At 48.7% G+C, this 70917-nt stretch overlaps 1 protein-coding gene and 2 long non-coding RNA genes across 5 annotated transcripts in view; all 3 read right to left on the bottom strand.

Moving 5' to 3' along the window:
• Window positions 1–22838, bottom strand: part of TGFBI (transforming growth factor beta induced) — a 32786-nt gene extending 9948 nt beyond the window's left edge. The window contains exons 1-8 of the mRNA XM_042984393.1: window positions 22619–22838; window positions 17646–17744; window positions 7799–7863; window positions 6385–6545; window positions 5884–6048; window positions 5480–5626; window positions 3305–3446; window positions 529–741 (exon numbers count right to left, since the gene is read on the bottom strand). Of these exons, the coding sequence (XP_042840327.1) occupies window positions 529–741; window positions 3305–3446; window positions 5480–5626; window positions 5884–6048; window positions 6385–6545; window positions 7799–7863; window positions 17646–17744; window positions 22619–22752 (1126 nt within the window). The 5' untranslated portion in view covers window positions 22753–22838. The remainder of the gene's footprint in view (window positions 1–528; window positions 742–3304; window positions 3447–5479; window positions 5627–5883; window positions 6049–6384; window positions 6546–7798; window positions 7864–17645; window positions 17745–22618) is intronic.
• Window positions 8010–8757, bottom strand: LOC122238021. Its single transcript, XR_006216958.1, has 2 exons — window positions 8313–8757; window positions 8010–8105 (listed from the first exon to the last, which is right to left on the bottom strand). It is a non-coding gene; the product is annotated as an uncharacterized LOC122238021 (long non-coding RNA).
• Window positions 22839–25915: 3077 nt separating the features above from the next.
• Window positions 25916–59700, bottom strand: LOC107179230. Of its 3 annotated transcripts, XR_006216956.1 has the most exons (7): window positions 59585–59700; window positions 53183–53344; window positions 50847–51047; window positions 47795–48021; window positions 40949–41034; window positions 34065–34256; window positions 32438–33953 (listed from the first exon to the last, which is right to left on the bottom strand). It is a non-coding gene; the product is annotated as an uncharacterized LOC107179230 (long non-coding RNA). The 3 variants fall into 3 exon arrangements; XR_006216955.1 differs by lacking the exons at window positions 32438–33953; window positions 34065–34256 and adding an exon at window positions 25916–28475 and having other exon boundaries at window positions 59585–59698; XR_001509804.2 differs by having other exon boundaries at window positions 32438–34256; window positions 59585–59698.
• Window positions 59701–70917: the final 11217 nt, after the last annotated feature.

Here is a 70917-nt window from a genome sequence, read left to right as displayed (position 1 = left end):
CACACCCGTACAAAGTCTTCTTCTGGTTTGGTTTCTTTCCTGTGAAATTGCTTCACTCCTGAGCAACCGACCTCCCTCGAAGTCCAGAATGGGGCTAGCTAGCATGCTGAATGAAACCCAAGCCAAAGTCCATTCAGTCATTTCTCCCAGGGTCAGCAACTCTGGGATGCTTGGGCATCACTGAGAAGGCACATGCTCTGAGGTCAGCAAATGGCCCTCTGTGCAGGCAGATCTTCTGAAAGGCTTCTTCTGTGATCGAGCGGCTCCCTCCCCAGCTCCCTCCAACCTCCCTTGAGCTTCCTCCACTGCCTCCAAGGAAACGCCTGGACTCCTAGGCCGGCAGCTCAAGATGCTTCAGTCCCAGCTGCAACCCAACAGGGGCCCAGGCCCTTTCTCCTGAGAGGCTGTGTGCTGCGTGCAGGCAAGGAAATGACCCCCCAGATCCCTACATTCCCCAAGTGTCTCCACCCTGGATGCCAGAGGGGACAGGAGGCCTGGAAGGGCCATAGCCTAGGAGGCCTGGCTCACCTGAGTCTGGGATGAGCAGCTCATCGATGTAGTGGATCACACCATTGGTGGCCAGGATGTCTTTGTTGGAGATGATGGCCTTCCCGTTGATGGTGAGCATGTCACCACTGCAGCCCACCTCCAGCGTAGTGCCCTCCAGGGTCTCCACGGACATCCCTGCGACGATGGCTTCGGCACACATGGCTGACTTCAGGATGTGGTTGTTCAGCAGGTCTGGGGGTCGAACAGGACACAGGTCGAGTCGGTGCTGGCTCCAGGCTGATGTCAGAGGCCAGCACGCAGCCTCCATGGCTGTACCGATTCTATTCTCTCTGACGCTGCCCTTCAGATGAGGCTGGGGCACCACACAAGCCCGAGTCCTCCCCTCCTCCTGCTGCTGCCCCGAGTCGAGCCCAGCTCCGCAGGCAGACTGCCTGAGTCTGAATCCCAGCTCGGCCACTCACCAGCAGTTGGGGCCCCAGACAAGTCACTGAACCTCTGTGAGCCTCAGTTTCCTCCTCAGGGGAGATGAGCTTGGCATTCCTCTCCGGGGGGCGGTGTGAGCTCTGAACGTGAAGCACCCAGCACGGTGCTGGGCAACAGTGAATGCCCAACACGTGTTAATGGCTGGCTCATTTGTACCTGAATCTAAGGGGAATTCTCTTACTAGTACCTGAACCTCAAAGTGAGTTTACCCTGGGACTTTTTATTGACAGACCTTTAGAAAATGTAAAATGTGGGACGCAAAGATGGAAACTATAGCAAATGAGAGTTCTGGGAGTATTTGCTCACTTTATCTGTTTTTGTTCATTTTACCCAAGGGTCTCCTAGTTGCCAGGACCTTGCTTAGGGGCTGGGGATAGTGACCAAAAAGACACAGTCTTTGCCACTGCATTCACCCCACCCATAAATCATAAATAGAATCCTTTATTTACTTGTCCAAGAGCCCTTCAGGGACAGGACATAAGTTGGGGGCCCTGAGGAAGCTGCAAGAGGCAGTGGGGGGGGCACATGACCCCAGCCACGCAAAACAAGTTCCCAGATGGCCACTCAGGGCCCTTTGTCTTATGTTCTCGCCACAGAGGCGCGTCTCAATCTGTGCCGAGTGTGAGAACCAAAACCGCACAGTCACGGACAGGAGGAAGCACTGAGGACCTGCAGAGTCACAAGGCTGCTGCAGGGGTGTTGGGGGCCTTGAAAGCCAGTGCTGACGCCCTTCGGCCGGCGGGAGAGAAAGGACAGCTGGGTCGCTATGGGAAAGAGGCCTCGGGATTTAGCTTCTCAGGGAAGGAAACTGAAGGCAGGGTGGGGTAACCCACTAGGGCCACTGGGAGGGAGAGCAGGGCCAGGGCTGGAAGCCAGTCTTCCAACAAGGCACGCCAGCCCAGGCCTCTCGTTTGTCTGCCAACCCACTAGAAACAACAGAGCCTGTCCGGCTGCACTCCTGTCACTCCGCCTTCAAGCCCGCCAGCCAGAGCCCTGTGCAGAGGGCTCTTGCTTAGAGCAAATGGATTACTGAGCAGGAAAAGGCAGATGTGCAAAAGGGAAAAATTAGTGTCTTTTTCTTCTCATCAGGAATTCTGATATCTACAAAGATGCAAATGTGTTCTGCACAAAACAGGTGTTATGGGAAGCATAGCTCTGAATGGCAAGTTCAGTGTGCTGAGATGGACCCAAGTCTCAGCTCCTCCAGGAAGCTTTGGGACGCCTCGGGCTGCAGGTGCCCATGAGGGTGGGGGCATCTCTGTCACCATGGCCTGTCTTCAGAACCCACGGCCTGTCTTTAAGCCCAGCTAGGCTTAAACTTCCTTGAAGGCAAGTCTGTACCACGTTCCCTTGTGTGGCCCCAGTTCCTGCCACACGCCAGGCACAGAGGCGCCACAACATCTGGACACAACAGATCCCCATCTGTGCTCTCAGAAATGTGCCCTCGCCTGTCCCTGCGTGGCTGCAAGGAGAACATTTTACGTTTACAGGGTGTCTGAAATGCAGTAGGTATTGTAGGTTGTAGATTTCAAAGGTGCGTTTAAATAGATTCAAAAGAAATGATGTCACCCCTGGATTATAGCTGGGATGACTAAGTGGGGTTGGGGTCCACAGGGGACCTGGGACCAACTCCTCTCTGCAGGAGATTCGCGGTCAGCAGGAGCAGCTCAGCGCTCGTGGAGCTGAAGGGGGCAGTGGCAGGGGGCAGGGGGCGGAGAGGGCCGGGCATCCCCTCCCCTCCCTTCTCTCACGTGCATGGTCCTTCCAATAATCAATGCACCCCTAGCTAAGCAACCCACTGAGGAAGCACTGAGGGACTCTGCTATGAAGTTGACCGTAACTGAATTTAATTGTAATTTTCGATTATCCATGAGGCCCCTGGCCAGACATAGGAAGAATTCAAGGGTCAGCACGATGGGTTCATTTCCAGGATGCCAGAACCTGCCATCTCCTCCCCACACCTCCAAGCTGCTGCCCGTTTGGATGCCCTGCTCTGGCTTTGATCGTTCAGGCCTTTAGCTCTTTCTGAGTCTGGCCAGGGCCTGCTTTGGACCTCCAACTCTGCCTTGCTCCTCAGCCCAACTGTGTCATTAGACAAAGGTGGCTGGATTCTGTATTCACTCCTCCAACCATGGCTCTGCTCTGGCTTCTGCAGAGATGGAGCCAGCTGGGAGCAATGAGACAGGATGTCAGGTGGCATGTCTGTCCTGTGACAGGATGTCAGGCCACATGTCTGTCTTGGACAAGAGCAGGCCTTAGGCTCAGTCTTGCTGCTCCGATGAGGGGGCAGGAGGAGCAGAGGGGTGCTCACCTCTCAGGGCCTCTGGGTCACCCAGGATCCGGTTCAAGGTTTCAGCAGGGATCTTCTCGAAGGCCTCATTGGTTGGGGCCAACAGCGTGAACTGGCCATCACCTTCAAGCAGTGTGTTGAGCCCAGAGGCGGCCACAGCGGCCTGTGGGGAGGGGAGAGGATGGAGGTTTCCCTAAAGGTTCTGTGATGCTCCGCAGGCAAGAGGCACACACGGTGTCGCCAGTCTTGCCTCCAAGGGCCTCAGGCTTGTGTAGAAGCCCAAGACGAGATGGAGAGCCGAACCAAAGCTTACCTCTCTGAGCTTTGATGAGCTCCTACCCCTCCGGCCAGCTCTCAGTGACTTCACATGGCTTTGTCCTTCCCACCCCCACGCTTTGGCCCCACTATTCCCTCTGCCCTTCCTTCTTTCTTTGCTTCTCTGACCCCTATTCCTTCTTTGGGACTTGACTGAAATGTCATTTCTCTAGGTAGCCAACCCCCGATCGCCCCATGCCCACCCCCACTCTGCAACTGAGAAGGGGTCTGTCGCCATACTCTTAGGGCTTGCTGTCCTCACGTTGTGTAAAGAACTACTGGCTATACTACCTGGGTGAGCTCCAGGAGTGGGAGGGTCCCATCACCCGCGTCTACAGAGCAGCCAGAATATCTTGCAAAAGCATCAAGCGCCTCCCTGTGCTCTCGGGATGAGGACACACTCCTATGCCCGGTCTGCGGCCCCACAGGACTGGCCCCTGGTGGCCCGGCTGCTCCCGCCTCACGCTCTGTCGGCGTAGTTGTCTTCATTCCGGCCCTGCTGGCCTCCTCCTTGCTCGACCTGTTCCCCTCTGCTGACCGTGATCTTGCCCCTGTGCTTTAACTGGCCGTTCTCATCCTCTAGTCCTCAGATCAAAAGTCACCTCTTCCAGAGAGACCTTCCCTGACCATCCAGGGTCAACTGGCCTCCTCTGCTTCCTACTCACTGACTTTACAATGCCCAGCACAGTCCATGGCTACCTCGTGTGCATCTTGTCTGTCTCCCCAGGAAAAAATAAGAAGTGCCACAGAGGACACAAATTGGTCCATCTTGTTCACCTGTATACCCCTGGCACACAGAACAATACCTGGGAAGTAGCAGGTGTTACTAAGTACAGGTTAGTGGGAGGAAGGATGGGCGTTAGGGGGATCCAAAGAGGAAGAAGGAAAGAAGGAATATTTGCTAAACCTAAACAGTAAGAGGAGGTTACTCAGCGGGGTCAACCACGGTTAATCAAAAGACGTGCCCCCAACTTTGTGGGGACATCATTCCCTTGCAGACCCCTGCCCTTGGAGTGACCTGGAAGGAAAGCAGGGGGAAAGTTTGGAGAGCAGAGTCCCCTGCAGAGCCACTTCCTGAGGCTACCTCAGAGGCAGCCCAGCCCCAGGGTGTTTGTCTCTCTGTGTTGGAGATCTCCAGGGGAGGAACTACCCCACCCCCCTTGGTGTCCTTTGTGGTCAGGAAGTTCTCCTTGAATCAGGGCAAAACCCCTGACGGGGCAGCCTGTGTTCACTTCCTCTCAGCAGCCACTGCCAAGAGCAATGCCTGCCTGCCACTCCAGTTGTAAGACAAATGCCTGCTGGGAAGGGCAGAAGGAACAGTACTCGGTGGCCAGGTCAGAAGCCAGGCCAGAAGTCAAACCCAGCCTCCCATGTCCACATTGGTGGCCTCACTGCCGGTCTGGGTTCAAAGGAGACACGGGTATGGCTGCAGCAGGGCCCCATGGTAGGAACATGTGTTCCAGAAGATCAGGCAGCCTGACATTATTCTAGTCCCACGTATGGGAGCCACTGCCTGGGAGGAAGGGCCCTCTCCCCTCTGGAACCCGTAGTGCGTGCCCAGGCAGCCTCGGGCTCAAGCGACCTGCCCCGCTGCAGCTGGAGACCACGGAACTTTCCAGGGGAGTCATGAAAGGAAAGCTTGACAAAGGAGAAGACGGGCAGAGACATTTTTTTCCAGCAGAGGATTATGATGTTTCATTGTGGTCAAGCCGAGCATCTGGTAAGTGGACCCGTCCTGTTCGTGGGCACTTAGAGGAGCTTGTTCCATGTCCCCTAAATGCTCATGAACATGGAGACATCCTCTGCTTCTCCCACACAAGAAGGCCCTTTGGGGAGGTGGTGTGTCCCCAGGTCGGCTCCCCTCCCAGGGCAGTCCCTCACCCGAAGGGTCTCGAAGGTGTCCTCGATCTCGATGATCTGCTGAATGTTGTTGGTGACTGTGGAGATGACCTTATCGATGAGGTGCACCACACCATTGGTTGCGTGGTGGTCGGCTTTCAGCAGCCGAGCACAGTTGACGGTCACGATCTGCCCAGAGAAGAAATGAGGAGGAGTGGTTGACACATCGGAGGCACAGGCCTGAAGCCCCAGGAAGGGAAAACGCGGTGCAGAAGGCGGGTTCCACACCCGTGGACCCAGAGGGCCTGAGGAGACGCAGGCGCGGGAGGCAGGAATTACCTCCGGCCAATCTCACCTGCAGGACAAAACCCCAGAAACCAGCCCCACATGCGGAGCAGGGGCAGGCTTGGTGTGGACACAGGGAAGTGTAGCTGGGGACTCCCTACCCCATTGGGATAGTGGTGGATCTGGATGTCCGAATTCTGGTACATGGAGGTGAGGGCCATGCCGTGTTTCAGCTCATCCGTCAGGACTCGTCTGTTCACCATGTGGTAGCGAAGGGCATTGAGGAGCTCGATGTTGACGTTGCTCACCAGGGAGTCCAGCACTTCCTAGAAGGAAGGCCGGAGTTGCACTTAGCTGCAGACCACATGTTCAAGGGGGGAGGTTCTCGTTACCCTGGGAAAGGCGCTTCTGAAACCCCAATGGCCCCACGCCTCCATTCTGCCAAGGACCTCTCCTCCGTGAGCACCAAAGTCAGTCTGCTGAGCTCAGTTGGACAGATGGGGCACTGGAGGCAACCTGGTGAGGTGTATTTTAACTCGGGTTCCCTGGCTTTCTCTGAGGGCTCAAGGAAGACGTTTCCTGAAACAGTGGGAAAGCACTAAAGAGCCTCATCCTTCATGCCCACAAGCACCCCCCTCTGGGAAGTAAGGCAGGCATCTCACAGCTGGCAAGGAAGCCCAGGCCTCGTTGCTGGGGGCGAAGATGGTGAAGCTGCCTGGCCCTTCCATCTCAGGCCTCAGCTTCTCTGTGCGGTCTGTGTACAGCTGGGTGGTGGTCGAGCCGACGACTCCCAGGGTCTCGTAAAGGTTTGAGAGAGGTAGGGCTGTGGGGGCAGAGGACAGAGGAGGCACAGGCTGTGGGGCCCACCCCAGGCAGACGGCCCCCTCCCTGGGCTGCAGAGAGCGTGGGTACAGCTGCAGGACAAGTGTGTGGGAAAGCCCAGACACGTCCACTGTGTCTCAATGTGCCTCAAGCTCGTCACGTGTGTCACACGCTTCTTAAGGCGCCTCCATAGGTCAAACGCCTCCCTACTTGGCCTCAACTAATTGGTAATTTTTCATCTTTTAGCCATACGCAAGATGAAGCTTCTGTTCCCAGACATTTAGAGAGTACCGGCAGGAATGGACATCGGAAATAGATATCCTTATTTACACACCAGGCCTTCTGATTCATCTAGTTGTCCCAACCGGGTTCCTAATGGCCTCTACTAGAATGAAAGAGCATTACAGACCTTCCAGGTTCTTTGTATACTTACAAGCAATAAAATGTTATGTCCCACAAGGGGCCTTCCCCTCCCACAGTGAGCTCACCGTCCATTTCAACGGGCGCGAGGGAAGGCTCAGAGGCTGAGCTCCTCTCTGAGGCCATTCTCCTTTCTCCACTGCCTATTTCCCACTTGCCTTCTGCCTGAGTCTCCCACCATGCCAACCATGACCTCGAGACCTTGGTACCAACCAAAGTGCCCCTTCCTTTTAAGTCCGTCTCACATGCTCAACGAATCAACAGCAAGTATTTCATAGTTAAAACTCCCACTCTGCACAGCCCCTGGGGATATGCCTGATAGCTGATAAAATTCACAGGGGCCACACAGTCTTTGGCCATTGGTGGTTCCCTATGCCATTTCCGGGTGATCCTGCCTGGTCTACCGCTCTTCTCGTTGGACTGTGATGAGCCAAGTTCTGACAGAGGGAGGAGGGGTGGCTTCGTGCTCCAGCCTGGCTCTCTGGCAGAGCTGATCAGAAATCACTCCTAGCCAGAGACAACAAGGCCAGCAGCCCATGGCTGGGAGGCCAGCACAGGCAGGCTGGAATTGGAGTCTGTTCCACTAGCCCCGTGAGGAGGTAAGCTTGCATAGGAAGGAGCAGGGCGGGAAGCTCCGTGTTCCCAGCTTCCATGCTCTGGCCCTCGCACGGAGCCCAGAACCAGAGAGCACGTGGGGAGCATGTCCATGCAGCCTTGTGTGTCAGACCCGCGCCACCCCCCCCTCCGCCATGGACACTGCTGTCTCTCACATGGGTGTTCCTCCCTCCCCATCTCCCTCCATCTGTACCAACGGGCCAGGCCTGGCTTACTCACCTGCAGGACAGCCCTTCTCTCCTGGCACCTTCTCGTACCCAGGGCAGCACTCATAGCTGATGACTCTGCAATGAGACACACGCATGAGGGGAAGGCGGGGCTCCCCTTCTCCTGGCTGTCATCAGTCCTCACTCCAGGAAGGGCGTCCACAGGCAGAGGAAGGGAAACGATGGTACAACACTGTACCGTCTTGGAGGAGATCATTCATTCTCAGTCCTATTTGTGCCTTTTGGAGCAAAGACCTTGTCACTCTTCCTCAGCTTTGTAGAATGTTCCTAATCGTCGCCATCCCTCCAGCAATGGTGGCCTGTTCAATAGCAGGATTAGAAAAGAGCCCCACCAAGAACTTATCTCCAGCATAACTCACGGCGAACCCCATGGTTAGCGTTCTTGGGCCAGCAGGGAGGAGGAAGGGGAGCCCCGGACCTGTCCTGGCTGAGTCTGCCACTAACCAACTGGGACCTCCCTTGCCAGTCCTATCTCCTGACTCCGTTTCCTTATCTGTAAAACGTACGTGTGTATCTTCCAACAGTCATGGGATTCAGTCTCTCACAGTCATTTGCTCTCCAATTCGAGGACCCGGAAGGACAGTGTATAGATGATCATCAAGTTTTTCTGTCTTTACAATCAAACTCTAACACTTTTAAAGTTAAAGTAAAAACAAAGCTCTTTTTTCTCATTTCTTTAAAATAAGAACAAAATTTTAATCAATAAAAACATTTATATGGTTTCAAATTGAAAATATACAAAGGATTACATAGCAAAGTGTCCCCCACTCACCCTCATCCCTCAACCAATTCATCCTATCGTCCTTCCAGGACCACATCATTGATATCACCAGTTTGCAAGGTTCTTTGGTACCTGGATGAAAACAAGACTGGCAGTATATAATTTGTGGGTTGTGTGTGTGTGTGTGTGTGTGTGTGTGTGTGTGTGCTGTTGTTGTTGTTGTTGTTATTGTTGTTTGGAGATAGAGAGAGAAAGAGAGAGAGCAAGCAGGGGAGGGTCAAAGACAGAAAGAGAGAGAAAGAATTCCAAGCAGGGTCCATGCTCAGCAGGTGTCATGACCCTGGGATCATGACCTGAGCCAAAATCAAGAGTCAGATGCTCAATCGGCTGAGCCATCCAGGCGTCCCTGGAAGTATACAGTTTTAAACTTTGAAATCATTTGGCAGAAAAACTTCTCTTCTCCCAATTCTGGCCAGTATATTATGGGACAGTTGTTGTCTTCTGGAGGTCTGAAACACACAGCTTCAGCTAACCGCATATTCTGGGGAACCAAAAAGACTGAGAATTCCAAGAAATATCACAAGGAAGTAAGTGTTCTAAAAGCTGACACCTAGGAAAGACTTGCTTCTGATCAAATCCCCAAGTTTTCTCGAAGACCACTCCTGCACTGGCAGTGAACACAGTCCTCTCTGGCAGCCTTGTAACCAGATGTGAGCAGCTATGCCCTGCCCCTTCCTTTCTTGTCCCTTCGGGACAGGAGACAATTCAGACTTGAATTCGGGTTTTGACACATAGGTGCTCACCACGGGGCTCTCATAGGATGTTTAATAACCTCGTTCAAAGACAGGCGGGCAGACGGGGGAGAAATGCGGGCTTGGGAGTTGGGGAGGCTGCTCTCTATGAGCCCAGGACATTCTGCTCTTATTAATTCAACTGGAGTCAGCTCAGGGAAGCCCTGGTGAGTCATGAGAAGACGAAGCCAGGTTCATCTGTCATCCAGGGGGTGTTTCAGAGACAGACGGACTAGGTTTCTCAGGCAGCGGGGAGCTACAGGAATCGCTTTGCCAGAAATGAGTCAGTCCACTGGGAAATGGCTAAGGAGTGCGAGCCACGCATATTCCTCTTTGCCCGGCTCCCTCCATCCTCCTGCCCACCCCATCCTCCTCCTCTCCAGCCTTCCCCTCATCCTGCTCCCTTCTAACCTCTTATCCCTAAACCCATAAGAGTTCTGCTTGTAAGGGCTAAATAGTCTCAGGACTCATGTCGACCAACCTACAATTTTATTTTCGGAAACTGAAGTCATCTTCTGCAACGAAAGTAAGATTTGACTGATGTGCAAAGGTATGCCACTGATTCTAAGGGCAGTGTGGTGTCATGGAAACAGTACTAGAGCTAGGAGACCTGGCTTGTGACCTCGAAAGTCCACTTCTCTCTCGGGGTCTCAGTTGCCTCATCTACAAAATGGGGTGAGGTTAAACTAGATGATATCCAAGGTTCATTCCAATCTCACACTCATGGTCCTAGTCCCTGGGAGTATTGTAGGGGGCAGAGAAGTTGTCTTTTGAAGGAGAGTGTCCGCTGGCTTCTCCCAGATACGTCTGGGAAGAGCTCCAAGCCTTGGGCCCATAGGTCCACAGGACACCCATACGCGGGATCCCAGGGCTCCTCTGATAAACGCCAGGGCTCTGTGGCTGGGGTTGGAGAGGTGGGATTACGGTCAGGTCCGCCAAAGCTTAGCTTCTTTCCAAAAGTGCTTGGGTGGCACTCCGTGAAATCAGAGTAGTACAGTTGGAGGATGGGTCTTCTCCTCAAAGCTCTTCTCATCCCGGGGCACCCTGTGCACCCTGTGCACATGGGTGCTGCACACTCCACACCCGGGAGCCCCCAGCTGTGCTGGCCAATGGATTCTCTCAGGGTATCCAGATGGAACCTTTTGAGTTCCATTTCAAAAAAACGAGAGAGCTCCACAGCTCAGGTGCCTCACCAGGATTTCACAGAGGACAGAGAAAAGCAACTCAAGTGTGCACTCACTAGTTTCTGTGGCCCCGTATACACGGGCATGTGTGGGGGGAGTGGGTTCCATCGGGGAGAAACAGGGTTAAGCGTCTGGGAGGAGAGACCTACTTAAGCAGGAAAGTGTCAGCATGGAGAAGGATACTTAGGATGGAACCAGAGAGCTGCAAGGGTGTTCAGGGGGCAAAAGGGTTTCTTAAGATCACAGCTGGCTAGGGGGCGCCTGGGTGGCTCGGTAGGTTACGCTTCTGACTCTCGGTTTCCACTTCAGGTCATGATCTCACGGTTTGTGGGTTCAAGTCGTACCTTGGGCTCCGTGCTGAGAGCCTGGAGCCTTCTTGGGATCCTCTCCTTCCATCTCTCTCTGCCCCTCCCCCACTAGCACGTATGCTCTCTCTCTCTCAAAAATAAATAAATGTTAAAAACAAAAAAAAGATCACAGAGACCTAGAACTCCCCTGGGATTTTATGGAGTCTAATCCCTTCTCCATTGCTTTTGGCAACATACAGATTGGGGGAAAGCAGACCTATCTGACATGAAGGGGACCCAGGGGCTCTCTCTGATGTGGTGAGAGCCTACCCTCATCAGCACCCTTCCCACCGTGCCTTGCCACGTGGGCTCTCTGCGGCCGTGTCCCACATCGGCTGGATGTGGGTCACCCCCAGCAGAGCTCAGTCCGCCAGCCGAAGGCTTTTTCCTGATTAACTGAGTGTGGCTCTGCCAGGAAGCTCTCTCCTCATCCTCTCGCCCTGCTGGTCTCCCCCGACTCCCGCTGCCACAGTCTGGCATCCTTGGCACTCCCTAGGTGCACAGGCACGGGCCATGCCCCTCACCCCCAGCCTGACAGCCTCCTGGGCCGAGACGCTGCCTCGGCTGGCAACTTCTCTACTCCCAACACTACCCCACAATACCAGCTCTTCTCAGGACAGGTCCGTGTGGCCCCAGAGAAGCAGAGGGCAGCTGGAAGTTGCAGACTGAGAAGACAGCCCACCGAGCTCCTGGACGAGCAGTGTCTGTTGTCAGCCCAGCGTGTGTCCTCCTTGGGCTCTGGCCCTGGGGAGAACACACGTGGGAAGATGTGGCTGGGGACCCTCACAGGCTCGTGCAGCTGATGCTGTCTCTCTAAGATGAACACAGGAAAGATGGACACTGTGGGGGCCTCCATCTGCCTCTCCCTAGTTTCTTGGCCTCCCTGTGCAGGGAGGACCATCTACTGGTCTCTGAATCAAATCTCATCAGCAAAAGCTGTTCTCAAGAGAGGCTCCTGGCTTTTCCTTGACCTAACACATTCCAGTAAGTAAAGACCTGAGATCAGAAAAAGAATATCCTCTAGGACCGTGAGACACTAATATTCTCCTTCCAGCTTCTCTGGTCAGAAGAACAATTTGAGGAAGAAGGTGAGGAAAGGTGCCCAATTTAGAGGGGCATTTAAAGGAGGAAGGCAAAGGCAGCATCGGTCCAAGGTCTAAGAATAGAGACAGTTGGGAGGCTCTCTGCCATTCCCCTCCAGAGTTACTCATGATCAGATAGACAGAAGCATTGGTACTTCGCTCCCCAAAGTCATTTTCTGAGCAGTTAATATAATAAGTTAAAACAATCACTCTCTCCAAGTGCACTGCACACTTCTGGCCGGCTGTCACGGCTGTGAACATCTAGGGACTAAGCAGACTCTGGAAGTAGGCGGAGCAAGGAACGCAGCCCGAGACAGAAGGTAAACTGCTCAATGTGTCATGATTTCCAAGCAGAATCACAGAGCAAACACAGCCCGGTATGGTCTAGACATCAGTTGTCCCTCCCCCGCCACCCCCCCACAGACTGCCCATGTGGAGTGGTTCCTTTCCTGTCCTCCTGGCTTGGAAACTCAGCTGAGCTTTCTTGAGCCCCCAGGACAAAATCAAAATTGTGAGCTCCCCCATGAAAAGGGCTTGTTTAACCTACTGTCCACCATCAAAGGCCCCATCACCAACCAGCGTCCAGCTTGGTTCATGAGGAAGACAGCACCTTTAAATTTTTTTTAATGTTTATTTATTTTTGAGAAAGAGAGAGGCACACTGCAAGCAGGGGTACGGGCAAAAAGAGAGAAGATACAGAATCCAAAGCAAGCTCCAGGCTCCGAGCTGTCAGCACAGAGCCTGACATGGGGCTCAATTTCACAAACCTTGAGATCAGAACCTGAGCCGAAATCAAGAGTCAGACTCTCAACCAACTAAGCCACCCAGGTGGCCACTGATCAAATCACATCGTGATAGACGAATCCCCCATCACACATCTATAGCACTTAACAGACAGGGCCTGCATCAGCTACCCATTGTTGCAGTAACAAATAATCCCACACTTAGTGACTCAAAACAACACACATTTATTGTCTTACAATTCTGGATGTTAGAGCCAGAAAGCGGCCTTATGAGGCTAAAACCAAAGGCGGCATTCCTTTTAGACGCTCTAGGGGGGGAATCTGTCTTTTCCAGCATCTGGAAAAGCTGCGTGCACTTCTTGGCTTGTGGTCCCATCACCCGAACCTCACTTTTAATTGCACCATCTCCTTCTCTGACTCTGCCCTCCTGCCTCCCTCTTAAAAGGACCCTTACGATTATACTGAGCTCACCAGATAACCCGGGATAATCTTCCCCCCTCAAGATCCTTCACTTAATCATGTTGGCAAAGGCTCTCTTTTTCCTGGTCAGGAAACACTGTTACAGGTTCAGGGATTAGGATGTGGACGTCTTTAGGGGGGTGTTAGTCACCTACCACAGGACATTACCCCAGATGGTACAAGGATTCATGTAAATTCTCACCCAAGCAAAATACCCTGGCAGCTAACCTGCCTCCTTGGAATTTACAGAGTGGGAGAGGACCTTCAGGAAAACCTGTACGGCCAACGTGTCCGGTGAACCCCCGGTGTTTGCTCTACGTCCGATCTCAGTTATTTTGAAGTAGTTTATCCCAGGTGGCTACACAAGGAACATCAAACAAGGAAAGAAGTGCCACTGTGGGCCCGGGGAGAGCCTGGCGTCCCTGGACCATCCTCTTCTTTTTCCTCATGGGACCAAGGCTGTGGGATACAGGACGGGGAGGAACAGGAGGGCTCTTGTTCAGCTTCCCTGCAGATGTCCCTGGGTGCCCTGACAACGTGAGACCTACTGGAAACGGCTCTGCCCGCTGACGGAAAGGCTCGGCCATACCCCCACTGCCTTGGGTGCTGCAGCCTTAACACAGTGCTGAAGAAGTATTCATACTTCAGCCCCTGGGCAAAGCAACGCTGCTCCCAGAGAAAGGGGTGTGCCCCGCCAGCTCATGTTGGCTTCGCGGAACCGGCTGCTGAGCTTGTGAGATGTGTTACTCACAAAATAACTTCAAGACTCTTAGAATGGACAGCTACCACTCTTAACTGCTGGCTCCCCCGCCGGCCCTGTCTGTGCCACGTTTATGATGCCTGCGCTCCAACGATGACTGCTACGTCCCCGTGATGTCAACTCTGACCCGACTTGGCCGTTAAGCAGGCCTCCCTCTCCTGGGGCTCGCACAAAGGAGGCCTGTTGAGAGGCGGCGAGGTTTCCTGACCACCGTTTCCTGCAGCATTGCTCAAGTCGCTGCATATAAAGTTTTTACGGTGACTGATCAGACTGGGGCCTGAAATCACGGAATGGGATGCCGTCTCCCCCCAAACCCTCTTTGCTCGATTAGCTATTGTATCGTGCTGGTGCTCTTTAGGACCTGAAATAAAAGCTCATGTGAATTTCCAAGTAATAAAATTCACTCAAGTCACTAAATAGGGGCCCACTGGTAACCACTTCCTGTAATAAAATCCATATGGCAGGCTAGACGAACAGCACCAAAGACTCAGGTTCTTCTCTTTTTGGAAATGCAGCAAAACCTCCGTCTGACAATGTCATGTCCTTTGACAGGAGGACAGTGTGTGGCCAGTCCCCTTCCTTCCTCCATGGAGTTGGAATCCAGGGCCTCCAAGCATCCAACAAGTGGCTTCAGGGTCCCGGGTCTCTGTGTGACTGGACACTGCAAAGTCTTCACCCCGAGGCCCTGGGTTTAGTGCCACTTGTCTGCTTTCAAGTTTAAACTCTTCCTCCAGACTTGGGCCCCTTGGTGACCTGGACTGCCTCCTTCCCCGAGACGCTTGGCTTCCTTTCACCCCAACACACACCTCTGCTCCAGCCTCTTCCCTAAAAATTCTCACTGCCCAAGTCGGCCCCATGCTGAGACGGTCCTCTCTGCTCCAACCACAACTATGTTCCCCATTTCCCACTCTCGTCTTCACCCAAACAAATGCACCAAGGGACCCATTTTGGCTGGAGGGACCCCTTGTCAGCTCCAGCCAACACAGCTCTCTGCCCCTCCCTTCGTGGCCACCTATGGCGCTGAATTCCTGGGGGTCAGATGGTAGCTCTCTCTCTCGGGTCTCGGTCCATGTACACATGTGAACCGCAAGCCTGCTCCTTCTCAGTCTCTGAGAATGGGGACGCGTTCTACTGCCTCCCCTTTCCCTGCCTGAGGCCTCTGGACCTCTTCCAAGTCAGCTCCTCCGATGTTGCATGTGATGTTCCAGGAAGGGACCCTCTTGTCCCGGATCATGAAGTTTTATATCAACTCATGGTTTCCTATCCTCATTTCCTGTTTTTGAAGTAGCCCAAAGCAAAGGCCACATGGAAGAGTTGAATGCGCACGCAACCCCTTCTGCCTCTGCAGGACCAGGTCAACGGCTGGGGCTGGGCATGGGGCGCCGCATGACTCCACGCTACACCTCACTTTCCCCCCCACAGCCTAGCCGCCCATTCCCTATCTACCCCAGGCTTCCCCTGTGCTCACTGGCGTAAGGTTGCTGTGCTACCACATCACCACCTTCTTAAAGCCAGACCTTCCCCGAGGGAAGAATGGGCCATCGAGAACATTTGCCAACACACAGCTATGCGGCCTATGCCCTGTCCTGTTACATAGATGAGAAGGGTGTAGGTACTGACAGCCAATAAGCCAAGGTTATGACTCATCGTTGACAGGGGTATCAGCCGGGAACTGCTGAGGAACGTTACCCAGCTATGGTTAACTGGTCAGGCAAATGCTTCTACACAAGGCTGAACAAAATACCACAGCCAACACCACTCCGAGGCCAACTTGACATTACAGGTGGCTCTCATCTTTAGGGAAACCAGCACTAACAAAAATGTGCAACTCTTGAAACCCAGGGCTCCGAGATGTAGAAGGGCTATTTGCTTGGTACAGGTCTTTGGTCACCTTCCAAGAAGCAATTATGTGCGGCCTACCTCTATGCTTAATTAAGTAATTAATTCACTCTTACATCGAGTAGATAATACACACACATGGGAAAAATCAAACAGTACTAAAGACTTTCTTGTTGTTTGTGTAACAAACACCGTGGAAGGACACCATGGAAGGATGTATGGTATAGAATTTGCATTAATCTCTTTTTGTCCACGGCAGCAAACACTGCTGGGTGTTTACTCAACTGAACCCAGAAGGTACGTCCTCTTAGTTCACTCAGCCCTTACCTTTGAGGCTGGGTGTGGTCAAGCGAGAGCCAGCTGTCATGGATCTGCCCTTGACAAGCTCCCAGGGAGCTGCCGGTCTCTCCCCTGCTCTGCCATGAGCCCTAATTTCTCCTGATTCATACCAGGATTGATAATTGCCTAAAGCAGTCAGGGTCACAGGCTGGGATATTTCTTTTCTATGTACATTTTCAGGAAAGAGCATTTTCCCTTCTTTCGCAGGTTATGAAGCCGAAGGAGACGTCTACTCAAAAGCAATGTCGCAAGCAATACATTTAAAATTCCCTAACATGGGAAAGAGTTCAAGAGAGTGGCTTAGAAGCTCTTAATCCTCCTAGTATGCAGACAAGAGGAAGGTCAGGCCCTCAAAAGTGGCCCAGGAGGTTTCTCATAGCACTTCTTCCTGTCTGTAGCAGAGAGCCAGCTTTGAGATCGGTTGACTGTTGGTGCCAAAACAGATTAAGCCTCCTAGGAATTCTGTTAGGACATGCATGCCACCCTGTTTCCACCAGGCAGCACAACTGGGGCGAATGCCACCTCCCTGGATGCTGACAGAGGCACTGAAAAGCCCTGTTGTAACCACACTGGTCCACACCCCATTGGCACTCTCACCACTGTCTGCATGGCCTAGATCTGCAAATAACAGCAGGTAGCATTTACTGAGCATTTACTATATGCAAGGCACCTTATTCAGCCTTAAATGCATTCCTTCATTCGATCCTCATGATGACCCTGTAAGGCAGTCCTTTGTTGTTCCCATTTGACAGATGAGGCAACTGAGGGTTCCAACGGTGAAGCTGCCTGCCCAACTAAGTGGCACAGCCAGCATCTGAAGCAAGGAAGCCTGAGCCTATGTTTTTAACACGTTTGCTGCCTCATAACATGCATGTTTCTAGGCATCCAGTCTTTTGGGGGTGTTTACCTTGTGACTGCAGAGCAGGAGTGCTGTGTAAGTTCACCAGTGGGCTCTCTTTCCTAGAGACACAGGCCAGTGGCATCTCTACTGACTCTGTACCACTTGGTAAGTATTGAGAAGCATGCCCACACATACATGCACACACACACCATGGTTCACGCTGCTTATAATCCCACAGCAGCCCTGAAGAATGTATCCAAGTCTTGTCAGGAGCCTTAAAAACGCAAACCAAAGTTGGCCAGCCTCCTGGGGCACCTGCGTGGCTCAGTCGGCTAAGCATCCGACTTCAGCTCAGGTCACAAACTCGCTGTTCGTGGGTTCGAGTCCCACGTCGGGCACTGTGCTGACAGCTCAGAGCCTGGAGCCTGCTTTGGATTCTGGGTTTCCCTCTCTCTCTCTCTGTTCCTCCCCTGCTTGCACTGTCATTTTCCCTCTCTCTCTCAAAAATAAAGATTAAAAAAAAGAATTAAAAAAAAAAAAAAGTTGGCCAGCCTCCTAAAAGCGCCCCTCCCCAGGACACAGCTGTGTGACACGTTTGCACACGCATCTGCTTGACTCCTTAGGCAGCCTAACCTTTCAGAAGGCCGGCCCTGGCCCAGGGGCCCTGCAACTGGCTTACGTGCAGTGTGCCCTCTGAGGTGGCTGGCAGTCTCGAGTGCTTACAGATACTCACGTTGATTTGCCACAGATCTTCCTCTGGTACCACTGCTTGCAGTTGGTGAAGTACTTCTTGTTGGTGCCGATGAGCTTCTGCACAGCACACACGTTGGGGCTGAAATAAAAGCAGTGGTGTCAGCAGGACGGTCGGCACCTCTACCCGACTACCATGTCCTTCCCGCCATGTGGTTCTTCCAGGGTCGTTAGAATGTTCTAGAATGGGTCGTTAGAATGTTCTAGAATTGTCATGGGAATGTATTAGAATGGGTCATTAGAATGTTCTAGATATGGAGAAGGCACAGTCATGTCAGTGTTGGGACCTGCGGGGTGGCTCGGGGGCAGATACTCTCTCCCTTGATTTCGAGCTCCCCTGCAAGTTTCCTACCAAATTAAACCCTGTCAAAGTGTATCTCCCACACTGACATAATTTCATGGAAGTATCCTTCTTTGACATAGGTAGTGGGTCCGTGTAAATAAAAGCATCTTAACATTTTTAGATCAGATTACAGATTGAGAAAGCTAGCTATGTAGTACGTTTGTGAAGCCAGGCAGCTTTGAGAGAAGCCCCCGGCCCTTCTCTGCACCCCCAAACCCCTCTGAGACAAAATGTCCACAGGCTCTAACTGGGCATCCCAGTGCACATAGCCAGCCCCTCTGTCATGAGAGGAGGCCCAAGTCTGAGCCCAGCACCTCCTAGGCAGCTCCACACAGACACACTCCACATCCCTAAGCCAGGAGCCTGGCTCTGAATACTACTATGCTGGCTGAGGTGAGGACCTTGGTAGGCGACACTCTCCCAATGGACTCTCAGCCATTCACTAGTTAGGCCCCTGCCTGAGTCCACTGTCCCCAGAAAGCCTCCCTCCAGTGTCCCAGGCGACCCTCTCCTGTGCAAATCTACCCCAAAATATGGCCCTTGTTTGATGCTTGGTACCAAACAGAATCCAAAACTGATCAGAGTACATATCTTTCTTCTCTCCAATTACCCCCCCAAAGACCCTTGAGGGTAGGTGCGCTGCCTTGTTCTCACTTTTACGTTCTACATGGGGCCCAGCACTGGGTCAGGGTGAAGAAAGGGCTTGGAAATGACCTTGCTGAAGATACTGTTGCTGGGACCACCCACTCGGAGGAGTTCTCGGGAACGCTGGAAAAGCTCAGTGCAATGCCCAGGGTTCTCTTGAGAAGCCCCCCTTCCCAGAGCTGGGGGGGGGGGTTTGTTGGTGTGTCTTTTAACCAATGTATGGAGTCATGACCCAAACCATGCTCAGGCCACGCAGTGGCAGGATCTTCATTAGGAGCCCCGGGGGGGAAAGGAGTTAGCTGTGTAGCGGGAGACAATTGGGAGGGGGTCTTCCTGACCTGAGGCAGGAAGTTCCTCGGCTGAACCACAAGTCGGAGGAAAACAAAGCGAAGAGACTGAGGGCTTCCACAAAACCTCTGTGTCCTGAGAGATTCAGGTGTCATTTTTATATATCACCTCCTCTGTTACTTTAAAAACGTGCTTAGCAATCATCACTTGCTGCCAGGAAGCCATGGGTACTGCAGCAACAGCTACACCTACCATCCCCATCGTATCAGCTGCAGGAACGTGGTCAGCTCTCAAAAAGTCAGAATCGGGTTATTAGGTAGGAGGGCGCACTGACCTTTTGCTTCTCTGCCCTCTCTCTTCTACCATATGGAGGTCACTTCTTTGTCCAGTTTGTGGCTTAGGAGGCAAAGGTGCACGGGCCAAGGAGGCACACTAAATATTCGTGAGTCGGCATAAGAAGCGGAGGGCAAGGGAAGTCGGGGGGGGGGGGTGGCAAATCACAGGCTGGCAGGGAGGTAAGCCCGTGTCCCCTTAGTCCTAGCTGGGTCTGACCAGATGCCCAGAGGATTCTAACCGAAGCCACCTTGCTCCTCTGTTTGCCGCCTGGGATTCACAGGTTACAGCCGTCCCCAAATAACCCCTGGAGAGTCCCCACTGGCCACACTCCAGCCCTAGGTACTGTTTATTGCTGTACAACCTCAGAAGTTCTTCTATCTGCCCAAGCAGGAAACAATTACTGTCGATGAATTCCCTGCAACTTTCCGTAGGCGGCTGGCGAATCTTCAGTGAGTCTCTTGTGGATATGGCTCTGACATTCCTCTGTGGAGTGAGTTTCCACTGCTGCGGCCCCTTTGAGACAGGAGCAGAGGCTGGGGGTGGCTCCCACTCACAGCAGTGGGGGGAGGGGTGGGCTGTATACACAGGAAATCTAGGCTGAAGTTTAATAGAAATGACCTAGCCATTTCTGGGCCCTCTGCCTCCAGCACAACAGTTCTGCTGTTCAACTCGGATTTGAAAATCAAGTGCTTCTTGGGGCACCTGGGTGGCTCAGTCGGTTAAGCGTCCGACTTCAGCTTATGTCACGATCTCCTGGTGTGAGTTCGAGCCCCACATCGGGCTCTGTGCTGACAGCTCGGAGCCTGAAGCCTGCTTCAGATTCGGTGTCTCCCTCTCGCTCTCTGCCCCTCCCCCACTCCTGCTCTGTCTCTCAAAAATAAACATTAAAAAAAAAAAAAAAAGAAACTCAAATGCTTCAGGAAATCCAGTCCAGTTTTGGATGTTGGGAGTCAGAAGTGCAAATGAGTTTCTACTTCTCCGTATTTCTTTTCCCCTCCCTGTAGCAACATGGATGCAGCTGGGAGTCAAGAGATCACATCACAATCTCTACTCTCCGAACAGCTTCCCGTGTTGGGACTAAGTCACTCCAACCCACTAAGCTGCAGTTTCCCCACCTGTAAGATGGGAACACGAACGACAGATCTCCTGCGCTGTGGTGGAGATGGGAGTGTGGGGTGATAAAACGCTGTCCGTGGGCAAGGCACACTTCCTAGTTCTCCTTCATGTCTTGGAGCATGCCGCATTGCCTGAAAAGAGCAGATTTTTCTTCCCTCTCTGCCACTTCTCACTTTGAATGAAGGGTTGGGGCTTGAACAAGGTTACCCATTTTGCACAGGGTGCCACACCTATGTGCAAGGCCAGGCAGTCCCTCAGAATTTTCAGGGACAGTTAGATCACAGTAAATGCAACTGTGCCTGCAAGCGTTTGGTCACAGTTCACCTGCCTGCACACCCACACTTCACTGGGAAGGGTGTGTGTGTGTGACTTCCCAGACCATTCTGCCCATCCCAGATCTCTATAGGCCTTCCTAGAGGCCTTCCTTTGCACCCCCCAAGAAGCAAAACAACAGGATTGGCCTGCAGGGGCATGGGGAAGAGGGGTGCAGAGGCAGTTGAGCTAATATCTGAAATCCATAACAAAGAGCACTCGCCTTAAAAAAAAAAAGTCCTATTTTTCAGTTGGTCATTGTCTCTTCTGAGCTCTGAAGGGAAGGAACTTCTCTATCGAGATGACTCTTGGTGGAGCCCTGACAACACCTTTGGGGAAGCCTCACTGTGGTGTGCATGGAGATCCCACTCTGGGGGACAGCACTGCTCGGCATGCTATCGGGACCTTCTCCTGACTTAGTGGCTAACATACAGAAGGAACAGAAACCTCCCAGGCAGACTGCGGCACCCAAACAGAACATGCTTCTTTGGCAAGAAAGGCAAGAGAGGAAAGGTGAGCTGGGCAGAGACAATGAAGATGCCAGTCGCACACATTTTGACTTTTACGTCTCTTATGATCCCCCTCAACTTTTTGAGCTGCCCCCCTCACCCTTCTGTACACACAGCCACAGTCGAAGGTGATTCTCCCCCTTCCCTAAAGACCCCAAGACATTCTCCTGTGCTCTACTCTTTCCAGGAGGGCACTGAGGCCACAGCTCACCCTGCCAGTCTGCAGAAATCCCCCTCCCCGCAGCCCTGGGCACCTGAAAGGCCAGGTAAGCCCAAGGCAGAGGGAACTAGGACAATTGCTCTCTGTGGGGGGCAGCCGGCACCCACCCCTGGAGCACTCCTAAGGGTGGAGAGCCAAGGCATGGTGAGGCCTCTGAAGTCACCTGTAGTCACCCCCAAAAGTGAGTTTTGACCTGAGTACAGGTCTGCCCAGTCATGTGGCAGCCTGGGCACCACCTGGGTTCAAATGCCAGACCCAGTGGCATGACTCTATCCACGTATGGTTTTACTTACTTGTGAAAAAAGAGTTGGTGCAACGGGACGGGCTGGAAACTATGGCAAAGCCTGGGTGAGTGTGAAGCGGGATGGTCTAGTCTGGGATGTAGAAATATCACCTGTCCCTGTCTGGGTCTGGGCTGGTGTCTTTACCAGGTCAGACCCTCTGCCTGGGTTTGCCTCCTTCAGCCAACACATCAGTGTCAGTGTCTCAAAGGAATATCTGTGAGATCATGTGCCACATTTATGATCCCAGTTAGTGTTTTAAGGCAGATTCCAGTGTTGGCTCCAGTGCAGGACTAGAGAAAAGGGATGTGTCCTCTCTGGACTCAGTTTCCCAGTCTACACAGCGTGGGTGAGGCCCACGGAATTCTGCTCTTCATCTGGCAGGGGAGGAGGTGCCGCTAGGCCCCTGGGGTGCCTGGTGAGCACTGCCTGGAGCCAGGTGGTGGGCGCGGAGCCTGACCAGGTGAACAGGAGCCCATGGGCTTTGGACGGTGCCACCTTGTGCGGCTCCAGTGCCACATCTGTAGGCGCTCTCCGGACAAGGCCCTGGCTGCACTGGACCATGTGCCCTGCCGGGTGGGCTTCCTCTCTGCCCTGGCCACCTTTCCACGGTTATTCTGGGCACGGCCGCCAACTCCCCCTTCCTACCCCTGGGAGAGGAAGCTGAAAGCCTCGGTCGTCCGGTGCTCTTGTCCCGAGGGCCGGTGTTGCCGCTCAGTTCTCCCACCCCTTCCTCTACGAAGCCCGTGCCACGGGCTTGCCCTCCAGGTCCCCCACCTCCTTCTCTCACCCGGTGCAGGGCCGGTCCCTCCGGCCTCCCCGTGCTGCCTGCTCGGCGTTTTTGCGCTCTGTCCCCTGCGCCCCCGGCCCGTCCCGCGGCCACCCCCGGCGCGGCGGCCGGCTTACCCGTGTTGGCGGCCCCGGAGCCGGCTGTGCTGCAGCACCAGCTGGTAGGGCGACTTGGCGGGGCCCGCCAGGGTGGCGGCGGGGCCCAGGGCCAGCGCCAGGGCGAGGGGCAGCAGCCGCAGGAGGAGCGCCATGGAGCGAGAGGACGCGGACCTCGGGAAGTGAGAGCGCCGCCGCCGCGGGCCAGGTTAAGTAGGCGGCGAGCGGGAGGGAGCGGCCGCGAGGGGCGGGGAAGCCGGGCGCCCCCGCCTCCGACCCGCCGCCCCCGCTGCGCGGCACCCCCGCAGCCCCAGGCCCGCGCTCCCCGCTGCGCCCTCCTCGGGGCCACGGGTCATCCGGCAGCGCAGCGGGTGTGGGGGGCTGGCAGCGGGGACAGCGTGGCGGGCGGGGCGGTGGTGTGCTGGGTTCCTCACACGTCTCTGTCCTCCAGGCCCGCAGCTTGCCCAGCTCCGAGGTCCCTCCCTGGTCTGAGGCTACAAAACTCTGGGGGAGAGGGGTGACTGACGGGCACCGCTGATGCCCACCGCACTCCCATCACACTCGGCCTCTGCATTTCGGGAAGAGCACTCACCCCAGGGCTTGCTAACTGGCAGACAGATAAGGAGTAAACCTTATGCCTGCCAGAAGCTAAAAATACATGGGGCAGGTTTTGTTAGACGCTAAGCTACCCTTGGAAACCCTGGAGAAGGGTGGGGTCCCTTGCCTTGGTACACACTCATTCTCTTTAAGTAAACGTCTCTGCAGCACCACGCGCCAGATGGATGCTGTGAAGAGATGGAAGAAGGGGCAAGATTCCTGGCCCGGAGCAGCGCAGAGTGCCTAAGCAGACAGTCACATGGGAGGGAGCTAAGTATCCATCCAAACACCTATTAATCACCCACCAGTTACCTGGCACCGGTAGCCCTGGGGAGACAGAGGCATGCTAGCAAAGGAGATCGAGGCTCTTTCTGAAAAAGCTCACCGTTTAGAGATCCCTGAGCCAATACCCTGCCATGGAGAGTGGCAGCTGGGGCCTGGGGGGCTGGGAGGAGACCCTTGGCTCTATGGAAGTGACACCTGTTCCTCGGCCTGAGGGTGAAAAGGAGTTAGCCAGGTAACCACGGCATGCATTCAGGAACAGGGAGGTCAAGGAGAGAGGAAGCGGGATGACACGTCACAGGACCCAGACCCAAACTAAGAGTCGTGCAGGTGACGGAAAAGCAGGCAAGTGACATGATCAGTGTCAGGAACAGGCTGGGAGAGGCCCAGGCAAAACAGGGCGAGCCTGGGGTGGGAAGGTCAGGTGACTAGGAGGGGGACCATGTAAGAGCTGGACCAATAGTGGTGGAGGTGGGCATTCAGAGAGGCGGACAAACTCCAGGGGTGTGGAGGAGGTAACACACTCAGCAAGACTTGGACGCTGTACGTAAGAAGGGGAGAAGGAGGAGGCACAATGACTAAGGTGCTCTTGGCATGGGCATCTAGGCGGGTGGTGATACCATTTTTAGAATAAGGGACACGGACGGGGTTGCAGGTTTGCCAGGAGAGGGTAAGTGGTTTTGGATCCTCTCAGGTTGATGTGCTTGTGACTCATCCAGGTGGAGGGTCCCACAGACAGCTGGATGTGGGATGTGGCTCTCTGGGGGGGGCTGGGGTATGGAGATTCCCACGTGGGCGTCACCCTGGGCCTGCATGAAACTGAAGCTGCAGGAGTCCCTGAACTCTGGGGGAGGGCAGGCAAAGCAGCAGGTGGGTGACGGCAATGATGGGGAGGAGGCAGGGCACAGAGCAGTCACCAGGCAGGTGGTGCAGCTGATAGAGGGACAGGAGATGGGGAGTGTGGAGCTACACTGGGGAGGGGGCCCCGCAAGGAGGGGCTGTTAGCAGCACTACTGTATACATGACAGACTCAGCCTGCCCCGTTACAGAGAGCCCCTGGGGACCTGGTTGTGGGCAGCAGGATGGCTGAAGCCAGACTGCGGTGGTTGGAGTGGTGGCACGAGTATGGAGTAGAGAAGATTCTTCTCAAGAATCCTGTCTGGGAAGGGAAGGGGAGAGTCAGGACGGAGGTCAGGTGAAGACAAAATCAAGAGAGGCTTGTACAGGTTATAATGCTAATGGAAAGGAAGAAGAAAGAGAAGAAGGGGTCATCAGAGTGTGGGGTGCAAGGAGAGGAGGGGAGCAGAGCAGTTGAGGGCCGGGGGAAGGGGCAGGAAGAGCTATTGGGGGCCTGACTTGGGGGAACAGAGGGAGTCGAGAGGGGAGGACAAGTTGCAGGGAGATTTCAGGGTAGCCTTGACTAGACTTGGAAACCCCGTGGGCACTGGAGGGTAAGGGAGGGAGGGGGGTAGACAGAGTTAACCAAGGCTTGAGGCTCAGATGACTGGATACATGACGAGCACCCCGGGAAGGGCACACTGAGGTGCCAGTGGGGAGTGAACCACGAGTCTGGGTGTGTCCACATCATGCCTTCTGGGCCCCCTGCATTTCCAGATGGAGGCCCAGGACAGACCTGCCCTCACAGGGCCGGAGGCCAGGGGAATCCTGAGGCCTGGAGATGCAGATTTGAGTCAGCACACCAGCAGGTGGTGGCCAAACCGTGGACTAGGTGAGCTCTCTGCAGCTCCTGCGTTGGAAAAGACAAGGAGGAAGAGCAAGGGGACGGGAGGTGAGGAAGCAGGTCCAAGCTTGCGGAAGGATCCATCTGAGAGGCGGAGAGGCAGGCAGAGAAGAAACCCTGAAGGGAGGCCAATGGAGAGGAGGATTTCACAGAGCTACCACCACTGTCAGCTGGGGCACAGAGTTCCAGCTGGATCCTATCACTAAGCGGCTTCTAGCCTCTGGCTGGCACTCAGGAAGCCAAAGACCAGAAGGCTATAGTTTCTGGGAAACCCCACTTGTGTCTTCTGCCCTGAAGACCAGGAGGTGATCTGGAGTGGTCCTGACATTGACCTTCCCTGATGCCCTCCTTGTCTCCTCCCCTCCCCACCTCCCCAGAAGGGAGGGTTGGGACATTCACTCTGCTGGCTAGCTGTGGGGGCCAGGCTCAGCGCTGGGACCTCTGCCACTTTGGGGAAAATATTCCCTTTGCCTGTCTCTGTCCAGATGAGGCTCATTCTGCTCACTGGGGAGCACTATCAAATACACACTTCAGTCTGGAATAAATGCACTTTCCTGAAAACAAATTTCTGAGAGAGGAAAATGTCTCTCCTGCTGCCCTAGGTTCTGGGTTTGGGCCCCTACGATTTAGCTCCACTTTATCTATGAATTCTTTCCTCATCATGGTGCTTATTATCATTTCTTTTTTCTTTCTTCTTCTTCTTTTTTTTTTCTTTCTGGACCCTGTGGGAGAAAATCCAGAGATTAGCATAGGAAGAACTATTTTGGTGATTTTCCCATCAAAAAATCCTATCTGCTGACTTTCTGCTCAGCCAGTGGTCAAGCAAAGAGAGAGGTATCTTTGGCAATGGCCCCACTCACTGAGTCAAGATGGATGGCCTCTCAGATCACCAGCTGGGAAGGCTGCATTGGCTGGGCTGAGGTCTGAGCACACAGCAGCCTCCATGGTTTGGCATCTGAGTGTGAGCTGCTGTAAAATAACTCCTTTAAAAATTTGGGGTGGCTTTGACCAGAAGGGTAAGGTAAGAAACAACAGGAAGTTTCTGGGAAGGAAAGGGAGGAAGCAGCCCTTGGCAATTTCACTTAATGGTTCAGGTTTGCAGCTGGTTCACGTTTGTCCCCACGCCAGGATCCACCATGTAGACAGCCAGCCTTGCCTGAGTAATGACACCAGTATAACAAAGCTGTTGAGTACAGGCTCTGGAGGCAGATGGCCTGAGTTCAAATCCCAGCTCCTTATAAGCTGTGTGGTCTTGGGCAAGCTGGTCAATTCCTCTGAGCTTCAACTGCTACTTATCTCATAGAGATGATCATCAAAACTACCCCACAGGACTTAGAGTAGATTATAATATAACTCAAGTCAAGTGGTTGATGCATATGAGATGCTTACTTCTCCCCAGTAACTATTTTATATAATAGAGGTCACTGAGTAGCAACTCTAGAAGCGATCATGTGAAAATGATCTTTTAATTAATTTCAAGCAGAACGTTTCTCTGTTTCAACATGACTGCTTGGCACAGGACATTAGGAAGCACTCAAAGAGATCCAAGCCCAGGCTTGAAATTTCCCCCGGGGCTGGAGCATTAGCTGCATCGCAGTTTTAGGGAAGATGCATCTTGTGTGTAAGAGCCCGGGAGCCCTGCTTTCCCAGCCTAACTCTCCCTGTAGCAAGATTTACGGGCTTTGGAGCCAGTCAGGTAATGTTGCTGTAAAACTTCCCTCATCTGTAAAACTAACATTCGATGACTTGAGTTTTTCCATGAGCTCAGTAAGAGATTACAGTAATATTTCATTGACTGTTTAGATGTAAGTAAAAAATAAATCCCGTTCTTGCCCACCACTGCCCCTCTCGGAAACTGTAAAACACAGAGCGCCGTGATTGTAAACATGCTCTCCCACCAGAGACAGCTGCTTGGAGGGGTGTTTTTGGACCACAGGACAAGATGCAGCTGGAGAGAAAAGCAGGGGTCCCCCATCCCCGCTGACCTGGATCCAGCTAGGGCGAGCACAGCTCACTAAAAGACCGCTCACTTGGAAGGGATTTTCTTTTTCTTTCCATGTCAGACAAACTGAAGAGAAAGACCGGCTTGTTTGGAACAATAATTACTAGGCTTTTTCAGGCACTTTATAAAAATGACTACTTTCACATTCTGTGGCTCATGTAAGATCACCAAAAACAGTTCAGTTTTTGAAAATAACCCTGTTGTGCTTGACGACACGCCTTAAACATCACGACGAATTAGTGGTTCCAGCAAGTTCCCCACAAAGGAAACCGAGAGAAACTGGTTTGGGGGTCTGTGGGTGGGAGAACTGGTGTTCGCAGCTTGGTCCACTTCATACCTCCCTCTGGCCATCCTTCCCAGAGCTCCTGGTGATGTCTGTGCATCAGTGGGGACAGATGACATGGCCAAAATAATTTCCAGAGGGCACTCGGCCTAAAAAAGCTGCTGCCATGTAGCGAATTAGCTCTTCAGCACCCTAAGACTTGCTGGGGAGAAAGAAGGATGAGCTTTGGCATGAGATATCCAACTTAAAGGAACACATGAGTCACATCTGGGGGAAAGCTTCCATTCTTTGTACAACACACAGCATTTAGAACAGTACTATACACACAGCAGTTCTCTATCCCCCTGACAAATGCAAGAAACAGCCCTGTCTACTAAAATTGAGGGGTTACTGCAGTGCCATTTGGGGAATTTGGATTTGGGTTGTCAAGGGCATACCATAACCTTGCCCCTGAGAACGTGTGGAACACATGCAGAATCTTAGACACCCCACCCCCCATCAGATACTGTATTTTAACAGATCACCAGGTCATTTGTGTGCATGTCAAAGTCTGAGAAACATAGCCCAGTGGCGTTTTAGGTTAAACGGGTAAAGCTCAGATGAGTTTAAACTACGATTCAATTCATGTAAAGCTTTTCAAGAAATACAGACATCGACAAAGGGAAAGACACCCGAAAATTTTTAGCAGCGACATGACCACGTTGGAAAGTGGTCAGCTGCTGCACTGAGGCCCAGCTGACTTTCTGAATGTCGGTCAAGATACCGTGGTGACTGGCAGGTGGTTTGTCTTTTGTTTTGCTAAGTCCAGTTGTTAGATATTCAGTGTCTTCTCCACAATGAACAGGGAAAGGAAACTGTGTTTGGTCGGGGTCACCTTCAACTCTTCTTGCTTTTCAAAGCCTGCAAAGGGGGCCTGGGTGGTCCACAGGCTGGTACCAGCAAGCGCTTAAACCTGCAGCGTCAGTCTCTACATCTGAAGGGGACAGAACCAACTGTCACAGTCCTAAAATGGCATGAGGCCCCCAGTGTTTACTTTCCTAAATGACTGGCTGTTGTCACAACTTCTCCAAACACTGGCTTTCTTAATCAGGGCTTGCCAAACGCTACTACTTGTTGGTTAGAACCCAACTTCATTTTCCAGGGAAATGGATTTTTCACACGAGAGTTGCATTGATTTGGCTCAGATAAAATCTCCTAGAAGAATCCGCAGGCACTTTTGAGGTTGCCTGACCTCAAATACTTTCGAGGAGTGATAGCCACAGTAGGGAACTTAAGACACAAAGCTTATCCATGCCTTTTCTCTACTCCCCTCAAGTTTTCCTGCTTGGAGGGCAAAGGCCTCAAAAAAATAGACATCACCCAAAGGCAATGCATTCCAAACTCCAGCAAGCCCCAATGGCTGCTTTGTCCCACTCCTCTCCTTCGTCCCACTCCTCTTGGCTTCTATATTCCTGCCAAGGGCACCGCCCAGGGTTGGAAACCCCACAGCAAATTTTGCCTCTTCCCTCTTCTTGCCCCCCACGTGCAAACGGTAACCAAGACCCTCCAAGCATTCTTTCCACACCTCTCCAGATGTTTCTGCTCCCCCAGGTAGCACTCAAATACCCCACTGCCTCACTTCTCACCAGCAGCAGTCCCCAGCCAGTCTCCTTGACACCCTACCCTCACTGCCGCCATCCACCTTTCCCAACACTGCCTGCCTTATCTTCCCCAAATACCGCTTCTCTGGAAACACTGATCTCCTAGGACACGCCCAATGGCTTCTATTGTTTATGAGAGAAAATCCAGACTTCCCTGTCTGTTTTCTTTCATTTTAATGGACATTTTTTTTTTCTGGTTAAAAAAAGAACGCATGCAGATTATACAGAGCTTGGAAAACACCGAAAAGGCTAGATCATAGAATAAAACTGATCCCATCCATAATCCCTACACCCAAAGTTACTTTCCACGCATTGTCGTTCTTTTGCTGTGCCTGGCCGCTAAGGCTCCTATAGCATGCCTCCTTTTGATGGATCTAGCCTGCTCTCCCACGTATCCTGACATCAGCCTTGGCTCCTGTGGGGCAAGGCACACAGCACACAGCCCACACCCCACACAGCCCCACTTCTGCTTCCGCTATGCAGAGCACTGGGCTCCTCCTGGTCTCCACTCATGTAAGAACAGCTTTGCTCCTGAGAAGCTGTGTGCCCTCAGGCAGATTCCGTAACCTTTCTGGGCTGCTGTGTTATCATCTCGTCGTCTTCGTTCCTTGGCCTTCCCACTTGAGGGAGGCTCTCCTTTCCCATGTTAGCCCTTAGGTCTGCCGTGACACTTAGCCCAAGTGTTTACACATGCTCTTCTTTTAGAACTTCAGAATAGCTCTGCATGGAGCCCAGTTAACAGCTACAGCCTCAGTAATTGACTGCTGTCTGTGTTTTGGAAGGTCCAGCCTAAATCCCTTCTGGTGCAACCCCCACCCATTGCAACGGATGGGTCTGGAGTAAGCGGAGACAGACACCACTTTAGCTGGTGGTTCCTCCACGCAGCTAGGATTCTGATTTAAGTGGCCCTCAGAGTCGGGCAGAAACCAAGGGGCTTAAAAAAATGTTTGTCCTGGCTCCCCTCCCCACCTTCCCTCCCAACGTCACATCCTGATTTTGATGCCCCCCCCCCCGTGCTAAAATGCAGAGAAAGCCTCCACTTCCTCAGCCGCAAGCTGTGTGACCATCAGAAGAAGGGGGAAGATGTTGCAGCCATCGAGAGATGTGGCTCTACAGCAGCCATCCAGAGAGCCATGTTGAAAGTGCCTAAGAAGTGCTCTGATCCTGCCCCCACCCTGCCTCCCCCAAAAGGCCTCAGGACATTTGAATCCATGGTACAGAAGGTGATTTGTGCAGGCCAGACAGCTTGAGAGATAACAGACACATCTTGCCTGCTGGTTGGCACACTTTGGAACATGCCCGTTCTCTAGATCAGCACCTTTACCCTGAAATGGAGGCAAAATTACTCCGCATTTCAGGGTTCCGTGATACACACCCTGACTTCTCTGGACCCGCCCCGCCCCTCACGCAGCAGTCAGGCTGTGGGCCCAGAGCCCACCTGTCAGCACCAGCCGCCTCTCCAAGCCGGCTCCCTCCCACTCCCAGCCTTCCCCAGCATTTCCTCCTCAGCCTTCCACCCATGGGGCTCCTGACCTTTCACCAAGACTTGAGGGCCTAAATGCTGTGATGAGAGGAGCCACGGAAAGGGGCTTGGACTGCTGCTTCCCAAGACAGCAAAAGCAGGGGTTAGCCCGGGGATCCCCCAGATGAGGCTGTTTCTAGAAAGGCAGCGAGCTTCAGAGCCATGGGGAAGCCGAGAAAGGCACATACGTGCACGCATGCGCACAGGCTATACGTGTACGCATGCGCGCACACGGACTATTTACCCGTTTGCACACCACTCCTAGCTTACCAACGGCAGGTGCTGTCTTAAGTACTTTCTATGCATTAAGTCATTTCATCCTTAACATAATCCTATGGGTTGGGAATCGTTTTTCTGTTTTACAGATATTAGAAAGGCAAGGCTGGGAGAGGCGAAGGAGCTTGCCAGAGAAGTGATGAAGCTGTAAGCGGAAGAATCAGCATTTGAACAGAGATGGCCCACCAGGTCCTAGCAGCCGCACTGCCTACACCACTGTTGAATGCCCCTCGGCGGGCAGTGTAGTTGCACACTTTTCGAAAGCTCTAGAACTTTCTCTCGCTTGCACAGATGTTCACTGAGCAAACCCCGCAAGTCCCCAGCAGACTTTCTGGTGAATGAGGCAGCTTCGGTGAGGAAAGTGGTGACACAGAACCATTCCCTCCCACCCCAGAGAGGCAGAGGACTGAGCTGTGGAACCATCGTTTATCTTCACCATGAAATCTGTGTTCCTTTGAGTGACTCAACTAGAATTATTTAGCACCCCTCAACAACCTTACCGTTAGGCCACTCCCAGCCTACAGAAAGAACCATCTGTATTTACTGCTTGGTGAATCTAGATGAGCCCGTGCCTCCCAGATACAGGGGAAGGGATTATCCACCTGCTCCCATAGCAGTGACTCGCTGCTCCTCCAGATTAGCCACTTGCAGGGTCCTCTGATGAAGTCTCCAGAATTTGCGTTGAACAAATAAAAATGCTACTCAGCTGGCATAGGCAAGACGAGAATTGCTTTCTTGAATTTGGGGGAAGCACATCCCTGTCTTTTCCCCAGGGCTTAAGCAGACACCTGAGGGAGTTTGCAGCACTGACACTGGGCTCCCCATGGCCTGGGACCTCCCAAAGGGAACATTCCCACCTGCACCCAATTTACCATCAGGTAGCCTCTAGGCTCCCAGAGCTAACTTATGGTCTCAGCACATGTGGACTCTTAAACATACTGCAGCAAGCGCTGGCAAGGCCTCATCATTCCTCTTTAATTATCTAGACCCCTCTTTGCAGCCTCCCGTACTCCAGCAATGACCTCCATCTGACTCTTTGGCTGGCAAGACAGATCATTTTCTTTCCTAATACATTTCACACTGCGGATGGACTATGTATTCTGAGCCCTCATTTCTCTTAAAGCACCGTAAAAGTGTGTAACATAAGAAGTGAAAGATAATTCTTTGGGGTGCCTGGCACAACCCCACATACGACAACACTTCGGCAAGTCTCATTTAAACAAAAACCCAAACTTTCCTTTTATTCCTCTTTAAGTTACTGATCAAACATCAATTATCTGTCCTTGAGAATTCTTCAAATTAACGGCACAGTCACTTAGATTAACATTTAATACAACAGAATCCCAGGACAACAAAAGAATTAAAATGACCCCCAGAGTCTGTAGAAAAGATGTGTCCGGATTAATTAGCACGTTTCTGAAGTCACAGTTGAACTGTAATTTGAGTAAGTCCTATTTTTCTATGTCATTAAAAAAAAAAAGCTACTGCCGATGTCAACCGTCTCGCTCCACAAAGTGGTTCTGGACTGATTGTACAAACACTCACAGAAATCATGCTACGAGCTCAGCGACGGGCTGCCTGTGGCAGTTGCAGAAATGACTCAGTCATTCCCCGTCCATGAGGCACTCAGTCTGGTGGGGGAGCCAGGCGTATATACAATGAAATAAGTGCTTAATATATGGCTCCATAGAAAGGAGCTCGAAAGGAAAGTACCCAACCACACGGGGCGAGGGGGGGATGGTGGCTGGCTAGTCGGTCGAGGGTGAGAGGAGTGGAGGGGGTTTGGGATTCTTCCCAGAAGAGGTGATTCATCATCTGGTTGGGAGGGAAGCCAAGTCAGCAAGGTAGACTGCAACTCATCAAACCCCAAACCAGAGACAGAGTTAGTACCAGAGACAGACATACTGCTAGTCTGGGTTTCTGGTTCTCGTTAGCACCTTACAGTTTCTGAGACCTACAAGAGCCTGGAAGAGTTGCTTTTCTGTGCATCCATTCTCAATGGCCAAGGAAAATGCCTTCTTGATCATTCGATTTAAGACCATCCTTCTCCACCCTTCCATTGTATAGAAATCTAAATATCCTAACGTTTGAATTTGGGCCCTTTTCAAAAAGCCCATCTTCCATATAGCACTTTCCAAACTTTAGAACCAATAAGCACTCTGGAACAGGCCCCTAGGCCTTGTGGACTATTTCATCTTCAGGGCACTGTCAGCAGCTAACGGCACATGGCACTGGTACGTGCAGACACAGGTCAGCCTCCACTGAAACATTTCAGTTACTTACAGTTTAAAGGAGGCAGGCGGGGAAGGTAACAAGTGTGTCCCTGTGTGTGTGCGTGTGTGTGTGTGTGTGTGTGTGTGTGCACGTGTGTGCACGCGTGTGCAAACAGCAGGCTCTATCTGCATGTCCAAATCCAATGAGCACAAATCCTAGCGTGCCCTGGAGACCTATGTGGCAGAGTCCTGCCAAGTTGGGGAGGAGCATGAAGCTCGAAGCAGAGCTTAGAAAGGCTTGGCTTGGTGATTAAAGTCCAACACACTATGCAACTTCAAAACATGTTTATTTAGATGTAAAGTTCATCCAAGACCCCATAAATAAGATCTTGGCCTGTTTTCGGAGCGTATTGTGACTGTCGTGGCCCCTTTTTAACTTCGGTTCCTGTAACTTACACTGGGGACCTGAGTTGATCACTCCAAACCAGCAAATTAATAAATAAAGCAGCAGAAAGGAACACTGCAGGGTCATGAGGCCCAGGCTTTCATGCCTCTTCTTTCTTCATAACTGTTTCCAGATGTGGGGATTGGCACAGTGCCAGCTCAGTGACAATAACTAATGAAAGTCCTTCCTCCCCAGCTAGCAGCAGGCGGCTACCGGTCCCGGCAGGATGGCCTGTTTGTGTTTTCATTTCAGAGGACTCACTTGGCTGGAAGCATGGCCCTTGTTGAGTGTGTGGCTGGCACAGGCCTTGGAATTAACTGCAGCCAAACACAAGCATCGCAGTGCAAGGTGTCTCCTGGAAAAGGCAGTTGTGCAAAATGGCCTATTTGCAAGAGGAGTCCAAAGCGATGGAGGAAGACAGGGGCTGGATTTGGGCTCAAACATCCCGCCAGTAAGGAAATGGTACCTGTGGAGTCGGTAGCCTCGGACCCCATCCCTCCCATTGACAAAATGCTTCCTCTAGAGCTGCAGAGAGGACAGTCAAGAAATGGTTTGTTCCTGACTTCACAGGGCTTACAACCCAAGGTGGGGCACACAGCCATGAAAGAAAATCCAAAGGAGTGACCAGGGCCAGGTGAGATCGGTCAGGAAAGACATCCTGGAAAACACACATGTTAAAGGTCTTGTAAAGGAAAGTTGGGATTACTTTTAGGAGCAAAAAGAAGTGCTCTTAGAAACGGCAGACTCACTACTAGGCATTTATATCCAAAGGATACGGGAGTGATGATTCATAGGGGCACGTGTATACCAATGTTTACAGCAGCACTATTAACACTAGCCAAATTATGGAAAGAGCCCAAATATCCAGTGACTGATGAATGGATAAAGATGTGGTGTATATGTGTGTGTGTGTGTATGTGTGTGTGTGTGTGTGTGTGTGTGTGTGTGTGTATAAAATGGAATACTACTCAGAAATGAAAAATAATGGAATCTTGCCATTTGCAACAATGTAATATGCTAAGTGAAATAAGTCATTCAGAGAAAGACAGATATCTTATGTTCTTACTCGTATGTGGAATTTGAGGAACTTAACAGAAGACCATGGGGGAAGGGAAGAAAAAAAATAGTTACAAACTGAGAGGGAGTCAAACCATGGGAGACTCTTAAGTACAGAGGACAAACTGAGGGTTGATGGGGGGGGTGGAGGGAAAATGGGTGATGGGCATCGAGGAGGCCACTTGTTGGGATGAGCACTGGGTGTTGCACGTAAGTGAAAAATCACGGGGAATCTAGTCCCAAAGCCCAGAACACACTGTACACTCCGTATGTTAGCTAACTTGACACTTAATTATATTTAAAAAAAGAAAGAAAGAGAGAAAATGGCAGGCTCTAGTATGGTTCAAGTGGCCAAGTCTCCATGTGCAGGGAACTTCACCCTAGACCTCAGACTTTGGTCAATGTACCGGTCAGGCCAACAGAGCCAAGTGTTCTCACATTCTGCTTTACTCTTTTTCTGATCTTTGGGAAAGTCTCCTTCTACTGATTTTTCTTTGTCAGCCAACCTGCTCATCACAAGCAAAGGGAAAATAAACTGAATTTTTTAAACTGGAAACACATAAATTAGTTTGACATAAATGTAGCCTTCGCTAGCAGACGGATAGGGAGTGTGTTTGCCTGTGTGGTGATATCACTGACCACTCTGGAGCCAACCGTAAGAATGAATTTCATTGTTTCTAGTACACAAGTAGCACTTACTTGTGGATTTCCAGGAAAATCTTGCAACTGGGAAGGCTCTGAAAAATCACAGAAAATCTTTGCTTTCATGCCTCAAAAGACATATCTGATCTCGGTTGGTGGATTTGCAGTGTCCAGATCTTGTTTCTTATTCCAATTGCAGGAGTTAATTTCGCAGACTGGAACAGAAAGCCCCAGAAAGTATGGAGGAGAGAGAGTGTCCAGGGCCACTCCGGGGAAGCAAAAAAGGCTAGTCTGTCTGCTGGTGACAGGATTTGACCTTCAGTCACAGAGAGAGAGTATGAACAGACAATCCTGCTCTCCCTGCCCTGCTGCTGACTCTGTGCTCTTCTCTGATCTTGGGATCGAAAGGCAGACTGGGACAAGCCACACATTTCATCCACCCTATAGACCCAAAGCCCCAGCTCTGAGGCCACGGGGTCTGTCTGCCCCTTGCAGGTGAAGTGCTCCCACATAATCCCGATTTTGATGTGTGAACAGATATTTCAGAGCATGGCTTCCTGGGGATGTGTGTCCTAGGGACAAGCAGATGGGGTGCTCTTAACCCATTTCCTGGCTAGAATGGGTTCTATGCAGTGCTCCAGGAGGTAAGAAATGAGCAAATATAGGGTGAATACAAAAGATGTAGAAAACTCCTTGTGTTTTGACCATCTGGGAGGGGCAATAGAAGGCAAGAAATCAAGCTTAGGACTAGGAAATCTTCCATCCATGGTCAAGTTTACTAAGTCCTATTCTCAAAGCTCAGTGGATCTTTTCTTACCTCTAGGCCTATGAATACACCGCTCCTGCTGTCTGACTTCTAATTGTCCATTTGATTTTAGTTTAGACAACACTTCCTTCCAGGAAGCCTTCCCTTCCTTGATGCCCCTTACGTGGGCTTGCGCTGGCCCCTCTTTTTCTACTATTTTGGCATCTGTCAGTGTTGCAATTGTCTGGTGACATCTAGACCGCAAGTTTGGTGAAGGCAAGGAAGTGCCTGCCTCATTCCCTCTCCCCGATTCCCAGCATTCATTCATTCACTGATTCATTGATCTGCCAGATCAACGAAAAGAGAGGTCATTGTGAGGCTTTATCACTCAGAGGGGGCATGCTGGAGGAAGTGCACTGTGATGTCTTCTTTGAGGAAATTTGGACAAGAAAGACAAGAGGATGCATAGCTGCCTCACACTACCACCCCCCACAGGGCATTTTATGCCATGGGAATGAAATCTGGGGATCATTAATCAGGTGGAAGGGCGCTTACATTCAGGGAGCTCCTACCACACGCCAAGATGGCTTTCCAGATGCCAACCATGTTAATAATATCTGCCATTCATCCAGAACTGGCTACAGGCCAGGCTACTTCTTGGGCTCTCACATTTGCTCTTTCAGCAACCCTGCTGAGCAGAGATGCTTGTTCCATTTTTTGCAGACGAGGGGCTGACCCTCAGAAAAGTGGGACTGGGCCAAGACTGCATAGTCAGTGAGCCAAATTTTAAAGGCAATAGTTAAAGATCTTTACCATATGTTTAAATAACTGCCAAAGATGCCCAAGTACTGTACTTTGAACATGGACATCACATTGTATTTTTGTGAAAATGTTGGAACTATAGATTGAGTTTGTGAAATTTATAGAAAATGTCAACCCTTACCAGCCATGTGACTGTGGACAGGTTACTTAACCTCTTGTACATCAATATTCTGTATCAACTGGGAATAATAGTACTTAATTATAAGGCCTTTGAGAGGATTAAATCACTGCATTTGTGTAAAGTGTTTAGAATAAGAACTGGTCCATATGGCTAAATAAATGTATGATCTAATTGCAAAGTCAGTCCTCATTGTCAACATTAAGCAAAGTTGACTTACTTCTGGTCGGAAAAGAATGATTTCATCTTTTAAATTCAAATAAGCATATTGCTGCGGGCCCTCCTGAGAATCCCTTACAAGATATGATTCTAGCAGCGATAGAGAAGGCTCTGTGCTCATGAAGCCAAGGGCAACACCGTCAACTATTTCTTGCTTTGATCGCGAGAGCCTGCATTTTCTCGTTGCCCTCTGGTTTGAATCATGGGGACTTTTGCATCCGGCCACAGTGCCCCATCCGTGGTAAGGCCTATGAGAGGGAAATCTTCCCTCTGCCAAGGGTGAGGGAAGAGACTGGGAGGGAAGGCGAGGAGGAGTAGGCGGGTCAGCATGGAGAAGGGTGCCCTCCGGCGGATCTTCTGTGGGACAGCCTAGCTGTGGAAGTTGAGGAAACGGATCCAGCAAAAGCTGCCCATGCTCGCTCAACCCCTGAAATGTCTTCCTCTAGCCCTAGGAGTATGTGTGCTTCAGTTTAGAGTTCCCATTTGTCCCTGAAGGACAGCAACCGCTAGTGAAAAAGGCTGCCCTCCCTCAGCAAGCGCCAGCATCCCAGGGCATACCAGATGGAAGAGGTCAAATGTTTTCTGTTTTTCTTCCCCAGCAAGATTCAACTGAGGCAGGTGCTCTGCGTGGCCGAGTCCTAAGGACCCTCTTGCTACTCCAAGAGTGGCCCGTGGACCAGGATCACTGGCATCACCGCAAGCTTCGAAAACAAGTCCCACCCCACTGAATCAGAATGCAAACGATTCGTTCTTCACCTTGACAGCATCTTAGAATCAGTGACTATGGGCAGCTTTTCACAAATCCTAATGCCCGTGGCTTCACCTCAGACCATTTAAGCCCAAACTCAGGTTCTGTGCTCCCAGCCTCAGTTTTTAAGCTCCCGGCCCCGCTGACAGTCACTGTCACAGACACGCCTGCAACAGCACTGCCAGACTCGGCTCCTCTCCCCTGGGCCACTGCGGCGACCCCCAGCCCTTTCCCTCCCACACCAGACCCTCCACAACCTGGCCCTGATTACCTTTCTCAGACTCTTCTCCAAACTCTCCTCCTTCCCCAGGCATGCCTCCAACTTCCCCATGTGCCCTCTTTTCATCTGTCTTCTACTCTGTTTCTTGTCCAAATCCTGACCATCTTTTGAAGTGCATCCTAAATATGCCTTCTCCACCTGATGCCCCCTGCCTGGTGGTGATCTCCCTGCAATGTTCTATCAGACTTTCACATGGCCCTTCATACTTTCTGCTTTGGATTCACATTGGATGCCCTCTCTCCCCGTCCCACCTGGCCCCCTCAGGCTCAGAGCTGCCATGAGGGCACAGTAAGGTCGGCTCATCCTTGTTCATCCTGGCTCTTGGCTTGGCACTGAGAGCTACTCGTGAAAAGCTGCACCCCTAGGCGGCCGGCAGGCCCAGGACAACTCCACAGCCTGGAAATTTCAGGCAGGGCTGACAGCCCTTCAGCACTGCAGACCATCTCCACCCCCACTGGGGACTATTTGGCATGGCAGTTTGTTTCATTAAATTAAAGCTCTTTTAAAATTACTACTCTAAGGGGAGTGGGCAAAACCCACATTAGGCAAGTTGTTTTGGTCTCTGCAACATAAAAGCTGTCTGGAAAAAAAAAGTTTTCTATCATTTGTAATAATGTTAATACAGAACTTCAAATGCGGGCCCCCTCCCTCCTAAATAATAGCCTTCCTCTTTGGTGGGATAAGATAGGTTCGCTACCACAGCCAGCAGAGATCTGACCGCCAGCTTCAAAGGAAGCACTCTCCAATCTCTCCTTCCAGCTCTCTCTGGCAGCCTGAGCCTGGCCTTGGTTCAAACCCATAATAAATGTTTCTTTAATGCAGAGACTTGCATTAGCATTTAGGCTTGGACTCCTCCTCTGTTTTCCCTTCACGCTATGAAAAGCATTCAGAGATTCAGAGATTTGAACCAGATATTTAATGTCTAGAAACAGGATGACGGGAGGAGGGCTCCACCCACCATCACTGCTCCACGTGCCTCTAAGCAGGGCAGACCTGTGTCTTCCTCCCCAGGGACCCGGGGCCCCAGCTGGTGCTCCTTTAGTGTTGGGAGGTCTTCTTCACCTTCACCTCCTGCCCTTACCAGGCACCCACCCACACCTTTTTTTAAATGGAGGGATAATTTACATATAACCTTGTATTAGTTTTATTTCTCCAACATAATGATTTGATGCATCTCGCAAAAATGATTACCCTAGTAAGTCTAGTCAACATCCATCACCATACATATATATAATTATTTTTTCTTGTGATGAGAACTTTTAAGATCTACTCTCTGAGCAACTTTCAAATTTGCCATTCAGTATTATTAACTATCGTCACCATGTTGTACATTACACCCTCGGGACTTTATGATGGGAAGTTTGTACCTTTCCACCCCCTTCACCCATTTTGTCCCCTGCCCCTGTCCCCTACCACCCAGTCTGGCAACCACCAGCCTGTTCTCTCTTCTTTTGATTCCACGTATAAATGATATCAAACAGTAGTTTGTCTTTCTCTGCCTGCCTTACTTCACTTTGCATACTGTCCTTAAGGGCCATCCATGTTCTCACAAACAGCAACAGTGCCTTCTTTCTTTCTGAATAGTATTCCATCCCGTGTGTGTGTGTGTGTGTGTGTGTGTGTGTGCACCTCCCCTTTCCTTTAGCCACTCATCCATCAGTGGCACCTGGGCTGCTTCCATATCTATCTGTTATATATTCCATATTTATTATAAATAATACCATAATGAACACTGGGGTGTAGACATCTTTTTGATTTGGTGATTTGGTACCCACTTCTTCTACGGCTCCGCCAGCCTATCTATTAGACAGGGTTCTGATATGCATCTGTGTGGGTCACATTTGAAGCTCATTTTTCCTCTGAGATCAGAATTTATACTGACAAGGCTGCAGGTGTATGGCAGGATTTAGTAAAGAGCTGCAAATTTCGGCCTCCATATCTTCTTAGCACCAAACCATAGGCCTCCAGAGAAATTTGAGAAGGTGTTCCTTCCTTAGTCACATCACTTAAGAGGGAGCATATTTAACAGAGATAGAAATCAGTCTGTCTCTCCATACCTCACCTGGACATGTGGTATTAAGGCAGCGCCCCCATGGGGTCCCCAGATTAGACCAGGGCAAATTTATATTACACATTTAGAGGATTTGCTCTAGTGTTAGGCTTGGGACGGATTGCAAAAGCTGCTGGGAGGTGTCCTGAGATCTTTAGGAGCACACAGCCATGCATTTGGCTGAGGGCAAGCACCGCACAGAGGGGGAGGGGTGGGGAAAGGGATCTTTGAAAGCTGCTTCTACGTTGGGACTTCTTGAGGAGTGCAGTCGGCCTCATCCTAACTCAGGAGAAGCTGGCTGGGCTTTTGGGTAAGCGTGCAGATCTCCAGATCACTGTCCTACTCCTGCTCTACTGCAAGGGTCCACTCTCACACAGAAAGTGCAGGCCAGAGGGGAAACAATCGAGCTTTCTGGGCCAAACACCAAGAGACTTGTTTGCACATGCCTGAACATTCATCTCGTCAGAGGTAATAGCACAGTCCTCGAAGATCTAAATTCGCAACTGCTCCTTGTTTCCAAAAAATCCTTACGAAAACGCCACTTCAAAGTCAAACAGCCCCTCAGAGATTTCTATTTCAGCTCCGAAATTTCTGATGAGAACAGCAGTTCCGCTACTTATCGGGAAAAGCATGTATCAGACACTTGTAGTAAGAAGAGGAAATGGCTTACCAAATATCAGCGTAAATTCTCCTGATTCCGTTTAATTACACAATACTCGACTTCCTCTTCCTCCGTGAACATGAACAAGCAATTGTCTGAAATTTTAAATGTACAAAACCAAAGTATTAGTAAATACTAACTAATAAATCCTAAAATTATATATGTGTGCTCTTCATGGGCAAAGACATGGGATTCCGGCTTTCCAGCCCCACCCTGTTCCCCGGAGATTCCAAGAAACTATTTTCCAAGTTCGATTCCTGACTTAACAAAACCACAGGCTGATAGCATTAACTGGTTAGCTTTTCAATCTTTGGCTGCAACCACCCAGGGTAAATTACTCCCTTACTAACATAGGGAGAATAATCATCAAGTAAAAGATCGTCTCTTGTTCTTCACCCATGATTTGTTTCAAATGCATCTATTCAGCCCACATCCAATTATTTTTCACATATGTGAACACTTAGACGTGGGAATACGTCTCTTGTTAGCTGTCATTGTGCACTGCATTTCAAAAGATTTAAAAGATCATCAAATAAAATTTAAAAGATCATCAAATAAAAATATTTAAAAGTTTAGAACAAATCTTCCTGTTGTATTCACAACTACTTTTTATCTCTTATCATAAGGTCAAGCAATAGTTCTGGCTGTTTTCCCAAACAGACATATTTTATGCGAGGCGTGAGTCACAGCAGCCTGGCTTTCCTGATTAGGGACAGCCTCCTGGAGTGAAGAATAAAATGGTTCTTAAGTTATTGGTGATGATGGACTGGGAACTAGACATTTATCCAAGTGAAGAAACACAAAATAGGAAAGTGTTGCCTACCAATTTTAAATAAAAAAGAGCTAATGGTCTTAATATGAATGTGTCGACTGAGAAGTATAGAATCATGGCAGAGCCTAGACACAACAGACATTTGCGAGGAGTTAAATCATGAATGAAATAATTTAAACTCTAGATTAAGATGTGGACATTGTAAGTGTTTCAGGAAAAAAAAAATACTGTTTTTCCTCCATCTGATGTTGTTTTCTGTGTAGTAAATTTTATGATGGTGATCTATTTAACATACGTGGGATGAGACAAAAATGATTGATGTATCGGGTGCCTGGGTGGCTCAGGTGGTTAAGTGTCTGACTTCAGCTCATGTCACGATCTTGAGGTTCATGAGCTCAATCCCTGTGTCAGGCTCCCGTGCTGACAGCTCAGAGCCTGGAGCCTGCTTTGGATTCTGGGTGTCTCTCTCTCTGCTCCTCCCCCACTCATGCTGTCTCTCTCTCAAAAAAAATAAACATTAAAAAAATTTAAAATAAATGATTGATGTATTTATATCTAGAGCCTTTGCCCTTTGATGCCCCCATCTGGGAGAGCTTCTTTTCTGCCAGACCACTTAGTGGGACTTTTGTATTTTCAAACCAAGACATCAGGTCAAGGAAGACAGAACCAGGAAGGAAAGAGGAAGAAGCAGGAGGAAAAGGAGAAAACTGGGAAGTCTTCATTGATCTGACTCAGCACTGTGCAAAAGAAATATAACATGAGCAACATATGCCACTTAAAATTTTCTACTAGCCATACTAAAAAAGCAAAAGGAGGGGCACCTGGGTGGCTCAGTCAGTTGAGGGTCCCACTTCGGCTCAGGTCATGATCTTGTGGTTTGTGAGTTTGAGCCCCACATTGGACTCACTGTTGTCAGCGCAGAGCCCGGTTTGGGTCCTATGTCTCCTTCTCTCTGCCCTCCCCTGCTTGCTCTCTCTCTCTCTCTCTCTCAAAAAAATGTATATATACATATATATACATATATCCCATATATATACATATATATGTACATGTATATATATATATATATTATATACACATATATATGTACATTCATTTAACCCAATATATAAAAACATTATCATTTCAACTTGGAATGAATATAAAAAATCAGTCAGTTATTTTAAATTTCCTTTTTGAATTTAATATCAAGCCTTCAAAATACAGTGTGTTTTTTACACTTAGTGCACATCTCCTTTCAGATCAGCCGCACTTAAAGTGCTTAACAGCCATATGTGGCTAGTGGCCACCATACTCTGGACAGCACAGATCTAGGTAATTAAATACTAAGAGGAAGAGTAGAAATGAAGAAGAAAGGCCACATGGGCTGTGGGGTTAGGTGTTTTGGCAAGGGCAAGAATTTTTTTTTTTTCTTTTTTTTAGAGAGCACAAGCAGGGGAGAGGGGCAGAAGTTGGGGGCGGGAGAGAGAAAGAGAGAGAGAATCTTAAGCAGGCCTGACACTCAGGTGGGGCCCAACAGGGGGCTCAATCCCACGACCCTTGGATCGTGACCTGAGCTGAAATCAGGCGTCAGATGCCCGACTGACTGAGCCACCCAGGTGCCCAGGAAGGGTATGAATTTTGAAGAAATCTGTGCTAGAGAAGCTGTGAACTGTCAGGTAAAAATGTACAGAATTGCTGTGAAGCATGTACTTAGATTCCCTTCAGAATTTTCAAAGAGTAAAGAATAAAAATACTTGAGCCATTTTGAAATTAATTTAGATAGATGGTCTGTGTTTCTTGGAACTGTGCCACTTGGTCCTGGCTTTATAAAGGTTTCCTAGCCAATCATATATGGAAGGGAGGTAAATGAAAAGATGCAGGTGGTTGAGGGCAGAGGTCAGAGCTATATTATCATCTCCACCTGCACAAAGAAGGCCTGTCCCTTATCTGGCATGCGTCACAACCAACCCAGGAGGGCACAAAAATCAATCTGTTGCAAGAGAGAATATCAGTTATAATAGCACATTGTGGTTGTGGAGAAATGGTCTCAAAACCCTCGAGGGAGAGAGGCATGGCCATGTGGTATAGATCCTGACACGTGGTGTAGTGTGGGGTGGTACAGCAGCAGGGGACAGGATAAAGGATGCCTGCCACCAACAGGCCATCCTCGGGGGTTACGGACTAAAAGGGCACCACAATCAGGACATGAACAGGAGAGACTGATGCTCAGGCCTTCACATGCACCTTGAGCCCAAGAGGCATGGTAGCCCAGAACTCTGAACTCATCCTGTGTCAGATGGGAGTAAAAGTCATCCCAAATCAGGGGCGCCTGGATGGCTCAGTGGGTTAAGCATCTGACTTCCGCTCAGGTCACAATCTCCTGGTTCAAGCCCTGTGTTCGGTTCTGTGCTGACAGCTGGGAGCCTGAAGCCTGCTTCATATTCTGTGTCTCCCTCTCTCTCTGCCCCTTCCTCACTTGCACTGGGTCTCTCTCTCTCTCTCTCTCTCTCTCTCAAAAATAAATAAACATTAATTTTTTATTTTTAAGTCATCCCAAATCAGCATGTCAGCATCATTCTGATGGCCATCTTGTGAGATCCAGTGAAAGAAATACCATGCTACCCTGGGAGAGTGAACTACTCATCAGACCATCATCCTGGAACTGGGGCCTGTCCACAGGGCCCCAGGATAACCCCACGGATGTGAGTTCTCAAGTTCCTCCCAGCCTATGATTGACTCTGTAGGTGAAAGAGGGACCTAATGGAAGAAATGAGGACCAGAGCACCTATAAAGGGACTGATGGCTCCAGCTCCAGTAATTTCAAGGAAGTTACTCCAAAGCATGGGGTCCCCTGAGGCATGAGGTCCAGGACAGACACTCCACCTTGCAGGACTGAAGGCATCTGGGAGGAAGCTCTGCTAGAGTAAGAGAAAATAAAGTCAGTGCAAAGAGAGAAACAGAGTGACAGCTGACAGAGACAGTCCTGCTGACACTGAACCATTCAAGTTCAAGCACAGTCACTATCAGTCTTGGCAGCCGACAAACTCCCTTTCTGACTTTAGCTGGTTCGTGTGGTGTCTCTCTCACTTACAGTTTAAAACAGCCCTGGTCAGGGATGCCTGGGGGGCTCCGTCGGTTAAGCATCTGACTCTTGGTTTCAGCTTAGGTCATGATCTCATGTTTCGTGGGCTTGTAGGTTTGAGCCCCCGTCAGGCTCCATGCCTGCTTGGGATTCTGTCTCTCTCCTTTCTCTCTGCCCCTCCCTGGTTCTCTCACTCTCAAAATAAATAAATAAACTAAACACACACACACACACACACACACACACACACAAAACCAAAGAGCCCTGGCCAGGGTGGAGTTGTTCAGTGCTTTCAAGCCCAGAGTTGTGGCTTCCGTCCTCCTGAGAGCCAGTCTCTCTCCTCTACAGGCCCAAACGTGCACCGGAAGGGCTAAGCAAGTGAGGTGGTAGCGAAAGAGCAGCAGAAAGTCACGTCCCTCCCTTAAAAGCAGCATGACAGTGGAAGGGTCATCCCACAGAAGGATGAGACCCTGGTTTGATCACGAGGTCTTCTCAAAATGCCTCCATGAACAGATTTGTGCCACCCTCCCCCACCCAGCTTAGAGCACCTCAGTGGCTTCATGGCACAGGTAGACTAATCCAGGTGATCTGGCCTCGGCCCACCCGCTTCTTTATTCCCACGCCACCCACTCCCCACTTCCACTCTGCGCCCTTTAGCCATCTGGATGACTTCTTCCTGTTTCTCTAGCATGCCACGTTTAGTTCTGCCTCGGGGCCTTTGCACTAGCTGTCTCCTCCATCTGGAAGGCTCTTCCCTCTGTCTCCCTTCTTTTGTCCCCAGAAGTCACTTTAAAGGACACAGGTCTTCCCTGACCCTTATCACTCTCTATTCATTTTCATTCCTTTAACAACTGCTGCCATTTGATTTGTTGGTTGGTTGTTATCTGTCCCCTCATTAAATTCGAACTCCTTGCGGGTAGGAATCTTCCTCGTCCTGTTCACTGCTGTATCCTCAGTATCTAAAAGAATACCTGGCATAGAGTAGATGCTCAGTAAATATTTATCAACTACAGAAACCGAACACACGCAGGCCGTGTGGGTGCCTTCTGGGGAATGCTGTTCTCTCTGCTCTTTAGCGAAGTCTTGAGCTGACCTATTTATTTGGTGTAAGCAGTCGCTGCTGAGCACTGAGCATGCGCTCTGCATGGGCTGCGTCTGAGGTGAGAAGTGGACATGGCGTGCAGACTGATGGAGACACAGCCACACAGACGAATACGGGACAGTCTGGAAAATGCTGTGACCCAGCTGGGGAAGCAGAGAAGGCACGATCTTCTGCTGACCCTCAGGCAGCAAAGTCCGGGGCAGCCACAGAGAAGGATCCTTTGGGATGCGTGCGTTTCCCCCTCTTGCAACATTTCACAGATACTAAAGATAACAACAGTTCTCCCCACTCTCCTCTCTCCTGCAAGTATGGGTGCATGTGAGAGGCACCAGTATGAGCAGTTTGTCTCGGAAGAAGGGGAAACTGCAACACAACTACCAGGGAGCACTTTCGATGATCTCTCTATTGGGTTGCAGATCAACAGCCAGTTAGATTATTTATCCCCCGCACAAGGATTTTGCGTCAACCTGAGCATCTGGTTTTGGTGGTGTCTTATAATCTGCTAAATTAGCTCCCTGCCCTCCTATCCTGGTGGTGGACGGGGGTGGCGGGGTGAGGAGTTCTCACATGAGATACAGTGGAGGGAAGCAGGGCCTCCCGCTCAGGAGGACAGCCAGACAGCAGTGTCCCCACGGGGAGGACAGTCCCTGAGGCCCCAGGTCTTTATCTCACTGACCCAAGGCAGGGCAGGGTTGGGGGAGTCATACCTAAGACCAGCCTCTTCAGACAGCAGTGTGCCAGGCTGCTGTCTCCATGGGTGGTGACTCACCTCTGCCTGCCAGACGCTCACGGAGAATATGGAATTCTGAACACAGGAAGAAACTCTACCTGGAGCAGAGGAGGATCCAGGCCAGGTCCCGAGGTCTCCGCATACCCTGATGTATCAGAAGTTACTCACTCGAGCCTTAGACCTCTTGTCTAAACTTGGCCTAACAAAAGGGTCATGGCTTATTGTCAGAAGGAAGCAACACCCAACTCCTTAGGGCTAAATTATGAATCAATTATAAAAGGGAGAATGGACTTTTCCCTTTTGAAAAGGCTCTGACATCCATTTTCTGCTACACTGAACACATAAATGCACACAGGCGGGATGATTCAAACAGACAAGACCTTTGTAAACTTCATGCTCATATCGTTTACAGGCCATTATGCGTAATGAAATCTAGGAGACAAAGAGACAAGCAAGAGACATGGAGCTGAGCAGCCCTGGAGGTATGCAGGCACTCCCAGCACGGAGGCAGGACTCAGGGAGGGGTCTGTAGTTTCTGCTTCTTTGGCCTTTAGAGGTGATCCCTCAGTCCAAGGGCAGCCCATCCCTCCTTTCTACAGAATTCCCACTGAATCACAACAGCTGAGAAAGATGAAGAATGTTGGAGCGGGAGGCATACTGGAACTCTCTAGACCAATTCCCTCATTTGTAAACAAGGGAAGAGAGTTCCAGAAGGGAGCCCTGCCTTGTCCGAGGTCACACAGCAAGTCCATGCTGGACGCAGGAAGGAGAAGCCAGGGTGCCCGAGTCCCAGCCTGCTGTACTCCCAGGGCACCCATCAAAATACACTGTCTGGGATTGTGGGTTATTTTCCACATGTACCTGTCTTAGCCCCTTAATGAGACTCTAATCTTTGTTGGCTGCTTGCAGCGCTTTATTCTTTGTGAGCCCCGATAGCTCCTTAATCAGAAGCTTCCTTAGAACTCGAGTTTTTAAATGATGCTTGGTTAATAGCTCCCTAACAAGCCCTTCCCAACTTCTCATGAAAATACCTAAGATTGGAAACATTGGAAACAGTAAAAACATCATTCAGTGAGTTAAGATCAATATTCAAATAAATGCCAGGCAATGAACTGGATTAAAAGTGCCATGTCAGGACCTCTCATTCCATGAGCCAAGATCCCTAAAACCAGAACCACAGGGCTGACCTGTCCGAAATAGCAGGACACCATCCAGAGTGCTGCGTCCATGGGCACCCCTCTCTTCATGTCCTGGGAAACGGGGGTGGAGAACAATGAGGCTCCACAGCAGCCCAGGACGGGAGTCTTCACAGATACGACACGACAGTCACAGCCTGCAGATGGCACAGCCCATAGGCAGGCACGCCAGGGCACCGTTCTTTCTACGTTCTCCATGTCTCTGCTGCGTCAGAGAGCTATCCAGCGGGGCAGGAGAAGAAGGATTTCAGTTAACAGATACTCAGTAAATGCTACCTGATGGTCACTCGGAGCAAGACCGGGAAGTTGCACCACAATCTATGACTCAACTCCTGGAAAGGACTTTTGACAGACACCACCCCCAATGACGGGGGCAGCAATAAGCCTAAGCCCCCACGACCTCTCTTATGGAAAGTAATGGATCGAGATAGACTTCTCACTGTGGAGAAAGGCTGGAGGGGGAGAAGCAACAACACGAAAATAACATCTGAGGAAAAAGCACTCAGGTTTGCAATTTAGAGGTTTTTAATGCAATACCAGACAAAAACCTACCTCCCAACCCTGCATTAGGGGTGCAGGAAGCAGAGCTGAGACCATAGAACCATGAACGAGTAACATGGAGGACAAGCATGGAAATAGAAGACAATGCAGAGAAGACAGGCAAAGTGATGGAAATAAAAAGGAAGAGGGGTGCCTGAGTGGCTCAGCTGGTTGAGCGTCCAACTCTTGATTTTGGCTCAGGTCATGATCTCAGAGTTTGAGAGTCTGAGCCCTGAGTAGGGCTCCAGGCAGACAGAATGGGGAGCCTGCTTGAGATTCTCTCTCTCCCTCTCTCTCTCTGCCCCTACTCACTTTGTGCTCTCTCTCAGGAAAGGAAGGAAGGAAAGGAAAGGAAAGGAAAGGAAAGGAAAGGAAAGGAAAGGAAAGGAAAGGAAAGGAAAGGAAAGGAAAGGAAAGGAAAGGAAAGGAAAGGAAAGGAAAGGAAAGGAAAAGAAAGAAAGAAAGAAAGAAAGAAAGAAAGAAAGAAAGAAAGAAAGAAAGAAAAGAAAAGGAGGAAAGAAGGAAGGGAAGAAAGGAAAGGAAAGGAAAGGAAAGGAAAGAAGAGGAGAGGTTGTGTCCTCCTTGACTATCTCACCAAATTCAAGAATTATAGAACGTCTTAAGGAAGAAACTTGTACAACCAGAACCAAAGCAATGATGAAAGAATTAAAGACAACTTTATTTAGTATGCAATTTGAAGGGGCTCATTACATTCTAAGGAAAAATAAACTGAAAGAGGGCTGTGCAGAAAAGAGTTAATAAAGCAGACTGAAGCCGCTGCCCTTAGGAAGCCATGCTGGCTGGTATCTGGGAACTTGGCTGGTAACTAGTTCCCTACACTGACAGAAAACTTCGCCTAACTGGAAAGAGTGGCTCACAGTGCCTGAACTGTTTTTACAAATGCTGGGGTATATGCTGACACCTGCTTTCCTTCTGGGAGTCTGGAATTTTGGTCCACGCTAGCTGGAGGGCCTATATGATCAGATGCCAATAAAAAAGTTGAGAATGGAGTCTCTAATGGGCTTCCCTGGGCAGACACATCACACATATGTTGTTCCGTTTTCCTTGCCAGGGGAAGAGTGAGCTCTCTGTGACCCCTAAGAGAAGGGAGAGAGGAAAAAGAAGCCTATATTCCGCCAGACTTGCTTGTGCCTTTGCCCTTATAAGCTAGCTGCATATTCCTATGACTTTGCTATAATATATCTTAGCCACAAGGATACTTCAGGCCGAGTTCTGGGAGTCATTTTGGTGAATTTCCAAACCTAGTGATGGATGGCCTTCAGGACCCATCACACATGGGCTTCATTTAAAACACATTCTAGCAAAATATTTGAATATTAAGAATAATTTACTTTTACATTATAGGCATCAAGGAAGAAAAAACAACTTCTTATAAAGAACATAAAATATTGATTGGCCTTAGACTTCTTTTACCACTCTCTGTGGAGCAGCCTTCAGAGGGTTCTGGAGGGAAAAAGTGGGGACCCAATCATTTTGCAGTCTTTGGAGCAAGGGCAATAGACATTCCTGGACGCGTAAGCATGCAAAACAGACTTAGGCTGGTGGCTGAGATCATGAACTCCAAGAATGTGAGAATGGGGAGTTGTGGATATGCACTTCTTCTTTTCTGGAGATCCCAAACTCAAAATCCAGTTGGGTTGCTTTGGTGGAGAGTTCTGCCACTTTACCTCATCTCTTCACTTATTTTCCTCAGCTGTTTTTCAGCTTGTGCAGTTTTGCTGAGGCTAAGAAATGGATTTTTTGGTGCTGTATCTCTCACGTCACATCTAGGAAGAATCTTCTGCCATGATTGATGGCCACGGAAACTATCGGGTAGTGTACGTCTATTCTTAATGATTGCTGAAGTTGATGGCTAGGAATAGGCCTCAATTTATGAGACTTACTATACTAAGGATTGTTGTGCTGGGGAGGAAACCGAGCCACATGGGCACTCCAGAGGAAAGAAGGAGGGGATCAGTGAGTGATGTCTGTCTTGGGGAATCCAATGGAACATGGCAGTAAATGTGTCATACATTTGTTATCTCTGATTACATACTCAGGATACTGCGATTTAAAAAAAATTAATAAACCGAAAAATCTTAATTTTGTCCATGAAAGAATAGTTGGTCTCACAGTGTAAGAAAAAAGAGCATTTACATTTCAAGAAGCTAGAGCAAAAGTTTTGGGGAAAAAATTCTCCCATTAAATGACTTGGGTCATTTTGTGTGTATGTGTGTGTGTGTGTGTGTGTGTGTGTGTGTGTGTGTGCGCGCACACACATGCGCGTGCACCTGCATGTTTTAACATATTTGGAAAGTTAATAAACCACTCAAATGCAATGATTATCTGTCATCAAACCCTTCTTAAAACAGTTTTTGATTTGGACCTCGGTTTCCTGGTTAACTATGCTTTCAAAAGCAATTATGTAGTAGATCTCAACTGTATAAAAGTAACCCGTATGACAAACTCATTGCAAACTGACCGAAGTGTTAATCAAAGTTACCTCTGGAGGGTGGACTTCCGAAGGATTTTTAATTTTCTTCTCATCTTTATCCTGGGTAATTCTCTGTGTTTCTGCTTGCCATGAAACCCATTCTCCACGTCTCTCGACCTCGGTCTGTGAACTTGGATCTGTAACCTCTATAGGACACAGTACCCAGGCTCTCTGCTCTGGCTTCTGGTTGGGTTTTGCCAATGAGCGTGTCTGGAATAGATTAAAGGAAGGAAAAAAAGAGAGGCCAAGGAAATGTAACATTGGAGTAACACTGGCATTCAGTGGTATTTCTCAACAGTATAGTGGATCACTCATGTACATATTTTACTGCTCCTTCCTGTCTTTTGGATACCTTTCCCCATGTATATAAGTAAATGAGGCCATCTATAAAGGTTTTGCAAGTTGGAATCTACCCCATACTTGTTGACCTATAAAATTTCTATTCCTTTCCATGGAGAAGAAATTGAGAAGGCATGGAGGCACCTGGATTGGGGACTTGAGGCTGGGATCAGGATGGCACTCCTTGCTTCTGAGCTCTGTGGCAGAATATAGATGATATCTTAACTCTGAACATGTAGAAACTGGGTGCAGTTCTATGTTAAAAAGTGCTTCAAGTCATAAAATGTTAGCTTTATAATGATTATGAAGAAAATTAAGCAACACTTTCTGATATTTAAAGAAAATACATATGAATTCCATTCATAAGGTAAGAAATGGTGATATCTTCCTTAGAAGTTTGACAAATCACACCAAAAAATAAACACATAAACATTTCTTTCTCCTGTAGTTGTGTGATAAGATAAAACAACATAACTGTGTCAGTCTACATCTCCGTTTCAGGATCGATGTGTTACTGGGTTGTGTTTTCCTGGGTAATTAGCTGGTACGGTTTCATTTCACTCTCTTCTATCACTGAGTCACCCACTCTGACATCTCAGTGCTTTAGTTCATGTTGTAGCAAGTTTAATTTTAAGCAACAGGATAAAATCCACATTCAACATGAATGTTTATGTCATATTGCTGAGGAGACAGAAGGAAGTTAAAAAAAAAAAAAGTAAAGGAAGCAGGCACAAAGAAAAAGATCAATAAATCAGCTGCATAACATTTTCAAGCCTCTAACGAAAATGCAAAAACATCCTAAGGTAAACCGAATTGAATTTTATCTTAGGATAAAACTGACTAAAAGCAAGACAAACTGAGATACCTATCTGCAATCCAGAAAGCAGAGGATTAATATCCTTAATCTAATAAGTTTCTGCAAGTCAATCTAAAAATAAATCACACACACAGTAGAAAACTAGGTAAGGAGCATAAGCAGTAAATTTACAAAAGAATAAATTAAAATTGACAATGAATAAATAAGAAAGTTCATTGCTTGATCACTAAAAAAATAAGTTAAAAGTTTAAAAGTTAGATATAAATTTTTTAAAATGCTGGGGTGCCTGGGTGGCTCTTGGTTTTAGCTCAGGTTATGATCTCGTGGTTCATGAGTTTCAGCCCTGCGTTGGGCTCCATGCTGACAGCAGAGAGCCTGCCTAGGATTTCTCTCTCCCTCTTTCTCTGCCCCTTCCTGGCTTGCTTTTCTCTCCTCTCTCAAAAATTAATTAACTAATTAATTAATTAATTAAACAAACAAACATTAAAAAAATAATAAAATAAAAATGCTTGCCAGTTTGATAGAAGATTATAATACTGAATGTTGCAGGTATGATTTTTCTTAAAGGTGATTTGCCAGTCTTTCAAAACTCTTTCATGTGTGTGTGTGTCCATTCACACAGAATTCCACTACCATCAGATCACGGGAGATGGGCTTAAAAAATCTGTACTGACTGATCATCTCAGGATCACAATGGCAAAATCTGTAACAATCCAAAACCAGGGAAGTGGCTACAAAGGTTAAGATAAGTCTGTGCAGTGGGATATAGGCAACTGTAAAACCCATGTGTAGAGGGCTATCAAAAGAATGAGAAATTAGTCCCAATTTGTTGTTCAGTGAAAAACTGGACACACATTAGTCTGTATCCCACACAGGTGTGTATCGTGAGGTGGTTTGGAGCTGTGGAATCTGCAGAGCCCAGCCTGCTACTGAATCCTGGCCCCACCATCGCCTTGGGAAGTCCTGGGCAGATTTCCTGTCCCTTCTAAACTGCAACGCCTTCATTTGTAAAAATGGTGGTAATAAAAGTGTTGACGTAACAGGGCTGTACTATATGCAGCCTGAGAGCATCCAGGCAAAGTACTTAGAATGATGCCTAAATCAGAAGTGTATAATTAGGTCATTAATGTCTTTAAAAACAATGCTGAAAAACATTCACGGAAAATAGACTGGCAGAACACATACTGACCCTTGGTAGTGGGACTGTCACGAGTTTTCGCTTCTTTTTACTCTTCTGGGTTTTGTGCATCAAATGCAGATTACATTTATAATGTTAAAACACACATACAATAAATACTGCTTTTTCAAGAGGTTACCAGGAGTCTTGAGGAAACAGCTGAAAGCCATCTTTCTAGGAAGAAAAGAAAGAAGAAATGGTCAGATGAGGGGGAACCACCCCCACACTCTAGGAAAGCAGATCCCAGCCTCTGGGGCCACTCCCCAGCCTGCCAGGCAGCAGGCCCGGGGTCACCGCTGCGGCCGCTCTGGGGGCAGGCTGCACACTGGCCCATTGTGTTCCATGGCGGCACCGCGGTCAATGAGAAGCAGATGGCCCAGACGCCCTCGCACGCTGTGCTTCCCCTCCTCACACACCTCCGATGCGGCCGGCTTTGAGCCCCCGGCAAGGCAATCTGCTTTTCATTTTATAGGCAGAGAAAAGCTGCAGAGGAAGGAGGGCGGGAGGCCATAGTTTTGAAAGTGTCAGGGGAGTTGATGTAACAATGATTCAATTCTCTCCTATTCTGAAAGGCAAGGCCGTGCAACCTCCCTGGGTGCCTGCCTTGGCTGAGCTGTAAACTCAAAGCCCATCTTGCACTGCCTCAGGCGGAAGCAAGTCGACCCCTGAACCCATGGTCTGGACCCCGCGGCTCTAGGCTTTTAGGACCAGCAAGGGAAGAATTCAAACTGGGGCTTCTTCAGTTTGCATTGTGTACAGGAGCTAGGAAGGAAGGTGGAGGGGCCGGTGGGTAGCAGGCCTTGCACCCTGCAGTGAAGGGAATCATTATAAGCACTGGCAACAAACAGGTAGCCATCCTGCACGTGGGGCTCTTCCTTCCCCTTGCCTTGAGGCACCATGCTTTCCTGGGTGGGGCATGGGCTCTGGAACCAGCTGTCCTGTCCAGGATTTCATCCCAGCTCTCTGCTTACTTGCTGCGTTACGTTAGGCCAGCTACCTAAACGCCATGAGCCTCGATTTCCTCATCAGACAGATGGGCATGAGACTTCTGTTACCACATAGGAAATATCATGCAGGAGATAATCCATAGCAGGTGTCTACAGAGTAATTGGCACACAATAAGTGTTTGTTAATGACTGGCTATCATTGTTATAATTGCCAGATTCTCGCTGTTTTATTTCCCTCCTCTTTACACCACAGCATAACTGACACCACGGCATGCTCTTGTGCCTTATTTCTTCCCATAGCAGCAACTATTTTCAGTCTTTCCTTGAGGCTGGTCCCTGCCTATGTGCCCCACATGGATCTCCACCTGCAGTCACCAATGATTTATGCTGTCTTTGGGAGGAGTCCGGATTGTTGTATATGATCACTGTGTGACAGTCCAATAAGGCCCTGTGTTTCCCCCCATCAGGCAGTTGTGTAGCAGGGACAACAGTCTTGAGAGCCAGATGGAGGTTTGTAAATAGTCCCAGTAGAGAGGCATCCCCTGAAGCCCTCAGATATGAGGGAGCAGGAGAAGAAAGCCCTTAGTGGAGGGTTGCAAAGGCAGGTCTACGAAGAAAAGGGGGAAACAGTCCTCAGAGGAAGGGAAGCAAACAAGGAGCATTGGACAAGACGTCAGAGAAGGGACAGACCTTCAAAATGCTCAGGAAAGAGAAACAGTTCAGTGGCAGAAAAGAGAGATCTAAGAGAGAGACATAGTCAACACGCAAGTCTGTAAACACAAGAATCATAAAGTCGTCAACATGATGGACAAATTACAGGTGTAGGAAAAGAAAAGAGCCAGGGTCTGTGTTGACTGCACGGTAATTGAGATTTTCAGAAAGTGGGGACAGGGAAACTGCATCAAGCACATCCAAATCAGGAGAGGGTGCACCTGCCTGGCTGCTTTCCCCAAATGTGCTAATTACACATATTTGTTCTCAAACAAAAATAGCTTATTTGTCATAATGGCCAAGGTCCCAGGGTGTGAGAAAGCATCTTCTCAGTGAGCAGGTGGGTAGTCCTGCTTGAATGACAGAAAGAAAATACAAGATGACATAGCAACACCATCACTTTTCATGAAGGTTTTTGGATTGGGTCCTACAGCTATATCTCACAGAAGAAAATGGATCAGGCTAAGGTGAGAAGTTCCATAGACAACAACCTAAATGTCCATCAATAGATGAATGGATAAGGAAAATGTGCTATAGTCAGATACAATGGAACATTATTCAGCCATAAAAAAACAGTGAAATCTTGCCATCTGCAACATGGATAAAACTTGAGGGCAATACACTAAGTGAAATAAGACAGAGAAAGGCAAATACTGTATGATTGCTCTTACACGTGGAATCTTAACAGAAACAAAAAACAAAACCAAGTTCATAGATACACAAAATAGACTCGTGGTTGCCAGAGACAGGGGGCCTACGGGGTAAACAAAATGGGTGAAGCACATTAAAAGCCATAAACTCCCGGGGCTCCTGAGTGGCTCACTCAGTTAAGCCTCTGACTTCAGCTCAGGTCATGATCTCGCAGTTCATGGGTTCAAGCCCCGTGTCAAGCTCTATGCTGACAGCTCAGAGCCTGGAACCTGCTTTGGATTCTGTCTCCCTCTCTTCTGCCCCTCCCCTGTTCATACTCTGTCTCTCTCTCAAAAATAAATAAACATTTAAAAAATCTATAAACTCCCAGTTATAAAATAAATAAGTCATGGGGATGTCATATACAGCATGCCAACTACAGTTAATAATACCACACTGCATATTTGAAAGTTGCTAAGAGAATAGATCTTAAAATTTCTCATCACGAGAAAAAAATTGATAACCATGTATGGTGACACATGTGGTCATAAAATTATGCAAGTATTGAATCATTATGTTGTAATGAAACTAATATTGTGGGTTAATTAGGCTTCAATTAAAAGAGAGAGAAGGTGGCAGCAAGATTAACATTGATACTGTCCTTTGTATCAGCCAGGGATAGGCTAGGTTATGCTGCAGTAACAAACAACCCCAAATCTCAGGATCTTTAAACAACAAAGGTTTATTTTTTGTTTATGCCACAGTCCAAGGTGGGTTGGCTGGGGCTTTGCTATCCTCACCTAGGGACCCAGGCTAAAGGAGCAGCCACTGTCTCAAATCCTATTAGTCACTGTGGCAGAGGAAAAAAGAGCGACACAAAACACACACACTGGCTCTGAAAACTCCCACTCAGAATTATAGACGTCGCACCTGCTCACATTCCATTGGCCAAAGTAAGCAGTCCTACCATGTGCTGCTCAGAAGGAGAGGAAAGGGTGTATGTGTGGACAGCCCTAACAACTACACCAACCACCCATTCCACAACGTACCCACCTGTTGTCACTTGGCTGTCCTCTCCCTCAGCACACACCCTTCTCAATGACAGTCAGCCATCTTTGCCCAGCAGGTCACCACAATCTTTCAGTCACATTTTGGAGGAGAGGATTGGTAACAGAGCTTCCACCTTGAGTCCATAATCATAAAGGAAGGGAAAACACAGAGCAGAACCTCTGAGAGGACCTAGCCGACAACTCCTCGCTTATAGGTGGAGGAAACGGGGAGTCAAAAGAGAAACCAAACCACGTGTGGTAGGCAGAATTCGAAGATGGCTCCCAGCCACCCACTCCTTGGTGTACATCCTGCCTGATCTCCTCCCCTTCAGCATGAGTGGGATCTATAAATATGATATCAGTCCAATGATTACATTACTTTACACGGCAAAAAGGGGTTCTACAGATGTAATTAAGATCACTGGAGTCAACTGAAAGGGAGGTTATCCTGGGTGAAGCTGACTTAATCTGGAGTGCCCTTAAAAGAGACAAAGTGACAGCAGGCTCTCTCCTGTTGGTCTGGAAGAAAGCAAACAGCCATGTTGTGAATTACCTATGGAGGGGGCCACCTGGCTGGAATCTGAGGGCAGCCCCTAGATCAGCAAGGAAGTGGGGACCTCAACCCTACAAGTGCAGGACTCGAACTGTGTCAACACGCTGAATAAACTTGGAAGAGGATCCTGAGCTCCAAATGAGAACACAGCCTCAGCCAACACCTTGATTTTAGCCTGATGAGACCATGAGCTGAGAACTCTACTTAACCTATGTCCCAACTACTGACTCAGAAAACCGTGCAATTAAAACAAAACAAAACAAAACGTGTTGTTTCAGCCACTGATTTTGAAGTAATTGTTATGCACCAACAGAAAACTAATACACCATGACAGAGGTATGTTGTGCGACTTCCCGCCCCCATTGTGTCTCGGCCGCACTCTATGACCAGGCATGTTTTGCAGCTGGGGAGGCCACCCTTGAAGCTGGCAAGAAAATGAGCTCAAATGAACACCTACTGTTTGTTATCTCTATTCTTGCACTCTTTGCTCCATTCAAGCTAATCTGCCCACGAATGATGGGAATCTTTCAAAAATACAGCTTTTGCCCTTCCCTGCTCAAAACCTACAGCACCTCCATTCTTTTTGCTTGGGACATCAATTCTGAGCTTCTAATCCCAGTGTTCAAGGCCTTCCAGCCCTTTTCTCTCCCTCTCACTGAACACAACTTCTCTATTCCAGGTCTGATGGAATCCGCATGGCCCTTCCCGCCTGCCAGGATTGCTCCCTCCTGTGTTCCACTCCTGTCTACTCCCAGGAGCACTTCCCCTGCCCCTTGCTCCTTAGTCCCCATTCACTTGATGGAGCTTTAACACACCACCACCCCAGATAAAGTAACAGTGACTCCCTCCCACTGTACTCCCTCACTCTCTGACTGTTCTATCACACCTGGTACAACTGTTAAGCATCCCTGCAGTTGGTTACAACCAATAATACACCTCCACGAATATCGCATCATTTAAACCTCTTCCTGCCAAGATTTCAAGCTCTCTAAGGGCAACAGCCATGGTTACTCCAGGTGCTACATCCAGAATCAGAAAAGGCATTTGTAGTCATAATACCCCCTACACTGGACACACAGGTAAAGAGATGAACCAATCGTGCGATTTCCATACAATGGAATACTGCTCAGCTAAAGCAAGGATAAGTTACTAATAACATGCTATCATATGGATGAATCTCAAAGACATTATGCTGACCAGAAGACAGGAAAATAAACATACTGTATGATTTATGTGTATAAAAATCTAGAAAACGCAAAACTAATCTGTACTGACAGAAAGTAGATATGTAGCTGCCTGGGGCTAGGGGTCAGGGGGATGACTGCCAAGGGGCACAAAGAACCATGTGGGGTGATGGAAATGTTCTGTATTTTGATTGTGGTGCTGGCTACAGGGAAGTATACATTTATCAAAAGTCATCCAATTGTATTTTTAAAATGGATGCATTTTGGGGGGCGCCTGGGTGACTCAGTTGGTTGAGCCTCTGACTTCGGCTTTGGTCATGATCTCATGGTTTGTGAATTTGAGCCCCGCATCAGTCTCACTGCTGTCAGCGCAGAGCCTGCCTCGGATCCTCTGTCCTCCTCTCTCTCTGTCCCTCTCGTGCTCACGCTATCTCAAAAATCAATAAAACATTTAAAAGATAAATAAAATGGATGCATTTTATGATACGTAAGTCATGCCTCAAGACTGACTTAAAAAGAAAAAATCTTTGTATATTCGTAATCAACTAAGACTTTGTTGGCAACGTCATAGGCCATACCGTTCTGAAATGGAGATGTGCACGTGATTTGTAAAGGGTGAGCCCGGGAAAATGCCTGGGACTCATGTTGGAGGCAGCCAGCCCCTAGAACGCTGATAACGCCGTCTCTCCCAGACAGATGAGCTCCTAGGCTGAGACCAAAATGTGGCTTATAAGGTGAACTAACCGACTTAAAACAGTGTCCGCTCAGCAACAAAAGCCCAGAAAAAGGAGAGAGAGGAAAACAGAGAGGGGCCAGGTGTTCTGAAAGAGAAGCCTGGATTTGGAGGTTCAAAGATGGTCTGGCCACCCCCAAGCTTACCCCATGCCATGCAGCAGGTAAGCCATGCAGAGGTCTCACCATGGCTCAGAGGGAAGAGCTTTCAGGACATACCATGTTGCTCTGAATCCACACGTCCCGGCCACCAGCCTGATTACAGTCTGAACAGGGGGCATGGGGTTTCCCACCAATGAAAGGCATCCTCACCAGGATCAAGGGTCAGAGGGCCATTGCCCAGGTCCTGCTGCCTGGTGCGGCCTGTGGCTAGCCAGCCACTACCCCACTTCCCACTGTCACTCAGGATACTGCCCACGAGATGAGGTTCAGCAAAGGCATTGGCTGGAAAGCAAGGAGACGGCAGCAGGATTCTAGACATGGAGAGAACCAGGTAAAAAGAAAACATCCCCATCTTTGGAAGCAAAGAGCTCACACCTGAGCAACTAGCACCCCTAACTGTAAAGAGGCAGAAACCAAGTCCTGGGGTTAAAACAGAGAGCGCTTACACATGGGCTGGTGGCTTGTGAGAAGTGGAGAGTCTCAGGAGGTCGTGGGCACTGGGAAGAGGAAGAAGGCCGTGAGCTGAGCAGTGGTTAGTGGCAGCAGCGGAGACTAAAAGAGGAAGAGTGGGTGATGATGAGGAAAGCGGCTTTAGGGTCTAGTAGGATCACAGGGCCTGTTTATACAAATGGCTATCAGATGGCCCCTCTACCTGACCAAACTCCAAATGCTCCTCTTCTCCCCCTGAACACAATCAACAGCACCACCTTGTATCAGGGCCCCCAACCCCCCACTCATCGGCGTGGCCCTGACCCACTTAACCCAGCAGTCTGGACTCTGCCCACCCCTCCCTGGGGAGACTGCTAGAATCACCTCCGGCCACCCCACTTGCTGAATTGCGCCAATAGGTGCTTAGTCACAGACAAGAGAACCAACACATATTAAGTATTTCTTATCCTAGACATTTTAATTACAATTCTCATAACAACCCTGGGAGGAAGGAAGTCCTAGGTCCACTTTGCTGACGAAGAACCTGGGGCCCAGAGGGTTTGACTAATTTGCCCAAATCTAAACAGCTGGTGAGGGCCCCCTGCCATGATTCAAACCTCTTCCCTCTCCTCTCTCCTGATCTAAGGCAGGCGCAAACACAATTCCATTCAATGCATTTCCCTGGTTGAAATCCTTCAGTGACTCCCCATTGCCTACAGCTGGTGTTTCTAAAAGTATTTTCCGTGGTTATAGACTATTTTCTCCAAAACCCATTTACACAGAACACTAACCTATCACACAGATGGGAGCAGGTGTGAGGGGGGTGAGGCCCGCATGCCCGGTCTGCTTTCCCAGTGACCTCTCCGCTCCAAGCCTCAATCTCCTGTCAGTCTGTTAAAGACGAAACTCTTTGATTGGACCCCTGGCCTCTTCCTGAACTTCCTATTTTAATGAATGGTCAGACCATCCATGCAGGAACCTGAGTGCCACTCTTCTTTCCGTCTTCTCATTCCCTCACCTTCCATACGTGATCAGAAAGTCCACTTGGTTGGCCTTCCACATCTCCCTTGAACTAGCTTCCTGCTCTTCATTCACAGCGCAAACACCCCATCACCCAAGCCCGAGCTATTACCGTCTCTCACCCGGAACAGTGGCACAGCCTCCCCACCCCTACCTGTGTACCCTGAGGGTGTAGTCTACTCCCCACACAGCAGCCAAAGTAAGTTAACACAAAATTCCCAGCCAAAGAAGAGGGCCACTCTGACACAGGAACTTGCAGACCTTTGAGTGGCATTGCCCTTCCCCTCAATCAAATGTGGCCATACATTTCTCCTTATTTTTATTTAAAATACTTATGAGGTGCCTGGGTGGCTCAGTCGGTTAAGCATCTGACTTGGGCTCAGGTCATGATCTCACAGTTCGTGAGTTTTGAGCCCCGCATTGGGTTCTGTGCTGACAGTTCAGAGCCTGGAGCCTGCTTCCGATTCTGTGTCTCCCTCTCTCTCTGCCCCTCCCCTACTCACGCTCTGTCTCTCAAAAATGAATAAACATTTTTTAAAAAATTTAAAAATATACTTTTACGACTTTGAGCAGAGACTATCAACCAAAAAAGTAAGCTGAGAGCCAAAAGGGTAGGGTGCTGGTTACTTGATTTGTGGTGTGACCACTGAGTTCCATCAGACATAGAACAGAGTTAATGGAATCTGTTCCTTCTCTCTTGCCTGCAGTTTTCACAGAAATAAATTATGTAAAATATTCAGAATTACAAGGAACATATATATCTACAGCACTCTTGTGATTCAATGATGTGAGATAATAAACGTGGTTGACAATATGAGGTTCTAAGATTTAAAACAAGTTTGATGATGTAATTAAGTACCTATCTTTCCCCTTTTACTCATGTTTAGAATGAGATCCCTCTCGGACTCTATCTGTGTTTATACATGGAGTTGGCCACAAATCATATAAATCATGTGAAGATTTGGAGATGTTACTGGGTAGCTGGAATTCTGTTAGGACTACATTTTAATGGAAAAATGACACGGAGCAGACTTCCTACATGCTTCAGAGATAGAGTAATATAGCTACTTGAATATTTATATTCCAGATAGGCTGATTTGTAATCAACGAACCTGATTGCTTACTGTCTGCTCTTGGATGAGTCAGACAGCCGAGGGGGTAGGCATTTCTGGGCAGGAGGGGAGTGAGCCACTGGGGAGAAAGTTTCCAGTATCTTCTCTGTCGGGGTGGTCTTGTGCCCTTTCTCCTTTTGCCGGCTGACAGAGTGCATCTCCCATGGGCTTTCAGCCTCAGAAACTTTTGCTTGCAAGGAGGTGGTAAATGTGAGCTAAACCTGAAACCCCACCAATGACAGAAAAGAGATCTGTGGCTGTGTACATTTCAAAGGTTTTTGAAATCATCTGTTTTGTTGGTGTTGACTTCTTAGAGCCTGTTTCATCTGAAGTCTTTGTTTTGGACAATTTTCTAGAAATGATTTTCTAGGGAGGCAGAATGTCCTTCTGAAGATGCCTATGCTTCTGAGACAAAGTAGGTGACGTTCTGCTTCATGTAGACTCTGGCTCCCGTGTTTTTATCTTTCCCTTTCAAGTTACCAAGTGGAGCAAGCATCACAGAACCATCGTCCAGATAGTCTCCTTCTTCTTCTCTGCCTTCCCCGCCTCCTCCTCCTCCTCTTCTCCACCTTCCCGTCTTCCTCCTCCTCCTTGTCTTCCTCCTTCTCCCCTTCCTCTTCCTCCTCCTCTCCTCCCCACCCCTCCTCCTCCTTCCCCCCCCTCTTCTTCTCTTCCTTCTCCTTTTTCTTTCTCATAACTTAAAAAATGAAGAAGTAAAGCTACAACATTCAATGTGGGAGGTCTGGTGGATAAATGGATTGGAAAAGGACTTAACCCAAACAATGACTCAGTTAGATTTTCTGAGACAGAATAAGGTTGTTGATCTCACCTTAGGTTAGGTGTTCTGAATAACTTAACACGCCATTTTCAGCTGGGTGGCTCTCTGTGACTTCAGGGGAGAGGTGGGGTGGGTAGGCAGAAGTGGAACTGTAACAAGTGCTCCCGGAGTACATGCTGAGGTTTGGGATGGGGAGACACTGACATGCTTCCCTCCCCCTGCCGAGCACCTGGGCACAGAGGCCTTGCTGTTAGCGTTCTTCCATGGAAAGACTCTGGGCTTGGAAAGGCAGCCACGGACCCAGCACGTGGCCTGTGTCATGTCAGAGTAGCCTGGGTTCAGTCTGGCAGAACGAATGACAGACAAGAATGACAAGAATGCCATAAATCCAAAAATCACTTTTCTGGCTGAGGTAATTACAAGGATCACCGAAAACAGAGTAGATGTTATCAATGTGTTTTATAGAGGGGCTTGGGAATGCCTATTAAGATTCGGTACCAAAGCTAGACTAAACTGCCCTTATCACTTTGCTGTTTCAAAAATTCATTGGATAATTACTGTGTACTAAGCCCTGTGAGAAGTTCAGTGGTCACGTGACAACCCAACGAAACAGATTTCCAGGTTGTTTGCATCAGCATAGGGTAGTTTGCATCACACAGAGATACACAGACCCTAAGAACATACAACAAAATATTATCTATGGCCCTTAGGATAATTGGATAATGGGCAATTTTTATGTTTATACAGCATTTAATAATATATACATACCACTACCTAGGTTATGTCTAACTTAGCCTACCAGGAAAATGTCCTCTCGACAGTGAATCATCAACACTTAGCAAGGACAGCACGTTATTTGCTGCTGTAACTAAACAAATTGTTACCGACTGGTCACATACTGCGTTTGCCATTGGAAGCTGGTTGATTTCAATGTCCACTTCTTAGAAGCCCCCAGACTTAGGTCCTTTTGGATTTTCGCAGAGCTTTGCATAGTTCCTTGTTGGACGAATTTGATTCAATTCCCAGAGGACCCACAGGCCAACGCCTAATTTGTTCTGACGTACTTTACATGCAAGAAAATGGAATGTATGCCAATTTCAAAGCCATCCCCAAAACCAGACCTTCCATTTTCCTCCAGAAAACTGTGACACGCTGCTGCTTTTAATCTTTTTTCTTGGGCCAAGTTTAGACAAGACATAAACTCTAGGCAATTCAGAATGCACCAAGGCATGCAGGGACACCTGCTGCGTGAACAAGGAGGACTTGAATGAGTAGCAGTGAGGGCACACTCAATGGTGAGTGATGGCCAATGACTCAACTCCTTATAAATGCTGATTGCACTGAGTAAGCATTTTTGGTATTTCATGTAAATATTTCTCTTTCCACATACTTACAGAATCTGTAAGAAAACAACAATAAAAATTATTTGGTGAAACAGGCATGACCAGAGGTCATCTCACTGCAGAGGGTGGGGGGAGAGGTGTGTGGAGTTGTCTTACATGAAATTTGATACTGTTGTGAGATCCGGATACACCCCAAAGTCACAGGACACTTTGATCATTATCCATAGTGACAGAAAGCCCACCTCACCACTGCTACAACGTTCAGGGCACACACTGTATGAAAATTATTTCTGCTTTGTAGCCAAGTAGTGGAAAATCCCAGTTTTGAATGTGGACCTGCCAAAGGGTACCTCTAAGTTATGCTTTGATTATCTCAGCACAAATTTTCTTAATATGTTTGCTAAACAGGGTAACATTGCCATGGATACTTTCCACTGCCCCACAACTTCCCTTACCCATTCTGGCACTTTCCTCTGCAAGCGACCACATATGATACCAATTGAACGCATTAGCATGTCATTTGTTCTCCCCACGGATGGGAAATCCAGAGGAAAAAGCTGCATAGGAATATGACGAAGAGAGAGGAAACATAAAATGGAAGAAAAGGAGCGGGGGGGGGGGGGGCGGGGGGAGAAGGGCAACTTGACTCAGAAAATGTACTTGGCTGACTTAACCCTTTCCTGGCTCATGCAGCCTCCATGTCTGGGTGAATCAGAAGTTCCCTCTTCCGTGTGAGGGAACACATGGAGCTAGCTGACAACAGGGGACACAGAGGAAGGGCAGCTGGAGCACACAGAGAAGACAGGAGGCAGCTTTTCCTCTACTTATCGGTGTGGGTGCTAAGAACCAGCAGCTCCTTGTTACCCCAGAGTGGGCCACGTGCAGAGGGCCTGGGTTCACCTGCCAGCTTCTTCACACACCTGAGCTGCATCGAATGGAAACGTCTTCCCTGCAGTCACTCTGGAAGGCCTGTCTGGGAACCGACCCCTCTGAATGACGTACTGGGCTAATCTGAAGGGCTGATGGCACTACTGGTAATCACCCAGGTACTTTGTGCTGGGCAGTGACAGACTGCAGTGAGCACAGCACAGCACATGAGTGTTCCTGTTATCGTGCTGCTTGTATTCCCTCCGAAATGTCTCCAAACTTTGTCCACTTCTCTCCACTTCCACTGCCAGCGAAGACCCAGCCACTGATACTGCGATGTCCTCCCTGCTACCCTTTCTCAGTCCCTCTTTGTCATTCTCAGTTTCCCTCCCTGCAGCCAGAGTCCTCTTCCTAAACACAAATTCGATCATGGCTCTTATTCTGCTTATAAACACCTTCAGTGGTTTCCCATTTTATTCTGAGATAGACACCGAAGTCTCTCATGTGGTCCATGAAGTTTGTGCGCTGGACTTCTGCACACCTGCCCCAAGCCCCACCTGTGGGCTCCTCTCACCCCACATTCCCTTCTCGTGCCCCTGCAGGACACACAGGTCATCTCTGTGCAGGGCACTGGCGCAAGCTATGCCTGCACCTGGGGTACCCTCCTCTTCTCTCCCCCTTGGCATTGCCCCAGCACCAGCCCCCTCTGATCCCCTGCCCTTCTTGCAGATCTTGGCTCAGGCCATTACTTCCTCAAGGAATCCTTCCCTGACTCGCAGGCTAGGCCAGACTCCCTTGTTATTCACTATAAGAGAAGCACACACTTGTCCTCAATGGCACTTACTAAAGTTTGGAATGAGACATTAAGCAAGAGGGGGAAACGCACACATCCCAAAGGATCCTTCTCTGTGGCTGCCCCGGACTTTGCTGCCTGAGGGTCAGCAGAAGATCGTGCCTTCTCTGCTTCCCCAGCTGGGTCACAGCATTTTCCAGACTGTCCCGTATTCGTCTGTGTGGCTGTGTCTCCATCAGTCTGCACGCCATGTCCACTTCTCACCTCAGACGCAGCCCATGCAGAGCGCATGCTCAGTGCTCAGCAGCGACTGCTTACACCGAATAAATAGGTCAGCTCAAGACTTCGCTAAAGAGCAGAGAGAACAGCATTCCCCAGAAGGCACCCACACGGCCTGCGTGTGTTCGGTTTCTGTAGTTGATAAATATTTACTGAGCATCTACTCTATGCCAGGTATTCTTTTAGATACTGAGGATACAGCAGTGAACAGGACGAGGAAGATTCCTACCCGCAAGGAGTTCGAATTTAATGAGGGGACAGATAACAACCAACCAACAAATCAAATGGCAGCAGTTGTTAAAGGAATGAAAATGAATAGAGAGTGATAAGGGTCAGGGAAGACCTGTGTCCTTTAAAGTGACTTCTGGGGACAAAAGAAGGGAGACAGAGGGAAGAGCCTTCCAGATGGAGGAGACAGCTAGTGCAAAGGCCCCGAGGCAGAACTAAACGTGGCATGCTAGAGAAACAGGAAGAAGTCATCCAGATGGCTAAAGGGCGCAGAGTGGAAGTGGGGAGTGGGTGGCGTGGGAATAAAGAAGCGGGTGGGCTGAGGCCAGATCATCTGGATTAGTCTACCTGTGCCATGAAGCCACTGAGGTGCTCTAAGCTGGGTGGGGGAGGGTGGCACAAATCTGTTCATGGAGGCATTTTGAGAAGACCTCATGATCAAACCTGCATCAAAACCATCCAGAGTTTGTGGGAAACACTCTAGCCAAAAACCTCTGGGTAGGGGACCCAGACATAAGCATGTTCAATAACCATACCAAGGATTCTCATGTGTACTGACATTTGAGGACCACATAGCTGTACTTAATCTTCTGCCTTGAAGGGTCACATCTTTTCCAGTTTTATTCTTCAACTTGAATTTGTAAACTGTTAGGATAGGGAGAAAGAAGGATGTAGAATAAAGCCTACAGTTTTCTTGAATCTTCCCATTTGAAGTCACTGGTACTTAGGCTGAGTGAGGGACTTGTATGTTATGAAGGCTTAAGAGAGAAAGAGTGTATTGCTAACATTACAGGAATTATCTTGAATAAGAGAAGGGCATTCCTCTCAGTGGCCTCTGGCTGAACTGATCCAACCTACTACTTAGACTTACAGTCTAAACAGACTTTAGGCAGCCTAGGAGATCTGGCAGTGGAATCCAGGGCCTGTCAAGTAAAAGACTGAAGTCACCCGCTTTGCTTCAGGGCAAGACACTGAAAATCATCTGCACCCCCAGGGAGTAGGGGCGAAAGAGGGGTGTAGGTCTTGCAGGGACTGTAGCTCATCTGAATCTTAGAATGCTTTTGAGCTCACCCTGGCTTCCTGGGATGCTTTGGGATCTGGCAAAAGCAAACATAATTCCTTTCTAGAATTATAACTGCATCTTAGTCCTCTAATTATTTCTATAAAAAATTTGTAAATATGATGTTCAACATGGGATTCAAAATAACCAGAGGCACACAAAGACATGACAACATGAGAGACAATTAAGAAAAACAATAGAGAGAAGAAATAAACCCACATGGGCTTCAGATGTTTAAGTTACAACACAGACTTAAAAGCAACTATGCTATTTACCTTCAAAGAGATAGGAGATAAGTTTGAGAATATTGGTCAGAGAACTAATAGTTATAAAAAGAATCAAATGTAAGTTTTGGAAATTAAAAATACAATAAATGAAATTAAGAACTCAATAGATGTGTTTAGTAATAGAGATAACCCACGAGAAAATTGGTAAGATAGGCTAGAATATTATGCTTATACTATGGTTTGTGGACAAGCAGCACTGACATAAGCTGGGGGTATTTTTTTAAGTAGATTTTTAAATTTTTAAATAATTTTAGATTTCAGAAAAGTTGCAAATATAGTACAGAAAGTTCTCATATAACTCACACCCAATTATTGCAATCAGTAATATCTTATATTGATATGGTATATTTGTTACAATTAATGAACTAATACTCAAGTCCAACTTTATTCATACCTCCTTAGTTGTTTTTTTGTTTTTTGTTTTGTTTTTTTTAATGTTCTCTTCATGCCTGGGAGCATTTTAGAAATGCAGCATCCTGGGCCCCACTACAGGCCAAGTGAATCAGAACCTATATTTTAATGAGATCCCTACGTGATTTTAAAGACATTAAAATTGGAGAAGCATTAGTCAGAAAAAGGAAAATTTTCAGAAAGGAAAAGGTACTAAACAACACAGAGGAGAAAGGAAGAGGCACAGCAAAGATGGTGAGACTCTGGTCTTACAAAAGTGTAGTTGCAATCTCCAAACAAGATTACAGAGAGACTGGATCCCAAGCAAAAATTTAAGAGACAGTGGTTGAGGGCTCTCCAAAAATGATACAAGATATCAAGCCACAGAGCCTAGAAGCTCTAAGAACCTAACAGGACTAAAGGGAGAGCCACAATAGGACCATCACAGCAATTCTGTTCAAAATCACAAACAAAAATAAGCAAACAAAAACAACTGTAAAAACATCCCAGACAAACATTAAAAACAGATTACCCGGGAAGGAGTAATTATTGGATAGACAGGTGAGAGCACAGAGCCTGTAGGCTGCTTGGGATTCTGTGTCTCCCTCCCTCTCTGTCAAACACAGAATCCCAAGCAGCCCCTCCAGGCTCTGTGCTCTCAGCACAGAGCCTCCAAGGGAAGGACAGAGAGACAGGGAGACACAGAATCCCAAACAGCCCCTCCAGGCTCTGTGCTCTCAGCACAGAGCCTCCAGGGGAAGGACAGAGAGACAGGGAGACACAGAATCCCAAGTATCTCCTCCAGGCTCTTTGCCCTCAGCACAGAGCCTCCAGGGGAAGGACAGAGAGAGATGGAGACACAAAATCCCAAGCAGCCTCCAGGCTCTGTGCTCTCAGCACAGAGCATCCAGGGGAAGGACAGAGAAAGAGGAAGACACAGAATCCCAAGTAGCCCCTCCAGGCTCTGTGCTCTCAGCACAGAGTCTCCAGGGGAAGGTAGAGACAGAGGGAGACACACAATCCCAAGCAGCCTCCAGCACAGAGGCTCTCAGCACAGAGCCTCCAGCGGAGGGACAGAGAGAGACGGGGACACAAAATCCCAAGCAGCCTCCAGGCTCTGTGCTCTCAGCACAGTCTCCAGGGGAAGGACAGAGAGAGTGGGAGTCAAAATACCAAGCAGCCTCCAGGTTCTGTGCTCTCAGCACAGAGCCTCCAGGGGAAGGACAGACAGAGAGGGAGACACAGAATCCCAAGCAGCCCCTCCAGGCTCAGTGCCCTCAGCACAGAGCCTCCAGGGGAAGGACAGAGAGAGATGGAGACACAAAATCCCAAGCAGCCTTCAGGCTCTGTGTTGTAAGCACAGAGCATCCAGGGGAAGGACAGAGAGAGTGGGAGACACAGAATCCCAAGCAGCCTCCAGGCTCTGTGCTCTCAGCTCTCACAGAATTCTATATCCACCAAAAAATTTCTTCAGAGATGGTGACATGAAAAAATTCAGACAAGTAAAAAATGAGAGATTTTTTTCATCAGCAGGCTTGTACTGAAGTAAATACTAAAAAGTATTTTTTGGGTAGAAGGAAAATGATCCTAGACAGAAATCTGAAGATGCAGAAAGAGACAAAGAAGAAAAGAAATGGACAACATGTGGATAAATCTAAATGACATTCAAGTGTGTAAAATAATAATGTCTTATGTGTTTAAAAGTCATAAAAATGAAAATACAACCAAAAGCAGAGAGTTAAAGTATTAAATAAAATCACAGCATTGTCCAGAAAGAAAAACACCAATTCACACTGGATTTTGGAAAGTCATAATATGTGCTAAAATCTCTAAAATAATTATTAAAAGAATGACTAATAACCTGCAGATTCAACGCAATCTCTATCAAAATACCAACAGTATTCTTCACAGAGCTAGAAGAAATGATCCTAAAATTTGTCTGGAACCATAAAAGACCCCAACTAGCCAAAGCGATCTTATGAAAGAAGACAAAACTGGAGGTATCACAATCCCAGGTTTCAAGATATACTACCAACTTGTAGGAATCCAAACAGTATGATCCTGGCACAAAATAGACACATAGATCATTAGAACAGAAGAGAGAGTCCAGAAATAAACCCACAATTATATCGTCAATTAATCTTCAACACAGGAGGCAAGAATATGCAGTGGCAAAAAGACAGTCTCTTCAACAAAAGGTGTTAGGAAAACTGGACAGTAACATGCAAAACAATGAAATTGGACCACTCTCTCACACCATGCACAAAAAAAACTCAAAATGAATAAAGACCTAAATGTGAGACATGACACCATAAAACGCCTAAAAGAAAACACAGGCAATAATCCCTTGAACATTGGCCTTAGGAACATTTTTCTGGATGTGTCTCCTGAGGCAAGGGGAACAAAAGCAAAAATAAACTATTGGGACCTCATCAAAAGAAAAAGCTTCTACACACCTAAGGAAACCATTAACCAAATGAAAAGTCAACATACTGAATGGGAGAAGATATTTGCAAATGATATATCCAATAAGGAGTTAATATCTGAAATATTCAAAGAACTCATACAACTCAACTGCAAAAAACTTGTAATAATCCAATTAAAAATGTGCAGAGGATCTGAATAGACATTTTTCCAAAGAAGACATAGAGATGGCCAACAGATACATGAAAAGATGCTCAAAACACTAACCATTAGGGAAATGCAAATCAAAACCACAATGAGATATCATCTCACACCTGTCAAAATAGCTAAAATCAAAAGCACAAGAAATAAGCATTCGTGATGACATGGAGAAAAAGGAGACCTTGTGCACTGTTGGGTAGAAATACAAACTGGTACAACCACTGTGGAAAACAGTACAGAGATTCCTCAAAAAAATTAAAAATAGAAATACCATGTGGTCCAGTAATTTCACTACTGGGTATCTACCCAAAGAAAACAACACCAATTTGAAAAGATACATGAACCCCTATGTTTACTGCAGTATTATTTACAATAGGCAGGATATGGATGCAACCTAAGTGACCATCAATGGACGAATGAATAAACAAGATGTAGTGTGCATGTGCAATGGAATGCTACTCAGCCATTTTTAAAAAGGATGAAATCTCACAATGAGTGACGACAAGAATGGATCTAGAGGTATCATACTATGTGAAATAACTCAGGCAAAGAAGAATACCATATGATT

This window comes from Panthera tigris, chromosome A1 (assembly GCF_018350195.1).
Source record: "Panthera tigris isolate Pti1 chromosome A1, P.tigris_Pti1_mat1.1, whole genome shotgun sequence".
Lineage (NCBI taxonomy): Eukaryota > Metazoa > Chordata > Mammalia > Carnivora > Felidae > Panthera > Panthera tigris.
This window is presented reverse-complemented; position numbering and strand designations above follow the sequence as displayed.